This window comes from Gobio gobio (assembly GCF_949357685.1).
Source record: "Gobio gobio genome assembly, chromosome: 2".
NCBI classification, from domain to species: Eukaryota; Metazoa; Chordata; class Actinopteri; order Cypriniformes; family Gobionidae; genus Gobio; species Gobio gobio.
The window spans coordinates 46,976,799-47,048,887 of NC_137098.1; the positions used below are offsets into that span (position 1 = coordinate 46,976,799).

The following is a 72,089-nucleotide window of genomic DNA, read 5'->3' on the forward strand; positions in this document are numbered from 1 at the left end:
GATTCTATTATTTGTGATTTTATACAACTTTTCTGATAGTTCACCCAAAAGGAAAATGCTGTCATAATTTACTCTCCCTCCTGAGGTTATACTTGGATTCCCCCTAGTGGTCTGTGTTTACAAATTTCTCCCCAAAAATAAATACAATTAAAATAAAAACTAATATTACCTTAAGATAATATATAAAACTACAGTCTTTAAAACATGTTTGATATCTATAACAGGCCTATACCTTATTGTGTCCAGCCAAGTAATAGAACAAATATACGGTTAGATTAATGCTTACACTCAATATTTAAAACTGTATTGGAAAATTATGATGTAAGCAATTATCTTGAATTATTTTAATTACTAATAAAGATTTTTAAAAGTAATTATTTTCGACATGAGACTTGGAAGAAACTTTTATTTTGGAACGAAGTGCGCTTTAATATTTGCCCGGAAGTATTATTCTGTAATCGCATAATCGCCGTAGAAGAACATCGGATCTGTATATGATAAGACACGTAACGAGAGCCGTGTAAATGATTTAGATATCCTTGAACCAGCATTGAGTTCGTGCATGTCCTGTGTTTCATTGTGTTTTCCGGACACGTTATTGTTGCATCAGATAGAGGAAAATGGCAAGCACGGGAGATATAGGTAATATTTCTCGATTTACTTATTTCACTTTTCTTGCGATGTAACAGTCATGATGTACGCTCCTGAACATCAATGCGTGTTCGATCTGTTAGGCCTGTTTAAAATGATTCATTAATGCTGGCTCTATTCAAACATGCAGCTCTTACAGGATGTTCCTACTATTTATTCTCCTGATGTAACGTTACTGTTCTTAACATAAACATGTAATTTTATGTGGCAACGTCCCAGAGTCTCTCCTATTGTTGTGTCACTGTCCGTCATATTGTTATTTTAGCGCCGTGTCTGAATATTGCTTTGACAGATAAGCTGAAACCAGACAGCCCAAAGTGTGAAACACTTATGATACATAAGGAGTGAAATGATTTAATATTTAACTAACGTTAGGGGTGGGAAGCGAAGGGAATTTACCTATTCTGGTTAGTTGATGTTTACATAATTATTCTGTTACTGGTCGTAGGTATTTTTGTGAAAGAAATGCAGACTGTTGCAAAATAATGAGATCATTATCAGATTTCATCACAACAGATCAGAATCGGTTTGGAACCATATATGTCAAATTATATTATTTATATAATTTGATAAATAAGAGATTCATAATAATCTATTTCCTTTTTTTGTTCTTTCCCATGTTGCACTCATTTCGCAGAATTTTTTATTATTTTGAATTAGCTTTTATTTTATATTTTTTGTGGTTTTAGTTTTAGTGGTTTTATAATTTGTATTATTATTTAAATATATATTTTTATATTTAAAATATCATGTTTTTCTTTTCAGTTTAGTTTTAGTCATATTAGTACTTTAAATTAAAGTTATTTTATTTGCTATTTGCCATGGTAACATTTCTAATGTTCATTTTACGTTTATCATCTTGTTTTATTTCAATTAACGAAAAGGATATTTAATAGTTTTTCTTTTAGTTAACAATACCAATTTTAATTTCGGTTCATTTCAAAACACTGTCATTGAATTCACCCTCAGTTATGAATTGAATTGGCATAGTTGTGAGTGCATTGATGTCCAATAGTGTGTGATCAGATTACTTCAGTTTATGTTTCAGGGGAGTGAGTTTAGAGAGGATAACTGGTGTCATCACAGTCATTCTCTACGGGCGCCTTGCTCATTTCTAATGTCTGCTCCTCTATGTGTTTATGTGTGTCTATGCCCTTTTGTTTTCCCAGCCTTTGATTATGGCTTCTTACTGCGCATAAGTGAGGATGCTCGCAGGGTTGAGGCTCTGAATGAGTACTTGAGCAGTCGCAGTTACCTGGCTGGCTACGGGCCTTCGCAGGCGGATGCAGAAGCCTTTGCGCTTCTATGTGGGCCCCCACCTGAGCGGCATGTCCACGCCCTGCGCTGGTACAAACACATAGCCTCCCTGAAGCCCCAAGTGAATGACCAGACCTCAGAATGCAGCAGTGAGTAGACAGAACTCCCCCTGTCATAGTCAGGGTGCATGAACGTAGGTTGTAGCCGAATTGTGGTTTCTGCATTTTGTACTTTGAGTTAGTGGTTTCTTTCCGTGCTGAGGACATCTGCAGTATGTGTTGCATGAGTCTGAGGGTGTTTGGTGTGTTAGTATACCTAAGCTGAGGTGTTGACAGGAATCTGACAAGGGATGTACAGTCATAACAAGAAGATTGCTTCTCAAGTTTCTTCTGATCAAGACCGGAATGGGTTGAATTATAGGTGACTCCTCCACATTGAGGTGTTTGTGGTTTTAAACAGCTCTCACTATGCGCAGTGTTCAGTGGCTTTATCTGCACATTTTTTGTTTCACTTTTACTTTGTGTGTGTGCCACCTTTATCTCTCATCATATAAACCTTATCATGTACTTTTGCAGCAGGTGTGCAAAAACAGCTATTTCCCGTAGTGCACCCGTTATCTCGACACAAATGCTGGATAGTTTTGTGATTGGTTACTATAAATGAATCTATAGCTCTGATTCAATTTTGTACTGTCATTTTTTTTTTTTTTTTTAAAGTGTCTCTTGTTTTTCAGCAAAGGGAAAGCGTGTGCAGCCCCCATGGTCTCCCCCGGAAGGAACAGACATTTCAAAGTTGCGTCTTTACAACAGCCTCACACGGACCAAGGTATGAAAGATAAAACAACATGGCTTCATGTGTGGTTGAATTCACAACTTTATACTATACTTTTCCCTTACTATAGTATAGTATTGGTTGCTGAAAGCATAATTAAATTACCATTCAATAAATCAACATACACTACCTTTCAAAAGTTTGGGGTCAATAGTATATTTTTATTTAAGAAATGAATTTGCATATTCAGCAAGGCTGCACTAAAGTGATCAAGTAAAGACATTTACAGATGTTACAAAATATTTCTGTTTTAAATAAATGCTCTTCTTTTGAACTTTCTCTTCATCAGAGAATCTTGAAAAAAATGTGTAACAGTTTCCACAAAAATATTTTCAACATTGAAAATAATATTAAAACATGTTTCTTGAGCGCAAATCAGTATATCAGAATGATTTTTGAAGGATCATGTGACACTGAAGACTATAATAAGTAATGATACTAAAAATGTAGCTTCACCATCTCAGGAAAAAATTACATTTAAAATATATTAACATAGAAAATCTTAAAAAAAAAAAAATCACAATGTTATTGTTTGTACTGTATTTTTGATCAGATAAATTCAGCCTTGGAGAGCATAAGACACTTGTTTCAAGACATTACACAGATTTTATCCCAAATTTGTGAATGCTAGTGTACATGAATGGGTGCATTGCCATTTACATTTTATAAATGACCATGAATTCCAATTTTCCAATTTTGTGAAAATCTGTTTGCATTGTCATTAATAATGAGCAATCGGCTGGTTGCTGGTTGGCAAATCGGCATCTTTGCTGGTTGCAATTGAACAGATACAAATTCTTGTCCGGTCTCTTCTTTGTTTTTATTGTCAAAGGTGTATATTGGAAGCTGCATTATGACAATAAACTTCCAGTTTCGTTCATACCTGTTTTGTTTTATGTCTTATAGGAGGTGTTTGTACCACAGAAGGGCAACAGGGTTTTGTGGTACTGCTGCGGCCCCACGGTGTATGACGCTTCTCACATGGGTCATGCCAGGTGACATATTCCCCATCCATTCATAGATGTGTCTTTGTTTTCGGTGTCCCCCAGCTGTTCAAAATGGCCCAGTAGACACAGAACAACGGTCAATGAAAAGGCTGAAACAGACATTCAGGCATTCAATCTAAGCTAAGGATTTGTTAGTTTGTGCATGTGAGGCTGTAAACCAAATCACAAAGCACTTTGAACTATTGTGTTTGAATATGGTTTGATAAAGACAAAGACAGAGAGAAAATAGAAAGTAAGGCCCACGCAGCATTTTTGATGTACAGTATTAGTTCTCTGTATTTCATGAGGATTCGGTGTTGGTGTTCTTTCAGGTCCTACATATCTTTTGACATTCTCCGGAGAATACTGAAGAATTATTTCAAATATGACGTCTTCTACTGTATGAACATCACCGATATCGACGACAAAGTAAGAGCAGTGCTTGCGGAGTCTGAATGTAAACTTTTGTATTCTTTATAAACTCTAAAAAATAAAAGCTAATGGTCACATGCGACACAGTGTTCTCAAGATATGATCATCAGTGTGACTCATTTTAGATCATCAAAAGAGCCCGACAGAACTACCTGCTGGAGCAGTACAGAGAGAAGAAGCCCGGTGCCTCTCAGATACTGCAGGATGTGTTAGCAGCCCGAACGGTGAGGGAAGAACTACATCACTCATACAGTGAAGTGAACATTTTCTTAAAAGGGGTGTTTTGAACAATATGAGTAGTGTTATTATCTACTCAGACTTGTGGGGTTCATTGCCTGTACGAGTTTTCTTTTCTGTGGAACTCAAAAAGGTTTATTTAGTGTTTGTATGTTTCACCATGATGAAATCAAAATGGACCATACTTCTTATGAAATATTTACCGTTTATTATCCACCTTATTCCTATGCCCCATGGCGCTTTGCACGAATTATGGGTGTAACTTCCGTTATACTGTAAACAATCAATGAAAGGCTCGTTCTATGAACGCAATAATACCTTTTTTTATACTGGGTACATGGAGATTATTATTATTCTACTCACCCTTCAACCATCGAACATTAAAAGGACATTTAAAAGTGTAAAAGCATCAACAAGGTACTTCCAACAGACCATGAATAACCCCAAAAGTGTGATTCTTTCCACAGCAATAATTAAATGATTAAACTGTAGTAATATCTGTTGCCTTAATCAAAAATGTTCATTAACTTCAGCATTGCATGGTACTTTTTTAATGTGATTTCTGTCTTTTTGACAGATAATAAATTGTATTTACATGTAAAAACAAACCTGGAAAAAGAAAAACGAGAGATTCTTTGTGCATTCCAGTGAATTATTAATGGGATGTATCGTGAATTAAATTGGGAGAACAGACCACAAATGTGTAGTATATGTTGTATTTAACAGTTGTACTGTTACAGAGGAATACAAAGGGGGAAAAGAGGAAAATAATGCTGCGAGGAAAAGAGCTCTTGCCATAACATATCATATACTCATAACGTACTTTCAACACAATTTAAAATACCAAGCGTTACGTTATTCTCATGATGTCTTAAAATAATACATGAAGGAAAATTGACTGCTCATTCAGTCAAACTGACGGATAAGCTTTATTTGATGTGCAATCTTATAATTTGAAATGACTAATTTTAGTCTTTTTGAATGGAAATTCCCCAAACTGGAAGTGCCACCCATAATTCAAAACAGCAGTAGGCTCGTCAGGAATAAGGTGGATACATTTTTTTTAAAGTGTCCTCGTAATGTTTAATCAAAAATATTAATGTTCCTTCTCCTTCGCAAATACATTTCTTCTCTGATTATTACAGCAATGAAAAGAAAAAAGGAAAAAACTAAAAACCAGAGGGCCTCAGAAAACTTACAAGGGGGGCCACTTAAAATGATTTAATTCAAATGCTAAAAACACAAATAAACTAAAATATATATATATTTTATGTTGTTGAAATGTTACTCTAGGTTACACCCTATTTTAAGTTGACGTAGCCACATACTTACAGAGTTATGGTTCGGTTTAGTTACTTGTAATTATGCATAATGTACTGTTAATACTATAGTAAGTACATGTAGTAGCATGTAACAACGTCACCCCAAAACAAAGTGCCACCCTACTTTTTTTGCATCAAATTTTTATTGTTATTTTGTCATCTTTTTAACATACAAAATGACAGACAAACAATCAGCCATACAACAATAAGTGGACTTCAAATCAACAGCAACAAAATAAAAATAAAAATTAAATTATAAATAAGTTACATAAGACTGTTCAGTTACACAGAAGGGTGAATGAAAAAAATATATATACACAAAACAAATAAATGAGACCTCAAATGCAGCAAAATATACACAGGAAAACTCATATATTAAAAATTGCGTGAATGTATAGAAATGCCAATACAAACATTTATGGACGTGAGCATATACACAATCTAAATGACTGTATGAGTGGTAAAATCCAGATTGATTACTGCAACCCTTGGTATTTAAACCAGTAATATAACGCTGAAAGAAGTCTACGACAGTTAGAAATGTCACACACTGGTTGCAGCAAGGATGAGACAGGATCTATTGCCAGTAATTTACAGGTTTTATTAACTAAAAAGAACTCTGGAACACAGAACAACTAGCTAAATGCAACGATAACTGATGACAGGACTAAACACGGGCGTAAATACCCAGAGAACTAATCAAAGAACCACGACACAGCTGACGAGACACACCTGAACAGAATTAACAATCAATTAGAAACCATAGTGACAAACAGCCGAGGGAAACTGAGGGTGACAGAACCAATAAACACACTGACAGCAAAACAAGACTGGAAATACAGACATGAACAGGAAAACAGATCTTAAAGCTTTAAACAAGACAAACAAACTCCAACCGTGACAAGAAAACAGCAACCAAGATGTTTTTAATGAAGAACAAAACAAACCAGTATCTGCTTTAATCACAAAATGAATTGTGGTTAGTTATTTTTGATTTATCAACATTCATTGTATCTGTTAATATAAAGTTTGAAATTTAGCATTGTTATAATTACAGAAGAAATACCAAAGGAAATATCTTAGCCAATATAGGGTGCCTTTGAAAATTGTTAAACAATGCGGGCCGTCAAGTCAAAAAGGATGAGAACTACTGCTCTAAATGACACTATTATGAATATGCTTTTCTTCTAATAGTTCAGGTCTGTCTCCAGTTTTCACTAAACTCATTATCAGTCATCATTATCAGTGTGCACTGCCTTATGGTGGCACACACTTTCCAAGTGATCATTAACAAGATAATACAGATTTATACATACTGCTGAAGTACTGGCAGAGCTACTAATAATGAAAATAAATGATTTTGCTTAAGAGGTTTAAGCAGCTCTGAAGACAAAATAAAAACATGACCACATTAAACCTGTAAGCAGCCAAGTCTATTACTTTAAGCAGCTGATGGCTGCTGGAAGGTGCTTGTTAAAGGACGCGCTTGTTTGCATTTTTATTCACTGCAATGTCCACACCAAGTTAATATGCTTACATTGTAGATTTATTTTACTGTGACTGGTCCTCATTTCTAGTAAGCAAGAGCCCAACAAACAGTCAATAAATCCACAGTTCCAAATCCTTCACCAGTACAGATTTCCTCAGCATGGCATATAATAACAGTGTAGCATAGCTTAGCGGTCAAAAACTGTGTGCACCTTCCCTCCAGCAACACATGTCACCTAAAGGAAGGTTCCTACCTATATTCAACCACCAATTACCCAAAAGAGAGACCCCTACTGGACACACACTTACATAAGGTTTAAAATAAAGACAAAATGGCTCTTACAAAACCTTTTAGACAGTTAGTGACTGGCCTTCCCACAAATGTTTTCATAGCTTTCATCTCTTTCCCCATCACTGTGCTTTAATGTCATTTGGTTTTATTGTGTTTAGCCTTTTAAAGCCAAGCTTGCTGAGACGACTGACCCAGATAAGAAGCAGATGCTGGAGAGGTTGGAAGCAGCAGTGGACGCTGCCCTGGGTCCCCTGCAGGTGGCAGTGCAGAGCAACGCTGCGGGCGATTCACTCCAGAATCACGCACAGGTAGATGATAAGGCACAGAGTTTTAAAAACACATATGTGACCTAGGCTGAATCTGAAATCGGCCCCTAAACCCACATTCACTATTCCCTACGTTAGTCCACTATTATAGTTCACTTGAAGGAGTGAATGAAAACGAGTGCGTGAAGTCGGACAGCCGTTGTGTGTACATTGGCTGTACACTCGTTATTGCGGTGCAATGTGGGATTGAATGAGTGCACTCAATAATGTCCACTATGGTTTCGGACACCACTACAAATGGCTGTCTCCTCAAATAATGCCCTATTTGAGGGTATAGGGGGTGATTTCGGATTCAGCCCTAGTTTGATCAGGGCATTCTATTCCAAATTATTTGGCTAATGACATTCTGTGCCACATCTATAAAATGTGTCTTTTCATGGGGTACTGTGAATTTGTAGTGTGATTCTTAAATATTTTTTTTAATGGTTCTCATTTTTAGTTCTTATTGGAGGAGGCCAAGGATCTTTTGTCAGACTGGTTAGACGACCAATTTGGGAGCCAAGTGACCGAAAACTCAATCTTCTCTTTGTTGCCAAAGTACTGGGAGGGAGAGTACCATAAAGACATGGAAGACCTAAATGTGAGTGAACTAGTACTGATGGGAAATTCAATAGCTTTAAAATGACCAAACTATGACATGCATGTTTATTATTCAAAAGTTTGGGGTCAGTAAGATTTTTTTGGTAACACTTTATTTTACAGTGATGTAGTTATATGTTACTACAATTAATTTAGTATTAACTAATAACAGTAAATTATGCTTAATTACAAGTAACTAACCCTAAACCAAACCCTAACTGTAACTCTTAATTAATATTATTCTGTATTTATATGAGTAAGAACAATGTAAATACGTCACAGTGTAAATTAATTTTTGTTTTATGATTTTGAAAGCAGTGTCTTATGCTCACCAAGGCTGCATTTATTTGCTCATAAAAAAAGTAAAAATAGTAATATTTTTTTAACTGTTTTCTGTTTTAATATTTGAAGACGTAATTATTCCTGTGATTGTGAAGCTGAATTTTCAGCATAATTACCGCACAGTCTTCAGTCACATGATCTTGATTTGTTGCTCAAGAAATATTCTTTCTAATAAATTGATGATTTATTATCATCAATGCTAACATTTGTGCTGCTTAATATTTTTGTGGAAACCCAGTACAAATATAGATTGTACTTTTTTTTATTTAAGGTGTCATTGTTACAGTGTAATTATATATTTAAGTACTGAGTAATATTCATTAACAACATGTACTTACTCTAAAGTTTGGGTAGGCTTAGGATATGGTGGAGGGTTAGTTGCATGTAATATGCATAATTTACTGTTATTACTATGTAAGTACATATGTAACAAGGACACTGTAAAATAAAGTGTTACCAAAATATATTGTATGTATAGATTATGATCTTCACACTGATGTGTTAAAACATGTTAAGTCTGAGCAGTGACGACAGCCTGTGGTGTTTTTGATTGACAGGTCCTCCCTGCTGATGTTCTCACACGGGTCAGTGAGTACGTGCCAGAGATTGTGACATTCGTCAAAAGGATTGTGGACAATGGTTACGGGTAAGACTAAAAATCATGCCTTTTTTCTAGATTGTTTGATTATTTAGATTTTGCCCCTTAAAAAAACAATAATTTTCCTCGAATGTCCATGAATTAATTTCTGCTGTCTTTTCTCTCAAGATACGAGTCAAATGGATCAGTATATTTTGACACGGCAAAGTTTGATGCCTGCCCTGCTCATTCTTATGCCAAACTGGTACCAGAGGCTGTTGGTGATCAGAAGGCTCTTCAAGAGGGAGAAGGTACAGGAATAAATTGCAATACGTCCTTGAAATTGATACAGTGAGCCAGAATTGCCTATTGTATAACATTAGGACAGAATTCAATTGCTTGTACTCTGAATACTTTTCATGAGTAAATCCTTTTGTTTTTTGGGGGTTTTTTGCAGGAGACTTGAGTATCTCAGCAGACAGACTTAGTGAAAAGAGATCACAGAATGACTTTGCACTGTGGAAGGCCTCCAAGCCTGGAGAACCATCTTGGGATTCCCCTTGGGGAAAGGTGAGCAAGTACATCAGGCAAACGTGCATGTTACTTTTGTTAAGTTCAGAAAATGAATAGATGATTATGACGACTTGGCAGCTTAGTAGGTTTAACATAATACAAATATTTTGAATGCATCACCCATGTTTCCAAGTTGTGCAGCTGAATATTTGCAATTCTCCTGGTGGTGTTACAGGGGAGACCTGGATGGCATATTGAGTGTTCTGCCATGGCTGGATCCATATTGGGAGAGTCTATGGATATCCACGGAGGAGGTTTTGACTTGCGTTTTCCACATCATGACAATGAGTTGGCACAATCTGAGGTGAGGAAATTACAAGGTGCTCATATAAAAAACTGTCTAATAGCCATTGTTGAAAGCTATTATTAGAATCCATTTTTCAGTACAGATTGTTTAATTCACGTCAGGTTGGAATTACCATAATTGCAAGTTTCTGACAAGTTAAAACCATTCACGTCTTTGTCAGACTTGTAATTAAAATATATTTCTGTTTGATGTGCATGTTATTATTGTCACTGTTAACGGGAGCTCTTTTTTTCTTATTTTGCAAGAGCATATAGAGGGGAAATAATAAGGGGGCGATTAAATATTTTGCTGTCATCAACTACAGACATATAGACTGGCTCCGCCCTCCTACGTACTTCTGCTCAATTTTCATTTTCCTTCAGTACTCCGTCTGGGATTGTGGTATATCCTCTGGTTTTCTCCGGTCAAATTTTAACCGGCCCAATCAGCGAACAGATTGAGTGGCTGAGAACGATGACTTTGATGTCATGCGCTAGTTTGAGATGACATACTGTACGTCAAGACCAAACGTTAGCGATTGGTTATGACAGATCCAGAGTGGCTCTTGGCAGATCCAATAGATTTAAACTTCAACAGAGTACCCGCCTTCAAGGAAGTAAACGCTTGTCAATGGAGAGTGGCCAGACTCTCTGCACAAATTAAATGTACAGAGAAGGACCAGGCTAACAAACATATGGATAATTTTTTTTTTTTCCTTTAGTATTGCCATGTTAACTAGTGGTTTCTAGTAAATAGTGTTAGGGGATAACAGTTTAGGACCCAAGACCAGTTGTGAAGAATGAAGACCAAGAGTCAGGAGTGCAATTAATTAAAGAGAAATTTACTGAAGAATAGATTTCAGTTTCATCAGCAGAAGCCAGGTTCAAGTCTCACAAGGAGTTTGTAGGCCGCGCTCCCTCTACCAGTCTATCCTACATACAATTTCTCAACAGTTTTACTCTTTTCAAGGTCTAGCCACGTCATTACTTCATTACGTTCAGTATCCTAGTAAATTTCCACACATTGTCAGTTAATCAGATTCACGTGTCCATAGATCACTTGTTGACGTCTTCACCCCGGAATTAGGCACATAGTGACCTTCCAGATCTACACAGTCTCTTCAAGGTTGGAGTTGGTTGAGCTCCAGTTCTGACCAAAAAGTTTCCCAAAACATACTGATAACATGTGCTTTCTCTCAGTGAGAGGTACAGGCAATATTTATCTTGATTCTTTAGTGTTTCAGTAAAAGAAAATATAAAATGAATAAAATATAAAATGAAAAACATCCATATTTCATCTCTGGAAGCCGGGCTAAGTGAATAAGCACTGTTACTGCACTCCTGGAATGGGCCAGACCCTCAGTCACTCCTCAGAAACCAAATAATATTGATTATGGCTTTGTTTATGAATTTAATTTGGAAATAAATATGTTGGTAAATTGAGGCGGCAGTAGGTTTCAGAATCCACACCCTTCAATAGTAAATCTGAAGACTGTGTAAAGAGCTTGATCCAGGTCCTGTGTCACACCTTTACATTTTTAAACAGTATGTGTGGATTAAAGTTTTAACATTGTATATTTTTGATAGGCTTACTTTGAGAATGATCACTGGGTACGGTATTTCTTGCACACGGGTCACCTGACCATCGCCGGCTGCAAGATGTCCAAATCTCTGAAGAACTTCATTACTATAAAAGATGCCCTGGCCAAACATACAGGTAATTATGTTACAATTAAAGCTTTATTAGAATTGCTGTGTTCTATATATTTTGACATCTGCATATGGGGCAAAAACTTGATGCCCTCTTTTTTTGGTCTGAATTTATTATGTTGTTTTAAAAATGCAATTGAAATATTTTGAATTTGAATAATCATTTTTTTTTTTTTACATTATTATTTGAAAATAAAAAACACTACGCCTTTAGACCCTCATGACTGTGTGTCAAGGTCATTCAAGCCTCTTTGGAAATATCATACATTTCATCCTCTTAAATGAAATGTACTTTTTTTTTTCAGGTCAAATAGAGTAAGCAAAATTATTCACATTCATTACTCTGATGTTTTTTTTTTTTAAATAATGATCAAGTAAACTCACATATATTCATGGTTTAAGGAAAGTATTTCTGCTAGATGGATGCATCACTTGACATTTTAAGGGTTATATTCTTTCTTTCTTTTTTTTTTTTTGCAATTACATTTTTTTTAACGATGAATGAAACAGCATTAATAAAAAGATTAGTAAGACCTTGGCACATAAAATATTTTTTTGAGATATTTACTTATTTCAAACATCCATATTTTTCATTGACCCATCTGAGTTACTGTGTTGTCTAAACTTTTGTGTTTGTTTATCTGCAAACTACGATAGGAAGTCAAAGTTTTGACATTTGTGCATTTGTACTCTATTTCCTTTTAGCAAGGCAGCTTCGCTTGGCCTTTCTGATGCATTCTTGGAAAGACACATTGGATTACTCCAACAACACAATGGAGTCAGCCATCCAATATGAGAAGTTCATAAATGTGAGTGAGAAATCAAAGAGAGAGTAGGGGGGCAACACCCAAAAATTAATAGTCTATCCAAATATAATATCTGCCTCTTATCAACATACAGAATCCTCATGAGTGCACAATAGGCTTATCTAGATTCCTTCAAGAACCCAGAAGGTCGGAGAATAGCAGGTGTCCTTCAGGGCGCATTAATTCTGTCTTGCGCTTCTTTCCACCTATCAATTACTCTGTCACCAAGGAATATAACATGGGCAGAGCTCCAAATTTGCCTGAAACTCACAGGCGTCCATTAGCATGGGAAGTATGCGTAGGTTATCTTATGAATGACCTACACGCTATATTTTCCTAGACCAGCCTCACCCGAACTTGAGGTTTGAATCTTAATGAGACACACCATATTTTTCCTCTACCCCAGTGCGCCTCCATAGGCTGTACTTGAGTAAAAATGAAGATGGCTTATTAGAAGGTGATGCAATAAAAGTGCAATTCCCTCAAAAGAGTTTGGCTGAAATAATACTGGAGATGAATAGATGTTCTGAGGTCCCAAATTAGAAGTAAAAGCTGTAAATATTCAAACAAAGTAGTTTGTGTCTGTGCAGGGAGAAATGTTACATCATTTGTTAACACAATCACTATTTTAAGAATAGCAATAGCAATAAATAAATTTAAGTGCTTCAAAATTGCCTCAGGAAAGATGTTTATGTATTATGCTAAAAGTGCTTTGCTACCCTTGAAATAATAGGAAACTGGTAGGTTTTTATTTTTATTTTAGGGACTGTGGATTGTCTCAATATGTTAACTCTTAGTATGGTAAAATATTTTTAAATCAATTAAACAAATTAAGGAAAATGATGGATAAATATAGCATTTGTGGCTTGTTGTTTATTACCACTATTATTCAAAGGTTTGTAGTCAGTAAGATTTTGTTAACTCTTAGTATGGTTAAAAAAATAAAATAAAAATAATATATATATATATATATATATATATATATATATATATATATATATGTATATATATACTTTTGTTCAGAAAGGACACAATAAATTGAATATAAGTGACTTACAAAAACATTTACATGATTACTGTTTAAATTAGATTTAGCAAGCAATTCTTTTGAATCCTGAAAAAAATGGATCACAATTTCCACAAAAATATTAAGCAGCCAAACCATTTTCAGCTCTAATAATAAGAATAAATTACATTTTGAAATGTATTGAAATATAATCATGGTATGATCTATCAAATATAACAAAAGTATGGTGTAATTTAAACTCATCTCATAGTTTATAAAAAAAAAAGCTATGATTGTCCAATCGACTTGCATTGTAAGTGCGTAGAATGTGTTAATATTCTATCTGCAATATTCTTTTAAAGGTGCAGTGTGTGAATTTTAGCATCTAGTGGTGAGGTTGTGAATTGCAACCGTACACCGCTCACCCCTCGCTTTCGAAGCACATAGAGAAGCTACGGTGGCCGACACAGGACAAAGATGTCGTCATCCGAGACAGCAGAGAGTAGCTAGCGCTCTGTAGAGCAGTTTGTCCGTTTAGGGCTACTGTAGAAACATGGCGGTGCAAAATGGTGAGACCCGTGGTGTAGATAGAAATGTAGATAGAAATGGCTCGTTCTAAGGTAATAAAAACATAACGTTTTATTATGTGAGGTCTTTGTACACCACTGAAAACATAGTTCTGTATATTATATTGCATTTCAGGCAATAGATCCTCCTAAATATTACACACTGGAATTTTAAAAAGAAAAAGTGCAACATGACTGCTTTTGTGTTCAGCGCCTCTTATTTTATGTTTCCACAGGAGTTCTTCTTAAATGTTAAAGATATTCTGAGGAGCCCTACGGACATCACTGGCCAATTTGAAAAATGGGAAGCTGAGGAGATTGAGCTGAACAAAAGGTGATGCATGCGTTTCTTAATTTTTAACATTGTCTTTCTCCTGGAGGTAAAGTTTTATCACTCATTACAGTTGTGTGTGTGTTTGCGTAGCTTCTATGAAAAAAAAACATCGGTTCACGAGGCGTTGTGTGACAACATAGACACTCGTTCAGCTCTGGAAGAGATGCGGGCTCTTGTCGGTCAGAGTAACACCTACATGGCTGCCAGAAGGAGTGAAAAACTGCTGCCTAACCGCATGCTGCTGGAAAGCATTGCCCTGTACTTGACTGACATGCTTAAGGTAACATTGAAAAATGAGAAAAATCGTAAAACAGAGCTTGACTTTTGACATACTGGAAACCTGGATGCAACAAAGGAACATTTATTCTCTGAAATCTTTACCCAAATTGCTACATTAAACCTTAATGTCTGGTCTTTTCCTGAAATCTGCATGAGCTGAGATGTTGAGACAGAACTGAAACAATGGGTGCTCGGTGAAGTGCTTGCTAAAGCTGTTTTCTGCTTTGACAGACATTTGGAGCACTTGAGGGAACTGAGCCCATTGGCTTCCCTGTTGGTGGAAACGGTCAGAATGCTGATGTAAGCAACACCACTCAGATCATGTTTGATTCAATCAAAGTTTTTCTTTTGAATTAATGTTACAAAGCCAGACTTGTTAAGACAAGTTATTAATGATTCAATCTAATAATGCTTTCTTGTGGATTGTAAAGATAATGACTAATCTGTCATTAAACTTTTCGTAATCTTTTGGATCCTGTTTCAGTTGGAGAGCACAGTCATGCCTTATTTGTCAGTCCTGTCGGATTTCAGGGAAGATGTCAGAAAAATTGCTAGAGAGAAGAAAGGTAAAACTCTCTTGCTGCTTTATAATGTGAATATCTGCTACAGTACAAAGTCTGAAAAAAGTATTAATTTTTTTTATTTAAAAAAAAGATGTTTCTTTTTTTTATGGTTATTGTTGTAGCTCCTAACTCCTGCAGACATTTGCATACAATACAGATTGTACTTTTTATGCAGAAAAGAATATTCATTAGGAAAATTTGTTTGTGTTCCAGTGACAGAATTGCTGAAGCTCTGTGACGAATTGCGTGATGACACTTTACCTGAGCTGGGTGTCCGATTCGAGGATCGGGATGGTAAAGCAAAGAAATATAGATTTGCTTAAACCCTGAATGTCATGGATAATGAACTACTTCTTCTTCTTCTTCTTCTCAAAGGACTCCCCACATCGGTGAAGTTGGTGGACAAAGAAACTCTTCTGAAGGAAAGAGAGGAGAAAAAAAAGGTAATGGCTGAGTCTGTCTATATCCCTGTGTTATATGATCTCTCTACTTGATATTTTCTGTTACAGTGGTGTAGATGTTGTATCCCATTGCACATACAGTACTGCCAGAGATGCACTGGTTTGTACTATTACACCTTATTAAAGGGTAACTAAACCCTAAACCAACTTTTTTTAGTTAATGATCTGTAATACTGGGGCTTTATTAATGCTGTTCATTGATTCGAGTAAATGTTTTGACATTTGAGTATAAAGTGTTTTAATTCTATAAAATATGGTGTAAAACCGCCAAAGTGCTGCCCTCTTAAGGTTGAACGGTGGCTACTGCAGTTGAATTTTCCTATTGGACGTTGTGGTACATCGTGACGTAGGATGGTACTTCCAACGGCTCACTATCCGCGCCCCTGGCACAAGCTCACCACGCCCTCAGAAATGTTTTCCCCAATCACATGATGAGAACGGCTTCACTCCAGTATGAACTCTCATGTTAAATGAGGTAGAAACATTATGAATGAAACTGACTTGACACTTGCTTTAACATTGTAATGAAGAAAATACGGTTAAATAATGCAGTTGTCAGTACACGTCAGGCTTTTCTTGCGATATTATTGCCGCCTGTCATGTGTACAGATAATTTTCATACATGAGAATACGCTTTCAAACCCTGACACGCAAGTGGTTGCCGCGGACGCGGTAACGAACAACAATACTGTAACGTGCTGGCATATATAGTCTAACTTATTTGAGGAAATCTGTTTATAATAGGCTTTTAGGTCTGAACAGCTCTGCTGTTTCACTAGCATCGTCGGCATCGGGAGTTAACGCAGTTTGAGCCAGCGGCTCGCATTGATAAGGCTTTGGGTCTGTGTCTACAGACAATCCACCCTCCTCCAATTCAGGTGAAGGTAGGAGAAATGACCGCTCTGTTGCAAAGCTGGCGTCACTCCAGTCATTCTCCATCTTTGCGACTCGCGAGTCTGACAGCTGTCAATCAACCCGTTAATGTGGGTCTCAGGTGCACACCCTCTGCTCAGCCCCGCCCTCGGTTCGCCCCCTCTGTCTCCGCTGGGCTCTGCCCACTTTTCCAGCATTTTTCAAAATTTGCCAGTGGGTGGAGTTAAGCTCTGAGCAGGGGTTTAGTTACCCTTTAAGTTAAAGATCAAAGATATCTCACCACCAGGGTAAGGTGATGCGTTTCTTCTGTCAATGGAAAAAAGTTTCTTTGAAACTCAGGCATCACAAAAGAAATGATTCAGATGCAAACCAGGTCATGAAAAATGTATTTAGGTCTTTCAAGCTTGTGAGTGTAAATGTCAGCCTTCAGAATGTATTGTAAGGACTCAAGTTGCACCGGTTAATTGTTGGACCTACTTTAAATTACTACTGTGAACCTGGTATGCACGCTTAGAGCTTTGGACACGCTATGGAGATCAGTCATGATCCACCTGAGATGGTCATTGAGAAACAGTGCTTCTAAAAAAAAAAAGTGTATGTGTATACATATACATATAGGCAAGTGCCTATATGTACATGTATACACACACACACACACACACACACACACACACACACACACACACACACACACACACACACACACACACACACACACTACATGGTAAGTTTTTGTTTCTGAAAGAAGACTTGTATAACTGTTTAATATTATATATTTTTTCTGTTTTATATTTATTCCTGTGGTGGCAACGTTTTTAGTCATTCTAATATGCTGATTTGGTGGTCAAGAAACATTTCTTATTATTATCAATTATGTTGAAAACAGTTGTGCTGCTTTATATTTTTGTGGAAACAGACTTTTTTTCAGGATATGTATGTGTATATAATACATTTTGAAATGTTAGATTAAAAGGTGATATTGCTTATTTTGTTAATTTGGTCCATTTATTTGACATGTTATTGTCATCACTATCCTGCATAATACTTAAATATTCCACTCATTGTTTTATGTTTCAAGGTGGAAGATGAAAAGAAAAAGAAAAAAGAGGAGGCTGCCAGGAAGAAACAAGAACAAGAGGTGGTTAGAGCAATCACAGAAACCCCCTAAAAATATGTTTACATTTAAATACATTAAGAGAAGTGCGTTCCTGTTAGTGCGCCATTTTTTTTAATTATCTGTATTATTAATATTTGTATATTTTTGTGATAGATGGCAAAGTTGGCAAAAATGAAGGTTAAACCCAATGAAATGTTCCGTTCAGAGACTGACAAGTACTCCAGCTTTGATGAAACGGTAATGCAAAACATTCAGTCTTCTTTTGTCATTAGATGCACTCTTTTATGTCACACTACTATGTTGGATCTATTTCGAGGTGACTTTTAGTCTATAGGGGATGGATGAGTCTTTATGAATTTTTAATCATTTGGTTACTTCTATACAGAAATGCTAATAGTACGTCTGTTCTTTGTATATACAGGGCTTCCCAATGCATGATGCTGAGGGGAAGGAGCTCAGTAAGGGACTGACCAAAAAGCTTCGCAAGCTTTACGAGACTCAGGAGAAGCTGTATAATGAATACCTCCAGTCGACTCAGAATGGGAGCTGAGAACATGAGGCATTTAGTCTGATGCAACCTGCGATCCGCCCATAGTGTCTGTTATGAACTTGTCTTGTGTTTGTGAAAAGGCAGCAAAACTTAAAGGCCTCATCTGTGAGTTTTGGCTCTTTGGCAAGGTTTGCCAAGTCCTTCTGGTCATGGTTGGAGGATTTTTGTTTTCCTGATGCTCTGCAAACATGACTTTGAGAGGTATTTTATGACTATGATATTAAGATATATACTTTAAATGGTGTGCTTTTTGCACATTTAGAACAAAGATGCAAGTATATCAGAATTTTCTATTGTGGATTTGGTGGTTTATATGAAGTATGCTAGAACTATTTAGCTTGTTAATCTGGAAATGGATCAAACATTTTATGTTTTCATTATGGATTTTTAAAATCTGTCTGGTCACATAGGTGTTTTCTCTGATGATACAGGAATGAAGGGACTTCATGTTTGTAGGTTTACCACAAATTAAAAAACAGACATGCATAGGAGAACCAGTTATTGTTAGTATTTCCATTCTTTATAGGAACATGAAATACCAAAATAATAAAAAGGATTTGCTTATTTGTCTCCAATAACTTATTTCTACATCTTTTTGTTGCCATAAAGACTTCACTAGACTTGTTTATACAGTTGTTGTCTAATACAGTTGTAACAACTACACTTATTTCGTTTACAGTCATAAAACATATGCACAGAGCTGTACATAATCAAACCTAGTGAACTTACCTAGACAATGTTGTAGGCAGCTCTCAAGCCATTACAAACATTTTACATACAACTATTGATCATTATAAAATTACAACATAGCCTACAAAAATAAAAGTTCAGAATAAGGGTAAATTCAGGTATAAAAGCATCAAATGCTGTCCATGCACAAAAAGCCAGTGATTAGTGAAATCTATATTATTTTTTTCAATTCATTTTAGTAGGATATTTTAATGAATAGTTTGGAGCAGATCACAAATCGAACTGAATGATTATTTCATGAATTGACTGAACCAAGAACGGTTAGGTCCGAATCTTATTGAGCCGAGAATCGAATAAGATCATTTGGAATGAGAACTTGAATACCCGAATAGCAGTTACTGATGAAACGGGCTAGAAATGTATTAAAACGTAAAAAAAAAAAAAAATAAAAAAAAAAACGTTTAAGAGAATTAATTTTGGTATTGCTTAATGTTAAATTACAATAATATGCGACTAGAGACTATGTCCGAATCATTTTAGTGAATCGGTTCTATCGAACAATACATTTCAAAGAACCGGTTCAAGAAGTCTATGGTTCAACTGTCGCTTAGGCGGAGTACTACTGGCCAATGTGCTTCAGGTTTACTGCCGAGTCCATCAGCTGAACAACACCCGCAGATTCAGGTAAGAACCGAAATCTCCCAAAATAAAATGTTTTTTGTTTAAAAAAAAAAAACTCGAGGCATTTTACTTTGAAATACCTGATATATTATGCATGTCCAGATTATGTCATGCAGACTGGATTAAATTTCCGAGGTTGCAAATGTCTCATATTAGTGTGCTGCTTGTGTTCTCACTGCATGCCATCTTTGTTTTGATAAAGTTACGAGCGAGTATTATGAATTGTTACAGCTTCAATACAAGTCAGTTAGCAAACAATTATACTGTAACCTGTTAAACCCGGCAGAGATAGTCAAAGCTCAGACCCGGAGTGTGTTTTTCGAGGGTCTGTTAGCCTGCTAGCCTGTGACATTTACATTTCCCCCGTGACCCATCTACAGTGTTCGTTTGGAGATCTTCCAGTGTCCGCCCTCTGTCACTGTTATGACCCTCTCCAACACCTGTCCTAACCTCTGTGATTGTGAGGATTATGAGATCTGATTTAATCTGTTATGATCTGGATGTGGCTAGTTTAGCGTATTAGCTGCTAGCGTGAGTGTGTATCTTTGAGGGGCGTCAACATACACACATCTGTTTGTACCTTTTACTTTGAGATGTTAATTTTGATATTTGCAGTTTTTCTACGTGGCATGCTAACATAAGGAATTTAATGAAACAAGAAATATTCAAGCGTTTCCAAAATCTTTATTTAATAATGATACTTTTTTATTATTGTTATCAAGAGTATGTTATTATTTGTAATAGTTGTAGTAATAATAATGATAATAAATGGCTTCTAATACCAAGTTACCTGTTTTATTTTAGAAACAATAACTTCTTCTATATAATAATGAAACCACAGAATTGCCATGGGAAATTTTGGGTTGTTAAATGTGTCATGTGCTTAGCTTGTGGTTTCTTTATATATATATATATATATATATATATATATATATATATATATATATATATATATATATATATATATATATATATATATATATATATGTATATGAATAAAATCATGTCACTGATCAAGAAAGCACTAAAATATCTGGGGTGTTTTTTTTTTTTTTTTCCTAGAATATTTGAGCTGTGGTAGCAAGATGGATGCTGACAATGAAGCCAAAGGTAAATGAAATAGGAATTCCTGATATAGTCTTTGATTATTATCAAGCTGAGGACGATGATGAGATATACCTTGTATATTCTGTTTTGCTGATAGAGAAAATGTTTTATGTGTGTTACTTAAGACTGTCTTGTAAATTATTTTTTGATTCAGGGTGCTGCTCAGACAAAAGCCAGTATAATGTTTCAGTGTAAAAGTTTTATGAAGCCTCTGCACATCACTGTTGCCAATGATTTAATGGAAAATATTTGGTAGGATTTTCTTAAGAACTCTCACAAACCTACTGAGAGCAATATTGACATCTAAACAATAAAATATGAAACAATAGTGGTGTGTTTCACATGATTTTATGCTTCCTTTAAGGTGGATGTTTGTTTCCAGAGAGGACTGTGTGTAGAGTAAACATGCATTGACTTTTAGACATTTGACTGATGAAAAATTATTTGGTGTATTCGTTTTTAATGCTGGTGATGGCATGTTATTTTCAGGTAAGGTGAGTGACCAGGCGATGAAGAACCCACAGGCATTGGCAGCTCTTCAGGACAAAATAGACAGTGTCTCACATAGTGCTTCCATCATGGACAGGTAAGGTGAAACACTAAGGCTGTTTCTTACAAACCAAACTAATAACTTGTAACCAAAGAGACTAAGAGGGCAAACAACAATTCTGTACCCCGTTGTTTTTATTCCTGGTCATGGTATCATGTTTTTATTTTTTCTATCTCAAGTAAACTATTTCCCAACTGGATGTGTCTCATATTTCCTGCGTGGAATTTTAAAACTGCACATTGCATTTTCATTGTTTCTAATGTTACATAGAGAGACACCCTGCTAGTGTAATATAACCGTCTGTTTAAGGGGGAAAACTCTAGTCAGGCGGCAGGCCATCTGCCTGCAACCTAAAATCTGTCTCTGCATGTTGATTTATCACACAGAAGTCAGTCCTAATGGTGTGTGTATACATGTATGTGTGTTTGTGTCAGCTTGAGGATGCCCAGAGAGAGGACACTCACCCATAAATTTGGCTGTAGTTTTAATGGTCATAAAAACGATGACACAGACAACAATATTTGCACAAAACAGCAATAATACCTTTGTGCATGAACACTGCAAGACCAAACATAAGGCAAAGGAAAGAGTCAAGCAGTCGACTTAGACTAAAACAGATTCAGCAATTGCAGTACAAACCTTATTATAACGTCGACTCTGAAGTTATGCTCACTTTGCAATGTGATGGGATCTTGTATCTGATGCTCTTACTTCAAACCAATCTTTTGACCCCAGAGATTAGGGAAATGCACCAGTCCAGCTGTGCATTACCGGACACCCATCTGCTTATACAATGTCTGTCTTCTCTTCTCCCAACTTCTCTCCAGCTTACCAAAGTCTGTGAAAAGAAGAGTCAATGCCTTAAAGAATCTTCAGGTTAACAGCACACACATCGAAGCCAAGTTTTACAAGGAGGTGCATGAGCTGGAGAGAAAGTATAGCGCTCTTTATCAGCCGTTATATGACAAAGTGAGTTGACAAAGTGAGTGAAAAAAAACGGTAATGTTGTGAAATATTATTAGAATTTAAAATAATGGTTTTCTACTTTAATATTCTTTAAAATAAATTATATTTCTGTGATGTAAAGCTTACTTTTCACCATTATTACTCCAGTCTTCCCCTTCAGAAATCATTCTAATTTATCGTCAGTGTTGGGAACAGTTGTGCTGCTTAATATTTTTTCTTAATATTGTTTTTTCACGATTCTTTGATGAATAACAAGTTTTTTTTAAAAAAGAACAGCATTTGTAACAATATACACTACCGTTTAAAAGTTTGGGGTCAGTATTTTTTTTTTTAAAGAAAATAATTATTTTATTCAGCAAGGAAGTGCTACATTGATAAAAAGTCACAGTAAAGACTCCTAGAAAAGATTACTATTTTGAATAAATGCTGTTCTTTTAAACTTTTTATTCATCATGAATCCTGAAAAAAGTATTATAGATTCCAAAGAAATAATGAGCAGCACAACTGTTTCCAAAATTGATGATAACTGAGTATCAAATCAGCATTTTAGAATGATTTCTGAAGGAACATGTGACACTGAAGACTGGAGTAATTGCTGATGAAAATTCAGCTTTTCATCACAGAACTAAATTATATTTTAAAGTATATTAAAGGGGCTATATGCGTTTTTCTGAAATTTAAACTCGCGACTGACACCTGTGGCCAAAAAACAGAACTGCTCTTATTTTCTGCTTGCTCTCGCAGCGGTGGTGACGTCACATCCGCAGACAGCGCGGGAAAAAAACGACCCGCCAGAAAATAGGAAAAATACAATACAGGCTGATAGGTGCACCCACTGTGAGCGGACAAGGTGTCAGTATGCTCATCAGGAGATGTTTGAGTCATAAATGGTAAAATAAAAAGGCTATTGTTATGTTTATTTTGGGGAAAAAGTTGCATATAGCCCCTTTAAAATAGAAAACCATTATTTTAAATTGTAATAATATTTCACAATATTACAGTTTTTTTTTTCTTTATTTTTGTATTTTTGATCAATTAAATGCATGCTCAATGAGCATAAGAGACTTCTTTCAAAAACATTAAAAATAGTAATGTTTCCAAACTTTTGCTGAGTGTGTGTGCATATATAGTTCAATATGTTTATATATATATTATGTATTGTTATTTTATTATATTATAATGCACATGTATTACATTTTAATAATTTTTTTGTGCACAACAGAAAAACAAATACAGAATAAAGGCAGGCGTACATTGTGTGGGTTCGGACACTTAGGAGGTTGTGAACCGGCATTGCACACGTTGCCAGTTAGTTAACCTAATAATTGCAAAACTGCCTTTTCAACACAAACAACTAGGGAGTGTATTTGTGTGCATGTCAGTATATGCGCACACTGAAGGGTTGCAGCCACTGCTGTAATAATAAAGATCTAGCCTATGTGACGTGGTTGTGTATGCTTTGGCAATAAGGGACAGCCTATACTCAAAAGGTGCACGTAATTTACTCGGCTCGTAATTCCTCCCACAAAAAAAAAGTCACCTGCTAAGACAGCAAAAATGCACCCGGCTTAAATATCTCTGGTTGTTGGCCTGCTATTGCAGAGCATTTTTCCTCAGTGTCCTGTAGGTTTCACTGAAATCTTTTCAGAATGTCTCTAAAGCACAGAAAATGTATTGGGCTAAATGATAACTTTCCTTTCGTTTGTCTGCATGGGTAATATGATATTTTCTCACAAGTAAGCCTTTTCTGTTTCTAGAGAAGAAACTTTCTCTCTGGAGAAGTGGAGCCCACTGATGAGGAGTGTGAATGGCAGAGTGACCATGAGGACGAAGCAGCATTAGCAGTGAGTATTATCTGTCCACTCACATTGAAATCAGACCTGATGATGACAAAAGAGCAGTACTCCAAGGCAAACCTTTCTTTTTCAGGAAGATCTGAAGAAGAAAGCTGCTATAGAGGAAAAGACAGAAGATGCTAATGAGGAGAAACCCAAGGGAATTCCAGATTTCTGGCTCACCATATTCCGGAGTGTGGACATGCTGAGCGATATGCTGCAGGTGAACCAGTGAACCTTCTTCTCTGATTTCTCTATTCTATTCTGATTAATGATCATTTTTGATTTTGTTTGCTCTTACCCTGTAACATTGGACAGACAATAAACAACTTCATATTATGAATGTCAATACAGTTATATTATATATTTATTCAAAAAATAAAATTTTCACGAAAAAGACATGGTAATATTTAAACAAAAAAAATTCCAGCACATTTTAAATGAATAGAAAGTAGTGTCGTCAAAAGTACAGACCACGATACCAAGTCGGTACTGAAATTTTGAAAATGTGACGCTTTGAGCGCTGTTGGGCGGAATCGTTAACACCTCTGACTGGCCATTGTGCTAACGCGCTCATCGAATATGTTTGTGATTGGCTACAATGATCAGCGCTTCAAAAACATGTTGTAAATATCAGGGTTCCTACGGGGTTTGGAAAAGTATGGAAAAGTATGGAATTTGATTTGAGTAATTTCCAGGTCTGGAAAAGTATGGAAAAAAATTAATCAGAGTATGGAAAAATATTTGTTTCCAGACTATTGTCCCTATTTCGTTTTCTAAAAATAAAATTAAGAATTTCTAAATGTATATAATAAATATATACAATTGTTTTTTTTTTCATGGCTTTTGGATCAGTCTGCCAGCGCTGCCGATCGTTTTTACACTTGATCTGCTGGAGTTTAGGTCTGCAGTGATTGGTTGTTACGTTGTTAGGCGGCAGTTGCCATCACAGCGCCCCTACCTCAAACTGCTTGACTAAAAACACCTGGAACGTTGTGCTTGATTTTTACATTTGAGTGTGGATTTCACGGCAAACAAAATGGGAAAATGCACGTTTTCCGAGGGCTGGCTTGCCGATCCTAAATATAAAGCCTGGTTAGCCAAAGATTTAAAATGTACAAAGAAAGCTATTTGCAAACTTTATGTCAAATCATTTGACATCTCCAACATGGGGGAGGCGGCAATTGTAAGCCAAATGCTAGGCCAAAATAGTAGTGGGAAGTTCGGATTAATTTACTGACTCGGATCTTTGAATCTCGTTCAGCAAAATGAACAAATCTTTTTTTAAGTCATTTCGTTCGTTCATGACATCAACGTCGCGGCCACACTCGTGCTCACAGCTGCATGTAGACGGATCGACTCAAAATCGGAGACACGCGAGACTGATCGGCCGATCACCGATCAGGCCGATCATGCAGAAAATCTGCCAATTCCGATCCCTGGCCGATCAATCGGTGCATCTCTAATTTAAATGTACAAAATTACAAATATGAATAACATTGCACTGATTTAGAGCGTTGAACTTTACAGGGTTTGGTGTTAAATTGACTTGTACAAGCAACAGTAGCTACAATTTTCAAATTTTCAAATTTACAAATTTAACATGATAGCCTACATAGAGGTTTTGACTCAGAGTGTAACATACTTGTCGGCGCCGATAGCATTGTGGGTAAGTGCGTCGCCACGTAGTGCTGTTGTGCTTCGGGAGACCTGAGTTCGAGTCCTGCCTCATGGACTTTTCCCAATCCCGCCCCCCTCTCTCTCCCTCCCTCCTTACTTCCTGTCTAGCTACTTTCCTATCCTAATCAAAGGCAAAAACGCCATACTAAATCTTTAGAATGTAACATACTTGTTAGCAGTTGAATTTTAATATGGTCGGAAAAATCTGTAGGGAAGTCTGGAAAAGTATGGAATTTTGAAATGAAAATTGTGTAGGAACCCTGAAATATACATCAATGACGCTTTTCACAGAGCGCTTACACAGATACACACAGGAGCGTTTGAATTATCAGCCTACGGTCAACTGGTTGACGCCTGCTTGTGCTTTCAGATGCTCCTGCTCCCGCTTTCAAAACACTTTCAAACACTTCTGTGTGCTTTCAAACGCTCCCGTGTGTTCATCACTGTAGCCAGTCACAGACACATCCGATGAGCGCATGAGCACAATGGCCAGTCAAAGGTGTTTATGATTCCAGCTCAACAGCGCTCAAAGCGTCACATTTTTAAAATTTCAGTACCAACTTGGTATCGCGGTCGGTACTTTTGACAACACTAATAGAAAGCTTGTGCTCTTTCTCAACAGGAGCATGATGAACCAATCCTTAAACATCTTCAAGATATTAAAGTGATATTTTCTGGTCCTGATCAGCCTATGGTAAGAATTCGATTTAAATGTTTATGCTTATTTTAGATTGAACCCTGTGAACATGATGTTCTAAATGTGTTTTTTTTAATCAAATTTATAACATATTGTCATATTGCTAACTGCTGGACAAATCAGATAATTTTACATTTACTATTATACTATTTACAGTCAAACCAAAAGTTATTCAGGCACCAGATATATACATTTTACTAGTGGGTGCAGGACACTATATTTAATGTATGTAGGTGAGGACAGCAAAATAAAGTAAACTGTGACATATTATACACAACAATTCTTCACAGTGGACTACCAGTTGAATTGATACAAATTTGGGACCAAAATGATTCAGATACTTTGACCTGACCATGTTTTGCTTGGGTTTTTTCTTTAATTGCAAATGCGACCTTTTACAGCACAGACTGAACAAAATTAAGTGTTGCTTGGTAATTGGGTTACCTAAATTGTTATTATCTAATTGTCTACTTAAATTAAAAAGCTGATTGGTTGATGTAGAAGTAGAAGAAGAAGATGAGGGTAAACGATCTTTGCCGGTGTTGTAAAAAAGTACTTATAAAAAGCACTTATGGAGTACTTACCAACACAATCTTAATTTTTGAGAGAAATAGTAAAAGTGAATGCATATACGAACAAGTTCTCCGTTTAGGATTAGAACGAATTCAACACAAGCGCTCTTTGGTGACGTGGATGATTACATTACTGTTTAGAATCTGTCCATCATCGCATAAAGCCCGCCCTGACAATTTTGATTGGTCCAAACAGCTGTTGTTCAAGGAAAGTTGCTCCACAACGGATCAAGTCCAGACCGAACTTCCCGACCTCAAATGTTGTGGGCGGGGCTAAGTTCGGCTGGCATCCAGGCTACCATTACATACCTTTCTATCAAAGTTATCTGACATTTTCAAGATGAATTTGTTCTGACACAGTTTAACTCTTAAGTTTTATGTATATAATATTATATATATAATATATTTTTTATATATATAATTTTTAAATAAAATGTAATTATTATTATTATTATTATTATTATTATTATTATTATGCCTGTTTTTTTACAGAGCTTCACATTAGAGTTCCATTTTGAACCCAATGAATACTTTACCAACACAGTCCTCACAAAAGTATACAAAATGAAATCAGAGCCAGATGCAGAGGATCCGTTTTCGTTCGAGGGACCAGAAATCATCGATTGTCAGGGGTGAGCAGTCTCAAACAATACCTCAGATCATCAACAGAATCCACGCTTTTTCATTGTTCATCTCTTCTGTTGGCAGGTGTGAAATAGTTTGGCATAAAGGCAAAGATGTGACAGTTAAAACAATCAAGAAGAAGCAAAAGCACAAAGGCAGAGGGACAGCGAGAGTCATCACCAAACAAGTGCCCAATGACTCCTTTTTCAACTTTTTCAACCCTATTAAAGGTACACAATATGACAGCTGTGCATGTGAACTTTTATAAATGCTAATCACAGGGAAATGAGACTGGTAGGCTGAATTGTACATTGGGAAATTATTAAGGTCTACTGTCTACAGTGTACTGCACTGTATAAACACAGCCTCGTTTATACTTTCGCCTGGCTCTGCACCGCGAGCCTCCACTGACTGCGCGCGCCCCTCCACAAACGGACGAGGCGTTTATACTTGACAATTATTTGAAACGACAGGGGGCAGCTTGGAGTAATTGTCCTCTAAACCATCAGAAAGCAGCGATGAGAAGTAGTTTGCCAGAACAACACACAAAGCATGGCATCTCGTGTGGAGTTGCTAAATGAATGAATTTCTTTACGTATAAACTGATTAGGTTGTGGGTCAGTTTGGAAAGGTTTTTTTTTTTTTATTACATTTGACCAAACCCACACTACCAAAGAATCATGCAAAACCCAGTAAACCTTGAGATTATTACTTGTGCCATTAGAACAAAATATATGGATATGACTTGTGTATAAAACTAAATTGAACAACAATCTTAACTATTTTTTCTATTTTCATTAAACATGGACCTTTACTTTCATATTTCCACTATTGTAGGCTCGTTTTGTAAATGTAAGAATTTTATTAATTTTAGACAAGTGCAAACTGGGTGCTTAAAGTGCCCCTATTATGGATTTTTGTTCATGTAGTGTGTAACACAGTTCTAATTGAATGAAAACATCCTGCAAAGTTTTAAATCTTAAAGTGCACCGTATATAAAGTTATTGTTTCTCAAAAGTAAGAGTCAACTTTTTCAAACAAATCGCAAGCCATTTTGTTGTGACGTCAAAACGAAACATTAGCATATTGCCCATCCACTTATTGCGTGTGCAGACATCATGGAAAACTTGAACCCCCTCAAACACTGCAGCGGATACTGGATAGCATCATGTGGAGAAGACGCTGTGCTCTACAATGCGTTTATTGTGTTTATATTGTGTAAGTATCTGGCTAATCGGCTAACTCATGTTATTACTGTCTTACTAAAATACTACTGTAAATCAGCGGTGGGCTGCAGTATTACCTAAAACTGTCTATTAACGCAGATTGTCTGTCATTCTTACTACTTTGAGTAAAGATAAAGGATTGACCAATATTTATTTTGCTATAATGTTACATCAGTCATTCACGTTAGTGCTGGGCTAACGTATGCGCTGTTATTGAGACAGTTCCCACATGTGCACCGCAATAAATTAGAAACACACACTTTAATATTAAGCGTCCCTAACTAAGCAAGCCATAGGTGACAGTGGCAAGGAACCCAAACTCCTTCAGGTGACAAAATGGAGAAAAAGAAACCTTGAGAAACCAGGCTCAGTCGGTGGGCCAGTTCTCCTCTGGCCAATGAACGAACACGGTGTGATTGTGATTCCAGGCCGCATCACAAATCAGAAGTCAGATTGCAGATCATTCAAAATATTTAATCTAGTTCCTTCTGCTTGAAATGGAGACAAAAGCGGTTAATCACGATCCGTCACTGTCAGTTTAGTGTAGTGATTGTGAAGACACTGATGAATGGTACGCCACAAAAAATCTTCAGCTTTTGGTTTTATTTTTCAAACTATGCAAATGGTCTTAAATCGTATTTAAATGAATTTAACTAATACACTTTATATACAACAAAATTAACTTTACATACAATAAAAAGTAAAAAAGGGCTTCAAAGCGTCAAAAAGCACTTGATGGAGTTTGAACTTCACATCACGCTTCTTTGGATTCATAAAGATTCCAGTACAGACGTTTCTGCTCCGCCATCCGAAATGGGGTCTCGCACACTCAACACACATGACCACCCGCATCGCAATGACGTCATTTTGCTGTGCACACTTTCACGCTCGTGCAGACATGGCGAGTATAAACCAGGCTTAAGGCAGAGGAAGTGAATATGATCAGCACTGTGTGATGTCACAATAAGTCTCAATATGGTTCTTCTAAATTAAGTTTAGTTTAGGTGTCACTGTTTCTTTAGGTTCCTTGTTATAGCCCATTTTCATCAAAAAGACTTGATGATGCTGAATTAAAATGTAAAGCTATAGGGCCAGATTTACTAATAGCTTGCACCAGTGCAAACCTTCTTTTGGCGTTAAAAAACTGCTGTCAGGAATAACTTAAGACACAGTGAAAATGTGTGGGCACTGCTATTTTTGCGGATGACCTTATTGCATATGCATTTTTAGGAGTTTCCCTTTCAGACGCAAAATTTATGGGAGGAGAGTATTTAAAATTAACCATGCAAGGTGATTTACTAAGGTTTGCACTCGTCAATTTACTAGTATTTATGCCATTATTTACCGGGCAAAAAAAGCATGTGTTAAACCAGCTGCTAATTTGCGCTGCTCTTGGTAGATTGCGGTGGTCATTATGGAAATGATCCGGCTGCCCCTGTGTCCTCTAATTTGTGCGTCGTCAGTAGATCACGTGCAGAACTTTCCACTCCCATCGGCACTTCTTTGGAATTGCACTCGCACGCTAATTTGCCCTGTTTAGTAAATCTGGCCCATAGTGTTGTATACAACCTACTGTATTTAAGCTCTCTTATATTTTGAGTTAAGTAATTATCAGATGTCATTCAGATGTTTTACATACTGCAGTTTTACTTTTTGCTATCACATAAATTCACCAATATTTTATTCTGTTTTAGTTTCACCAGATAAAGAGTTGGTGAGTATTTTGTTTCTTAATTCTTTCTGCTGTTAGCTCATCCTGTTTAGTTTTAGCTAGGCATTTAGTTGGTATGAGACCAATTATATGTGATTTGAGGGTTTCATTGTCCGATAAATATGATGTTGCCTGCCTTATCCACTATCATGCCTTCTGATAGACACAAGTTGTTAGTTTACTTTGAACGTTTAGAGAATCATTTCTGAGATAGATATAATCAGACTTCATCTTCAAATGATCAGAGAAGTTGATATAATTACTTTGTGTTCAACAGGATGAAGATTCAGAGTACACCTTAGCGACAGATTTTGAAATTGGCCATTTCTTCAGGGAAAGAATCGTTCCGAGAGCAGTTTTGTATTTCACAGGAGAAGCTCTGGAGGATGACGACAGTGTGCGTATTTTCAAACAGCTGTTTCTTGTCTTACGATGTCTATGGTTCTGTAGAATAGGTCCAGTGTGCATTCATTTTTAATATACGTTCATTCATTTGTTTGTGTCTGCCAATGCAGTTTGAGGAGGAGGAACTGGATGAGGGTGAAGAGGAGGTGAGTTCACATATACATAGTATTAAAGATAAATGGAGCTATCAGTGTTTTATAAAACTTCACAATTAAATATAATGATGCAATTGAGTAGGGTAACTGTGTTTTGCGTAAAATAGGACCAAGATGAGGACGATGAGGATGATGAAGAAGAGGGAGATTCCAAGGTCAGTTTGGATTTAGATTATAACTTGATCTCAATGAGTTTGAATTTGAAAAGGAATTACTGAATTGTCTCTTTGTTTAGCATTCCTCACTCTCTGTAACTTAATTTTCTGTTCTGTTTTTTCTTTGGATGAATGTTTGTGGTTTATTTGCATGTTTGATGATTAATGCTGATTGTGGTTGTTTTCTACCTCCTGTTCTGCCCTAGTGACAGGCATAAGTCATTCTCACCTCATACATTTCTAGGTAAGGAAGAAATGTCATGAGTCCATTCTAACCTTTGCCTTCACATCCCCCTTAGCCTCATCCCTCTCCTTACGTCTGCTATCTCATGCCCACAGCAACCCTGTAACATTATATTAGGCCATTCATTTTCATATCCCATTATTAAGGCCTTGCCCAAAATCTCAGTACATGACTGTAAAAGAACAGAGAAGAGGAGAGAATCATGACTGCTGTATTAGAGAATTTGGGACAATGTCCTTCCATCCATTTTGCTCTGTGTATACCTTATAGTCTTCCCCCCCCCCTCGCAATCTTGCTGAATAGTTATTGGTGGTTTTTAGTAGGTCAAGAACTTTTCCAGCTCAGATATGTGGCATCCTTTTTTGAAAACATAATATCTTGCTATAACAAGGTCCTACTAAACCACAAAGCACTAACTTGAGGTCTAAGCTGACATTAGACCTAAGTCCTGGAGTGCTTAAGTATTGGGGTTGCTTGTCTTATGTCTTATATTAAAGGCATAACATCATACGCTACTGTTCAAAAGTTTAGGATAACATTTTTTTTCTTAAAGGGGTACTTCAGCGCTGGGAAGATGAATGTGTATTTAAACTGGGTCATTTATGTAGTAGAAATGTGAAATTATTTTTGAATTTGGTGACTTCTAGACTGAGAAAAGACAGAAAATGTATTTTTGTCTCATGTGGATGAAAAACAACAACTCCCAGAATGCACTTTCTTCGCTGCTCTACGAGGCCACTCCCAAAGCCACGGCTACTGGTTATCACTTGCCCACCATGACACCGCCCCACCGTCGTTTTGATATTCATAGTAATAAAATAATTTTGTTCAGTTAGAGAATAGACACTACAATTAAAACGTGTCTTTTCAATAAAGTGTGAGTGAGCCGAACGAAATTCAGGCTCAAACGCAGCAGGAGTCAGATTTCAGTGCACAGATTCAGAGTGCGCATTTACATTCTGTGAGTGAGATCCCTCCCCTATGGGCAGGTTGAAAACATGCGGAACTAGCTCCTGCTACTGGCTGTAGTCTTTAGCCTCTGGCCAAAAAATCAGATATTTGGATTTTTGCAAAATGACGAAATTTGCATCATCTGAGGATTTTTTTCCAGAAATAAAATGCATAATTCTCTCGTCTCAGAGGGATATGAGGGGGAAAAGTACCATAATTTGAATATACTACCGGGTTTCTACTGATACAAAGCTTAATGCTAATCGCTGAAGTAACCCTTTAAGCACCAAATCAGCATATTAGAATGATTAGAAAAATCATGTAAAAGACTTTAGATATACAAATAAGATGCACTCATATTACTTTGAATAGGAAAAAAGTGCAAAGGCAATATGGCATATAAGTCCCGCCTTCTAAAATAATAAGTAATTTCCGCACTGCAGCTGCCTTTAATTGCTCCGGTTGCTATAGAAACGCGTGCTGTGTTCTGAAATGTGAACGCTTATGACTGCACATGCGCATTGGCTGGTACAGCCTGAAAAATTATTTTTTTTTATCATTATTTAAGTGTTTAGAAACACAATTTAGGAGACCGTTGTTAGATTTCATTGGTGATTTCAAACATTAAATGTAATCATAAGCTTGGTGCACAGCTTTGGAGAATTTGATGTTTCCCCATTTAAAGAGATAGGAGTTGTACTTGCACGACTGAAATAGCTGCCCGAGACGCATTTCAAAGATGGCCGCCGAGTCAAATGACTTGCCTGAAAGGGACTTTTTGATGAGTATTTCACAACATTGCTGTTTTTACAGTTTTTTCGATCAAATAAATGCGGCCTTAGTGAGCATAAGAGACTTTTTAAAAAACATTAGCTTAGCATTAACATTATCTTGAACAGTAGTGTACATTCTTTTTGATTTTTTTCCCTATGGTATAATGTAAAAACATTTTTTTTTACCATTTTAGTCACTTTACTTACTGTGACTGGATGGGTCAAATTAATACTGTGTAAATGTGCGTGGTCATGTTCATATTCTAGGTTTATAGTGATAGAAAGTGAAGGATTTAAGAACAATGAGTTTTAGCAGCTTTTTAGTGGTCTCTTTGTACAGGAGAGGAAGTTACGAGTCTTTTTTTAAATTAATAAGTCAACCTAGTTGAAGGGAGACTTGATTCATTGTGATATGACCCGTTCATGCAAAACAACTGCTTCAGACAACACATTTCCTTTCGGTGGATCAGGCTGTGGTGAAACACACATTCTCCCATTTAGTGATAGTGATGTATCTGCAGTACAAAAGAGTGGTGATTCACTTTAGATTCCCTCACACTTTTATCTTAATTAATGACTGCATTCACGTTGTTGATCCTACAGATGCCTAGAGAGATGTGTCAGTGTAAATGTGCTTTCATTTGCCACTCTTCTGTGATGAAGATATATCTCCCTTTCTCTTTTTCCTGCACTCTTCCTGCCTCAAATTGCAGATACTGTATTTAGTTATTGAATAAAAAAAAAATCTCTCTCCTTCTCCTCCATCCCTATCTTTTATCTCTTTTCCAGCCCGTGGATCCTCAGCCTGCAGAGTGCAAACAACAGTAGTTTGGAGCGCTTACTCCTGCCACTGTCAAACCCCATCAGCTCTGTAGTGCTGCATACAGTCTCTGCTGAGCACACCGTCCAACAAAACAAAACATGATGATGCAGTACATTGGAAAACTAGGTTTTTTTTTTTGTTGGTTTTTCAGCAGAATTTGCTTACTTTAAAATTCACTTGCTATAATACAACAAACAGTATAGATATATTGGGCAATTCCACATTACAGTCAACATTAGAAATATATATATATATATATATATGTTTTCCACTATTTGGCCATATACAGACATAATGACTTCAGACATACTGTTGCATAGCCAAAAAAGTTGACTTACACAGGTTTAAAACAATCATGCATTTTTGTTTAACTTGCTAACATTGTCTTCACATTCACACAGGTGAAATTTTAAGACTGAATTGAATTAAATGGGATTGTATTCTTAACTTCCTGTGCACATTTAACCTTTGTCAAGGTTGTTTGTATTTAACAAATAGTTTCATACTTTTGAAGTGTTCTGTGTCATGGGCATAATCTTTTTTTTTTCTTCATCTTTTTTTACACGGCATATCTATTTATGTTTTTGTTTTTTTAACAAAACGGCATGTTTATGCTCTTATTTATTTATGGAAATGTGTGGACAGTTGCTAGCTTGCTAGCCAAACCAACTAATGTATCGATGATACCTTGCTGACATCAAGAAATTGTTTAATCATATCCAGCTTCTTTACAATATGGATGTCTTAACATTTTTATCTTTCTCTTGAAGATCATAATTTAATAACATGAATCCCTGCACTCCACTGTTTTAAGTACCTATATGCTTAATTGATGTAGTCTAATTTTGTTTATATGTACTTAAATATACATTATATCCATAATGCTGGAATTGCTCAATTTAGATAGGTTGTAGTCAAAAACGATAGGGCGAAAGTCCACTGCCAATGGTCACTGAATTCTGAGTGAACTGCAGATGATTACACGTCCTGAAAGTCACATGTTTTATGTGAGCACATCCTCAAGGCTGTTTTTGAGATGCAACATCACATCCCAAAGTGGACTGAATAATTTTTTTGTGACTTGATCTCATAGGTTACTCAGGGTTTTTTATGCCAAGATGACAGTGTGCGAGTATCCAGCATTGTGAAACTGTTGATATCTAACCTGCTTAATGTTCTCTCTTGTCTTGTAAAAGAAGGACGTCTTTTAGTTATTACAGAGTTATTTATATATCTTCTTTTCCATCTTTTTATTATCGTTTGGAACTCTGTGTTCGTCTTGTACTTCTTGGTGGACCCCTGAGAGAAAATGTTTTGCTGATGTATGTACTGTACCCTGTTGATTATAGCCTGTTTTAGCATTTTAAAAATGCTTTTGCTGTACTGCCCAAGCACTTACTAAAAAGAAAACAATTAAACATGTTTATTGCCAAAGACAGTGATCTGATTTCCCTTTATGCCATTTCTTTGTCAAAGCATTTCAGGTCTGCGTTTACTTTAAAACTTTAAAATAATTCAAAAGATATTAATACTAAAGAATGCAGATTATGTTGAAGGAATGTTTCAAGTTCAATACAAGTTAAGCTCAATCTGCAACATTTGTGGCATAATGTTTATTACATCAAAAAGATAATTCCGATTCATCCCTCATTTTCGCTTTCAACAGCAAAAACAATGAAATGTGAAGCTTATACACGTTTTCACATTATTTCTTCTGTATTAATGTATGGTCCATGCTTTGGGATTGATTGTTTCCAGTCTACTTTTGTTTCTGCTCGGTGAATATAGGATCAAGTCAGGTTCACTTATGAGGAGAAAGGACTGAAGACCTGAGACTGAAAGAAGAGAATGTATGATAGGTCACTTGAACCGTACAAGACATTAAGTTACAAGAATAATATTGAATTTTAATTTTACACTTAAGTGTTACTATGTAACCATGCACTATGTACTATTATGCTTCCATGAATATCACATCTTAATTATGTTTAAATGATTAAAAATACTTAAGTTATAAATTATCCATCTGTTGTGGCAGTTCTGTGGTGTTATTGTGACTGGGGCAATGACATGAGCTTGCAAAAGGCACACATTCCTAGTCTTATTAGAAGGAAACTGCCATTTTCTATTCCCGACGTATCTCAAGTAGTAGTCAGATCTCCATATTTTATATTGTTTGCAACAATTAGCCTATCATAGAATGACCACAAAATGCTAAATACTAATACTAAATAGGCTAATACAGGGGTGTCCAATCCTGCTCCTGGAGGGCCACTGTCCTGCAAAGTTTAGCTTCAACACCTGAACCAGCTAATAGGGCTGAATTTGGAACCGCATAGCATACCACTCTTGGGCCTACTATTTCTGCCATAGAAAGATGTGATACGAGTAGTATACTAGTATGTGGTTCCAAATTCAGCATCGATCCTACTAGGCATACTAGAAACATCGGGTCAGGTGTGTTCAGGCAAGTTGGAGCTAAACTCTGCGGGACAGTGGCCCTCCGCCTGGGGGCTCTGCAAACACTCTCCCTGACTTATTGCATGTCGACCTCTCATCCTGTCGTTTTCATTTCTATTTTTATTTAAGCAAAGAGAAACCCCGTATCGCATTCACATGGCATCTGTCATTCATTTTAAAAAGCACTTTTCAAATGTGTACCATGCTCAGCGATGACATCTCTGTTATCATACTTTTAAAGCACAGAAGACCGTTTTTATATCTACTCCAGACAAAAGGCCAGCTTAACTCCCTGAGACTTATCTTAAAGAGGGGAAGGAGTGACCAATCGGTTCCCAATAAACCAGTTAAGTCAGCTGATTTCCACCTACTGAGTTACAGAGATTCAGAAATACAAATTGTATGCGCTGATTGTCAAGCACTCATGCAAGAGACTTCACTCTCCTTAATATAGGCTACTTGTCAGAGTGTTAGTAGAGTATTAGTAGACTGATATAGGGTTAGGGATAGAATACGTTGACATTGCAAAGTTGCTTAGGCTATAGTCAGTAGAACGTATTTTGGAGGACCATCACAATAAAGAACTTAACTTATAGTCAACAGAATGTTCAAAAGGGACCATAATAAAAGTGTTCCCATATTGTGAAATATTATTACAATTTAAAATAGCCTAACCGTTTTCTATTTGAATCTATTTTAACATTTAATTTATTCCTGTAGATGGCAAAACTGAATTTTCAGCATCCATTACTTCGTCTTCAGTGTCACATGATCCTTCAGAAATCAGTCTAATATACTGGTTTGCTGCTCAAGAACTTGAAAACAGTTGAGCAGGATTATTTGAAAGAACAACATTTATTTGTAATTGAACATTCTTTGTAACAATGCTTCCTTGTTGAATAAATAAAAAAATCTTACTGACCCCAAACTTTTGAACAGTACAGTCTACTTGTGCTCACATGCTTCTATTAAATGAAAGATGAAAAGTGAAAACATATCACTAAATAACAACAACAAAAAAGGTTAATATTAATTTTCTCAGGAAGGACTATCCAGCTAAATTTTTTAGCTGCATGCTTTTCTGAATCTATTTCAGTTTTTTTTTCTCTTATACATGTTTCTTCTGTTAGCATTCTTTAAACCTCCTGTCCTGTCCTTGTTTGTAACTCCTCTGTCATCCCACTAATTATCCCCTATTGCTTTGATTGATTTCACTTATTTATTTTATAAATTATTTGATCTAAGAGACCTTAAAAAGGAAAACCTTTAGAGTTTTTAAAGCTCTGTGTAACTTATTTCCATCTATTGTGTACTGATACGTCTCTTCTTGTGCTCCATTTTGTGTCCATATTTAGGCTTTTATTTGTCTATACAACAGCCTTTCTTTACCTCCATCTCGTCCTTTCCCTCCTCGCCATTTTTCTTACTCTCTGTGTACTTCCATTCTCCCATTCTGCCCCCCCCCCCCCCCCTCCCCTCTCCTCCATATACCAGTTGATGAATATTCATCAGGTCGGACTATACTCTTCACAGTTCTTGTTAAGAGCAGTGTGTTAATGACATTCAGCAGAGAGTCCAAATGTAGGTAAGTGTACTCTGGGAAAGGGTTTCCCTCCCGCTGGCTAACAACGCTCCCATTTATGGGATGTTCATGATGGCATGGTGGTCAGCCGCACTGGACGGATTCCTCCTGTCTCTAGCATGCACTGCTTTACGAGCATTTAAAATCCACTTTTATGCTCATTATGATGAGAGCGCCCTCTCTTTTTGACCACTGTCCTCCTCTGCTTCACTATACAGGAAAATAGGCTCATGTTCATGGTTCCATCAATGGCATCTTTGTGATGCACTTTTATGTAAACCTATTTTAGAATGGATGGGTTTAAGTCTATGTAGATTTATGCGACTCTAATGGGTCTAGTATTGATGGACAGGCCATCGAGGAGGTAGAATCCCTTTGAGGGTGGATCTCCACTGAGCTGTGTACATTGTTAATAGGAAGGGCTGGACACAGCCGGGTTTTGTGTGTCTAATGAGTGGTTTGCCTGAGGAGGAGACAAACTGCTGCTGTCCCACTGCTGTCAGGCACTCCCACTTTGCTTTTGTCCAAATGTATCTCTACCCTCTCTCATTCTCACTTTTCCTCTTAAACAGAAGGTTAAGAGTTGGTCTTTTGTGTCTTTATGCCAATCAGAGTGATCAGAGTTCTGTTGTTCCAAATACAGACCTCATTCCGTAGGTAATTTTCAGACCTCTCACGTTTTTAAGTTAATACAGTATGACTTGAGATGTGGTTAGCAAAAATTATTGGACAAAAAAAGTCTATGGTCAGTAGTATAGCTTTGCATAAAACACAACTTACAAAGAACTTTCACTTTCTAAACAAGCAAAACAGAAGGTTTCTGTGGGTCCTGTTGCAAAATCTGCATGGGGAAATATTTCGCACCCAAGTGAAATTCCCAATCGCGTGGATTCCTATTGAAGAGACTGCAAGTCGACGCACAAATTCGCTGAAAACGCTAAATGTGACAGCACCTTTACCTTTAGACACAATATTGTCCGTTACTTTGTTTATTTGTGCTCTGAAAATAGTTCCAAAGAAGCCACGGCAGAATTACCTGTTCTGTCACCATGAAATCAAAATTGACCATTCTTATTTTTATGTAATATTGTAGTGTTTATTAAAAATGATTTATCTGTGCACTTTATTATTTATTTATTTGTTTTAAATTCATGTGCTCTCATAATCTTTAATCAAACACATTAACCCCCCCCCCCCCCCCCCCCCCCGAAATGACTTCTCTTCCTGTCATGTGCTATGGCGTGAGGGCGGGGCTATTACGGTCTGTCTCCGTTTCTGCCTCCATTTTGTTAACAATGCCCAACTTCCATCGATCCAATCAATTCCCAAAGGATAAAATCTAGCCCTGCCCGACATTTTTTTCACAGGAAAAAGATGGATATGCATCACAATAGGGGAAAAAAGAACAATCGCAACTATCGTTTAGGTCAGTGGTTCTCAACCTTTTTGACCCCAAGAGCCTCCTTAGCTATTGGCCTATATTTTCATTATTTCTACTGCAATTATGAAAATCCTGCTTGTTTTCAAGCTTTGTACTAACAGAAACTGGGAGTGTCCTGTAATAATTTCACTTTTGGGCCCAAACAAGGGACGCCAATTATGTAGTGATTTTACCTTCGTCCATCCAAGGACGTTAAGTAAGGTAGTGATTGGTACTCACGTCACCGCTGACGTTGTGATTTTGGATCACACGTCACTTATGGTGTGGTTATGAGTACATCAGATGACCACCTTCCCCCTCTCTTAGTTTGGACACTAGTCAAGGTCTTTTACCTTGGCTCTATGAGAAAACTCCAAACGGGAGGCTGTTCAATCATTTTAAATTGAATGTAAAGTGGGGAGAGTTGGTCAGCTGATTTATCTGAAAGATTGGTGAGATTTCTAACTTGTAGAGCCTTTTCTGTATTATCAGCACAAGTAAGACACAATTGTAATAAAATAGATTTTATTAACAAAAGATAAACAAGAATAGCTAACACAACTACTAAATGAATACAATGAATGATAAAGGAATAAAGTGCATAAGATACATAAAATACATGTGATTAAGTTGAGTGTGGCTCTGGAAGAGTTGCGTTATCTTATGGAAAGATAAACTGTTGTTTCGCTGAAACTAAGGTGAAGAACCTTATTATGCATCAAACAAATAAACGAAAGATTATTTGTTATTAACTAGCATCAGTTAAATTAACTCTAATGTAAATTAGAAAATCATATACTGATAATATACAACAATGCCAAGGTTTCTGGAAAGAGGTTTGGTTAAGTGATATTTACGTTCCACTTGGTTGAGTAAGCAGTCCGATGGAGGTGACTTCTTCCACTGGTTGTGCTGGGTGACAATGCAGTGGGAAAGGAGCTGGAATCCGTTTCAACAGTCTTGAACACGAAGATCTGTGGGATGCTGATCTCCTGGAGCACCAAAGGGTCCTAAATCTGGAACACGCAGATGAGGCCCTGAAGTAGGTGCAGAAGGTCCTTAATCTGGAACACGCAGACGAAAGAACCTCGAAGTGAAGGTTTGCTCTCCTGAGCTTAACCTTGTTGCAAATGTCTCTGTGTGTCTTCTGACTCTGTGGGTCAGACACTCAGGACTTGGTCAATCCTCTATTGTCTCTCTGGCATGGAGACTCTGGACGTGCTGTAGTCGTCTCGCTGGACTAAAACTCTGAACGTAGTGGTTGTTAATGTCTCTTTCCTCACAGGCTGGAGGCTCAGAACGTGGTCGTATCTGTTGCTGCCTCAGCAGCTGTAGACTCAGATCCTCAGATCTTTTGTTGTCTCTCCGGATGAACCAGAGGCTCAGAACTTGGTTGCTCTGTCACAGTCTCATCCTTGCTGGTGAGACTCAGAACTTGTTGAACTGTTACAGTCTCATCCTTGCTGGTGAGTCTCAGAACTTGTTGCTCTGTCACAATCTCTCTCAAGGAGAAATTCAGAACTTGGTGAACTGTTTCAGTCTCATCCTTGCTGGACAGACTCAGAACAAGGTGTGTCTGTTGAAAGGGTACCTTTATCCTTTTCCGAATAGGAGGAGATTGCAATTTGGCGCTTCTCCCTTCCAGTGTTGCGATTGGCTGCTGGCATCAGAGGGGGCACACAGTGAGACTCACCCTCCTTTCTCCTGTGGAACTCATTTGCATACTGTACACAGTTAGAAGTCTTTAAAGTGTCTTTAAAGTTTACCAATGCATTTCTCACTTTCCAAACCACCATCAGAATACCCTTGGCAATATTCTAAAAAAATAGAAACCAAACATGATGGGAAAAGATTTAACTGTTAATTCGTTTGTTCATCAACAGCTGATTCTGTGTAAGATGTTGGATTACAAATAGCTGTCACTGAGAATACTTATTTCTCTGAATAAGTTTGAAATGGATGTGTAGTTAACATCAGTCTTAAGGTTTCCAAACATAGTTATGACTGGATTTGGATAGATCATTTTGGTCTTTCTTTCACCCACTACTGCTGAGGTCCTGTGGATTTTTAATGGCAGTCATAGACCAGGACATTAGGGATGTGGGTGAAGGGCAGGTACTGCATTTGGGCCAATGAGATGTCTTGTCCTTCCTGGGCTTGGTACAAGAGCTGATCTTTTTGGCCTCTAAGAGGTGTCTGGATGTTGTCATAGCATCTTATCTGATGGCGTTGGGCAGTTTGTTTGTCTCAGTCTACCAAGATCCAATCAAAATGTAGCAAACCTTTGTCCACTGTTATGGACAGAGAGTGGCCCGGCCATAAACTGGGCCCTGGAATGTGCTGTCCACTACAGTCCATACATTAACGAACCACTATCCATTAAAACATCATGATTCCACACTGTAAAAAATCCAACTCACAAAAATGTAGACTAATGATTTTAGTTAACTGGACAATTAAATGCAAAAAAGTTGGCTTAACCAGTGAAAATCATTTATTTCAACAATCGTTGGACCAACCTAGTATTAATTGTAAATTCGATTTGTAAATGCAAGTTAACAAGCATTCAAGTTGCAACAAGTTAACAATGCATTCTGGGTGCACCATGCAAAACTCATCCATGGCTCCCAGAATGCATTGCTGCATGAAGCATGTCACCATTGTTGAGATTCATAGGCTGATTCTTGTTGTCTGTGGGAATCTCGCAAGAGATGAAAAAGTGCTTAGTGTATAATCAGTTTTAAACCGTATTCTTTTCTGATTAAAACTGTTTTGCCTCTTTTCTAGAATCACAATAAAACAAAGTTAATAGTATATTGCTCATATTAAACTCAGTCATAAAATCGGTGAAATTAGTCACAATGATTGTATTCTTATTATCGAATCAGCATCTGATTGTGTTTTCTCTTGCTTTTCTTGCCATAGCAAACTGTTACAGCAGCCAGATAAACACTAACATTAAAAAGTCATCAAACTGCCCAACTAAAGAAACACTGATCACCATGACGGTGACATGAAAAAAAAACTATTCTCAACACAAAATCAAAAAACGATAAAAACTCAATCAGCTGAACAAAAGAACTTAAATTGGGAGACATGTGACCTTACTCAGTTAATTGAGTTAAGTGAACTACTTTGTTTAAAAGTCGAGTAAACAAAAAAACAAAAAAAAGCTGTGCAGCAAGTTGCCTTATTTTTTTAGGTTATGTCAACTTTTAATATCTTACAGTGCAGAAAAAAATGGGGCACAAATATGATTTCAGTGTATATCATGATTTTATGATTTTTGTTGCATTTTAGTTTAGAGTAGAGTTTGATTATTTGAAGATAATTATTATTTTAAAAAAATCATTAAAATGTACTTTTTAAATTAATTACATTCAAAGTCATCCTGAGGCCCCCTTGAAAGTTTGCCCGGCCTCCTGGTTGAGAACCACCGGGTTATGTTGACATGTTGCTACCTACTACTACTAGTGTAATGATTGATAATCCCTACCACAAAAACATACACTGACAATACAAACACTAAAGTGGAGTGACACAAAAGTCCCATTGCTTTTGGACTAAATATCAGCCAATCAGATTCAAGGACTGACACTAACTGTTATGCAATATTCATTGTTTCTTGTAAAGTGTTTCCCATTAACTTCAAATATGCCTCAACTTCTGAATGAGGAAATGTTATAATAACAAGCAATTGCTTGTTCCCAGGGGGAAAAGTAGAGAGAGAGAGAGAGAGATATCATTCAAGCCAAGAATCATATTTTTAGCCACAACAATAGTTCATACTAAAACTTTTTTTTTTGGAGTCCAGGAAAATAAGCCAAGCAAAAACAGACCTTCAATGTATTGTGGTGAGATTTCTGTAGATTTCAGGCTACTGTCTGGGTGCCACCCCATTCATACAGTAGTAGCCTACATACCTCTCTACTCCCTCTCTGGGCCGCATGCCAGTGTATCCAAGTGGCACTGGACCACCAATTGTACCACTGAGCTTTTTGTCATATGCCTATGTGCCACTCCTGAGTCTCGGTAACCATGGTGACATGCTGACTGTGCCAAGCATACATTTGGTGCCCTTTACAATGACAGAAGAGCAGGGCAGTAACTGGGCAGAGCAGTTATTTACAACACCATCATATTTGGGGATTGGCTCTGCTGGTTCACTCTAAATATACACGATGGATCATCTTGTCCAGGTGGGAAAAACTGGAAGTGAGGCATTTATTATTGAATAATATTAAAAGCTGTTATTCATTCATTTATTTTCATTTAAAAGCGCAATCCATGTGCTCATTTTTTGCAGTGCACCCAGAACCCTCGGCAGCATTGACCAAATCAGTTGAAAAGTCTCCCCTAGTACATTTTGTATAAAACCTGTGATGCTATATGCACTGCAAAAAGGGTCATCATTTATTACATTTTTTTTTTCAAATGGAACACTTTTCTACAGCTTTTTTTAAATTTCATGTTTCATCCCTTATTTTGAGCCTTTCACACTGAAAAAATACTGTATTGATTTTCTCATTCAGATGTGTAGCTGAACAGTTCAATGATGAATACATACAGGAATAAAACACTTTTAAAATGCCAAGGCTTAAAATGCATTACATGTATCATTTCAAGGATGAAAAGTTAACCATATTCATTCACTGAATCACGCAATGAACAGCATGACTCGGATTCACATCAACCTTAGGGCACTTCCTCTGATTTGCTTTCTTTTGCATCTTTTAGTGAGACAAGACCTAAAATGCTCTGTATTGGTTTAACAAATACATACTTTTATGCGATCAGCAAAACTGATAAACTGATGTCCCCCAGGCCTCTGAGGGAGCTTTCATTCATACCAGGCAGTTTATAACCCTAAACTAGGTTTATGACCCCAAATTAACTCATTTGAGCGGATGTTCGAGATGTGTAAGCAGTATATTTGTGTTTTTGGGTGTTTCTTTATGTCTGTAACAAGTGCATTTAATCGTTCTTTTTTTTCGTTTTCTTTTTTGAAGCAAAAGCAGCCCACCCTAAAAACAACAAGCACACAATCACTCCATTATGCCATGACAAAAGTGCCTTTGATGTGGTGGAACAGCACAAGAGCACAGAGAGGCAGGAGATATTTACTGAGTGAACACACTCTGCTTACAGGAGCAGTGCTGTTTGGAGAGACAGCAGCTGCAGGAGGGACGTCCCCGTTGTTTGATCTGTTTCGGTCCCTCTGGGGTTTGGATACGGTTACCCCCAGGAAGCCCATCGGTTTGCAGTTGGGACTTGGAAGAGATAAAATATCTCAGCCCATTCTAAACATGATTTGCCCAAGGCAGAATTCACATACGCATACACTATGAAATATTAAAGTCTGTACCATAAAACATACTTCCATGGGTAATGAATAAATGCTTACATAATCTCCCATGCTTTTCTCTAATCTGTTCTGTAAATACACAAGGCTGGACGCTTTCCTTGAAATTTTGCCATCTGGTGTATGATAACCTTTTTACCTTGAATCTTTCTGTTTTTGTTTTTAGTTTTGTGATTTGTGAAGAGTATAAACCTTCTCTTCTTTCAGTTGGATGGATGGATGGATGGATGGATGGATGGATGGATGGATGGATGGATGGATAGATAGATAGATAGATAGATAGATAGATAGATAGATAGATAGATAGATAGATAGATAGATAGATAGATAGATAGATAGATAGATAGATAGATAGATAGATAGATAGATAGATAGATAGATAGATAGATAGATAGATAGATATAGATAGATAGATAGATAGAATTGACTCAATTTGCATACAGTAGAGTCGACTATACATTAAAATAAATGTACATATAAACGTCCGAAGAAGAATAAACATTCAGAAACATTCACTTTCACAAAACAGTGAAAAAGAGAGTGGATACACACTGTCTGTTGTTTACCTTGGTTCTGTGCCCTATGATTCTATGGCTGAGCTGACCCTAGTTAGCTGTTTGTTTTCAGAGACAGTAGGGGTCCCGTGCACATGGCTGTCTCAGTGGCCAGGCGGAGTGGGATCCTCAGCCTGTAGGAGCACATGACACAGATGCACATGTGATCTCTCGCCCCTCAGACACCAGGAGAGAAGAATTCTCTCTCAGCCCATTTGAAGGTCATGGCAGAGGGTCCTGCAACCCCAACTGTGTGTGTTGCAAACTATAGTGAATCTATTACTTGCATATCAATGAACAAGTGAATGTTATTGGCCTATTCTATTCTGTTGTGAATTATAGTGACACATGAATTTTTCTTTGCAATGATGAGTTTACAAATGATGAATGCTATTCCAAATATAACACGTCTGACTTTACACATTTGGGAGTACCAGCGTATCAACACATCATTTTAAGGGTGTCTTTTCTCATTGATACAAGCGAAATACGAAGCTAAATAAATCAATGCATTTTGCATTGTTGTGTCGTGTATTTGGCGCAGCGCGTTCGGAGAAACTAGCGTACAGCCGTGTACACGGAAAGGGGGTGTGTGAGGATACTGGCAGCGTTTCATGCAGCTCCAGTGGACACCTAAAGCGGGACTCACTGGTGTGTGTGTGTGTGTAAAGAGAGCTCACACACTTTACATTTGGACACAACATGGCGATGAGGCGCCGAGAGACACGACGACTCTTCCCCGACTAACACAACCACGTTATGTTATAGGTAGGGGAAAGCGCGACAGGCACATACGTGAAATTACGCGAAACTAATTAAACCCGAAGAGATTATTCCCCGAATTCCATTATATACATGTAGCTTGTCGCGGTCATATAAAGCACAGTGCTTTACCCCGCTGCTGGAAATCAAACGCTGTACATGGCGGTGGAGAATATCTGGTTCTTCTGTCTACTTTCTCTGGGTTACTGTGGATTATCCTTGCAAGGTAATACAAGATACATCTAATACCCGATGTTTTCCCAGGCAATGTCTTTTAAAACGCGTGTGTGTCTGGTAGCCTATAACAATGTATTTCTTTGTATCTGTCAGAATATGCGAGTATGGGAGAAATCGTGCACCTTGCTTGTTGCAGCGTTGTGGAGCTTTTACTTTTTCCACGTTTTCCTTTACGCAAACAGGCAGCCAACGCTGAAGTATATTTATTTTTGGATTAAACTTTTTTGTTACATTCAAACTTCACTTTTGTAAACAATATTGTGCGCTCAATATAAAGTAATGGGTTGGTTAATTTGACGTAATGGTGAAGCATGTTTAAACGAAATTGTCAATAAAACAAATAGCCTAGATGAAGAAGAAAGGCAATGTTTGCTCCGAGGTGCGGGTCGGGGGGCTCTTGTTTTGGAATTTACAGGTTTATAGTCTTCATTATCATAGCAAAGTACATCTGGTTAAAGAAATGTTGACATTTAAAGGGGGTTTGTTTGAATCCCTTATTTGGAATTATTTAGAAGTCCCCTGATGGACTAGGCTAGTCCACGTACTTAAACGTTGCAACCTAAAAACTCATGTTAATATCAACTCATATTTTAACTAATATTTACCCTGGGTGTCCTTGAGTTGAATATATGGAACTGATTAGTTCAAATGGCCCTTTGTTGAAGCAGCATGTTTGTCTTGAAATGAATGAAGCTGTAGAAAAAAGCTTGAAACTACAGTAATTAAATTGTCTTAATTCCTCAAATGAACTAAATTGTTATAGACTTGTAATCTTGAGTAAATAAATGTACATATGTAACCGTTCAAACGACTAAGCTTAAACAAAAGAAAACAAGTAGGTTGTTCTGTTTGTTGTTTGTAAACGACTAAAGTGCCTTTCACACACTGGATGACAGGGAGTTGGACAGGTCAGGTAGATGAGACGGAAGTCTGCTTTTTTAATGCTTCATATTGTCTTTTAAGAGTCTTTACACTTTTTTTCTGTGCACTACAGCTTAAAGCATAATATATATATTCTGCAACATGTTTTCCCACATTCACTAAGTTGCCAAAACGGCAACACATGAAAATAAACAGGTACTTTGTAGCTTATGGCGCCTTTGTCGCCCACTAGGGGGACTGGGCCAAAATACCCCCACCCCCCAAAATTGACCCCCCCTGAAAGGCATTGTGCAATTCGCACCCTTTTTAAAGTGAGAGAGATGGTGACTTGGGTGAGCGGAAAATTACTGGCACGAGCCTGTTATGATTTTCATCTTTCTAGCTTGTTCTTACATTGAAATCAAATAATCCTTTGATTTATTAATATAAATAAGGCGTTGATGCTTTGTGTGTAGAGCACCCATACTTTTCTGTAATTTTATGCCATATCGCATTGGATGGCATGGAATGAAATTGGAGAGATGAAAGGCAGAGTGTTGTTATGGCTCGTGAGGGGTAAGCGCTATTCAGTGCTGGAGCTTCGGGCAGGAATCAGCGACTTGAATTCAGTCACAGGCGCTGGAAGAAAAAGGGGTGGGGAGTGGTCAGGGCGACTTATCCAAAGACTATACACCTTATTTACATAACAAAGAGCAGCACTGAAACACATGGGCACCTCTTGGCATCCAGTGATACCCTTGTCCGCTGGGAAGTATAAACGGCAACCACAGCGGTCAAAACACTGTGTCATCTTTGAGCTCTGTTAACGATTTTAGTGCCAGCGCTGTAGTGGATAGATTATTTACAGCGGGGCGGGACCTACTAGTGATCAATTGCATTAAAAATGCTTGCGCTAGACCGCTGTGCAGACCTGCTGTAGGGTGGCTCTGTTTTCATTAAAGTAGCCCTACTACTTTTATTTATTTCTTTAGTTTTTTTTTTAATTGTAGGCCTATATTATTTATTTGTTTGTTATTAGAAAATTCTAAATACTACTTTGATATTCTTCCAGAATTGTTGTGACAGATTTTTTTAAAACATTAATCTTAAAGGTAGGGTAGGCAATTTCGGAGAGGCAATAGCAAGCTTTGAAAGAAAAATCCCACCCTGCCTTCTGAAAACACATGAATGCACACAGCCAGAGCAGAGTCTGCAAAGTGACCGGACATTGTTAAAAGACCTCATGTCTCAAGCACACAACATTACAATAATAAAGAACGTAAACAACTTACAGAGCACCAGGGGCGTAGCCACCCACTATGATGAATAGGCCCCACAATATTTGTTAAATAACAGTTGTTTAAATAATTTTAACATAATTACAAAATAATTATAACATCTTAAATACTAAAATAAATAAAATGTGTTTTTTATTTATTTTACAGTATGTGTTTTTTGCATATGCTTGATGAGTTTGATTGACAGTTGTGTTAGGCAATTAGGTGTCAGGCTGTCTCATGCATGTCGCGCCTGTGAGTTCATGAAGTGTGTTTGCTTAGCCTATAATTTGCAGTTGTGTGATAGTTAACAGCAGCGATGCAAAATTCTATAACAAGAACTTTTAAAAACTCGCATTGACGTGGTAGAGAACCCATCCATCAGCCCGCAAGTAACAGTAAGGCTTTTCAATTCCAAGCGCAGGTTCATTCTGTAAAGGCAGGAACACAACGTCAGGAACTGTCAGTAGTGATAGTGTAGGGGTTAGGTACCTGAGGTTCGAATCTGCCTTTTGCCGAACTCGCTCTACTTCCTTTTCCCCTTTCCCATCACATATCAGATCAGATCAGATCAGAAAGGCGTTTATTTTCAATAAAAATTAAGAAAATATTTGAAAAGTGGAAATAAAGTGTCTAACGTGTATTGTAACCGCTGCTCATGTTTTGTATGTGGACATGTTGTAGCTACAGTTTTGGGTTTTGTTGACAGTGACTCTTACTGGTGTTCGTGACTGAGACGTGGTAGTTTTACAAGGTGTGTTCTATGATTTATTTTTTCAATAGGATCAAAGAAAATAAGATTGAAATGACCTGAATATTTAGTCTGTCCGTTATTTTACCTGTAAGCATAGGCGTAATTTGCGGGTGGGACATGTATGTGACAAGAACTGACAAAATGTAAAAAATGTGTACCTTGAATGCAATGTAAGTCGCTTTGGATAAAAGCGTCTGCCAAATACATAAATGTAGAAATGTATGGCCCCACCACTGCACAATCTCCACCCCCCCCTTCTCTCACTTGCTTGATTGATTTCCGGGCTATTGTATATCATTTGCTAGACCTGTAGATTACACTTTGCTAGTTCATGAAGTAACAACTTGTTCCCTCTGTTGGCTACTGAGGGTTATTTTTGCTCCTATGTGCCAGTATTTAAGATAATAATATTATTTCCTCATAACAATAGAGTAGAGACCCTTAGGGATGCCTTTTCCTTGGAAAAATTCTGGTTAGTATTATAACACTGTTCTTCAAGAGATTGCCGTTACATTATTAAATTTTTGCGATAAGTATTACTGTCCCTATTGGTTTGTGCTAGATAAGGATATAAAATAGACAGAAACAATTAAATATCCAATATAGGCCATATACCTTTCTTTGCCCCAGTATATAAATAAACTTTTAATGTTCATCATATTAAGGACTTTTCTTCCCTCCAGTCTGTAGAGGGTTCAGACAAGGGCGTATGCACAGCTGTTAAAGACGTGCATCCCATCTCGCATCCGAATGCTTTATCTTCCATGGCATTCACAAAATGAAATGCAACCCAATCTGCCCAATATCCCTTTAGAGCAAGATATGCTGAAGCTCATGTTGGGAGTGTCGGTCACATGTCGGCCACCCCCCAAAACTAAAATCCTATAATCCTTCCTGATGAGAAAAAAAAATCATTGAGAATTTCAGAGAGGTGTAAATCCAGTTCGTGAAATCCAACTAGTGATCTCTAACTAAGTTATTTGAGGAAATTTGGGTGAAGACTTTTCAGATTTTCTGAAAGACTCTCAATCAACTATTATTAAACACACCTGAGTTATGGTTCTTCGGGGGTTCACTTGAAAGTTACAGGTTTGTTATTGTGTTGTTGGAATGAAAATCGGCTGAAATGCTAACTTGAGCATCTGTGGTTTATCATAACAATAGAAATCAGAGATGTTTTGAGACTTCTATTATGGACAGGCTGTGCAGAGGAGTGCGGTATTTTGACAGGTGTCACCGCAAGAGATGCTGTACTTTGAGACGGTAGAAGGAGTGGTTGACTAGATCTCCTTGTCTGAGGGTTCAGGTTGATCTTTCCGGTGACTTCGAAAGTCATGAACATAACATCCCTATTTCTTCACTGCAACTATTCCCTCCTGTCCACTAAGATTTGTGCCCACAATTTCAGGCTGGGTTTCCCTGAGGCTGTGTGCCTGGTTTACAAAGAGGAAGAGGAATGTTGTTATATGTATGTGTGTTGTTGAGGTGAAGCGATGCTGGAAAATCGTGAAGGTAATTTGGGGTGATCTATTCCTCTCTTTTTTTGCATAAACAGAGCACTCTGCTTTTCACATAAAAATATCTGTGAACTCTTGGTGACTAGATGAGGAGTGGTGATGCACTGATGCACTTAGGAGGCTGCACTCCTCCACTTTAAAAATCCAGCTTATGTTTGCTTTCTCATCTCATATTGTGTTGTTGTCTAACATTCCAGTGTTCTCCTAGAAATTCATGTACAGCTGTCTGCTTTTTTTAAAGACCCCCCCTCCTTCAAAAAAAGATAGAAGCAGCGTAGAGGCCAGAGGGCATGTTTTACAGGGTCTGTCACATGGTCTCACAGGCATGCGGATCCAAAACCCGTGACTCAGAGTTGCAGTGTGTGCTCTGTCCTGGGGGGCTCACCATGTTTTGATCACCACATCAGTGCAACAGCCTGTCCTGCAGAAAGAAAAGAGTTACGGCAGGCTCACACATACTCTGTCTGCAGCTCGTATTTTTTTCGGTGCCCTTGTAAACAGATTAGAGCGTTCACACTGCACGTGGATGCGACCCGGCAATGCGTTCCAGGTGCGTTGCGTCTGCAGCAATGCAGCGATCGTTCACGCACGAGTCTATTTTGGCTGTGCTGCACGCGCTGACTTAAAGTGACAAAACTAAAAGAGAATCGCATTGCTGATAAAACATTTTCTGTATTTATTTTTAGATTTGAAATAAAAATAATGGTAACACTTTACAATAAAGTTGTATTAGTTAACATTAGTTAATGCATTAGTTAACATTAACTAACCATGAACAACACCTCTGTTCAGCATTAGTTCATCTTTGTTAACGTTAGTTCATAAAAATCCAGCTGTTCATGGTTTGTTCATGTTAGTTCACACTGCATTAACTAATGTTAGCAAGATTTTAATAATGCATTATTAAATGTTGAAATTAACACTAACAAAGATAAATAAATGCTTTATAAGAGCAGTTCATTATTAGTTCATGTTAACTAATGTTGTTAACTAATGAACCTTATTGTAAAGTGTTACCAAAATGATGAATAAATGTTGTGTTTGTGGTACACATCTGTGTATCTGTTGCGCACTGCAAATGCTTCATATGTGAAAGCACAATGCCTAGTGCGTCTGCATCGCATAAGTACTGCAGACGGAGTATGTGTGAGCCTGGCGTTACTCTTTTGTGCTCTATCACATTTATTTTCAGCTTCATCACTAGATCTGCTGTGTAATCTTTCTCTAGTACTGCTGCAGCACTTCTGCCATTACCTCCATTAAAGCATCCCTTCATGACCTCATTTTCCCTCTTCTTTAACAGCTCTTAATATTGTTTAATGCCCCTGAGAGGGATGAAGGGATTTTCAATAATTGCACAAACTGTGGACTGAAGCAGATGCTTCTGAAGTCACGGTAGTTACAGTAGCATACAGTATATAGAGGCATTTATTTATATTTTCTCAGTTTTGTCTGTGATCCTTAAGTTGAAGATATTGTTCAAAGAGAATGATTAAAATGGATGATGGGTAGTGGATAAATGTCTTACTGGTTAAAACCTCTAGGGATGCAGTGATATTGAAATTCTGGCTGGCTGATTGTTTGGATGTTATGGCCGATAATTGATAAATGGTGAATATCATGAACACAGCAACTCACTTGAATATGTCCTATGAGTGTGTGTCATGAGCTCTTAAATCTTTCATCATTTATCATTATCCTTTTAAATGATCTAAATCTTAAAATATGCAGAAATAATTAAATATGAATGATCAGCTGATGAATATTCATTATTAACTGATAAATAAATAAAATACATATTTCATATGAGTATGTGAACTGCTATTGAAATAAATTACTTTAATAAATTACTGTTTTGTAGATGCAGCTTGGTGTTAGTGCGAATGCCCTTTAAAGTCAGCATGAAATTGCTATCGTCTTTCATTCCCTGTTGTGATGTATATCAAAGTGAAACGGCTTCTTGAACGAGAAGGAAATGATACTGCTCCATTGGGCTGTGATTATGGGGCGTTTCAACTGAACCAGGAAAGAAAATGCCTCAGCACTCAACTGGATAGACCAACAACCAATCAGAGCAACAGAGTAAGTGACGTATGTTGAGCGACGCATAGTTGTCAACAGAACTCAACTGCACGCACGCTGAAAGAAGTAGAAGAGGAAGAAGAGTGTAAACTATCTTTGCCGGTGTTGTAAGAAGAATTTAAAGGGATAGTTCACCCAAAAACGAAAATTTGATGTTTTTCTGCTTACCCCTAAGGCATCCAAGATGTAGGTGTCTTCGTTTCTTCAGTAGAACACAAATGAAAATTTTTACTCCAACCGTTGCTGTGTGTCACTCATATAATGCTTTGTCAATGGGGTCGAATTCTATTAGAGTAAAACAAAACAAAAGACACATTGATGTCTTAAGACGCGAAACGATCGGTTTCTGAGAGAAACCGAACGGTATTTATGCAATTAATTTCACCTCATATCAGACGAATACTTCAGCTCTCCAGACTTACATCACTTCCTGTCAGTGAGGTCAAATAGCAGCCGGGTCATAGATATATACATAGATTCCTCATGGGTGTCTGCGTGGATCGCTCGAATGAGGAATCTACGTATACATATCTATGACCCGGCTGCTATGACCTCACTGACAGAAAGTGATGTAAGTCTGGAGAGCTGAAGTATTCGTCTGATATGAGGTGAAATAAATTGCATAAATACCATTCGGTTTCTCTCAGAAACCGATCGTTTCGTGTCTTAAGACATCAATGTGTGGTCACGAGCCGCGGGGTTTAATTTGAAGTTGTCGGTCCATGTTTTTTTTACTCTAATAGAATTAGACCCCATTGACAAGCATTATATGAGTGACACACAGCAACGGTTGGAGTTAAAAATCTTCATTTGTGTTCTACTGAAGAAACGAAGACACCTACATCTTGGATGCCTTAGGGGTAAGCAGAAAAACATCAAATTTTCGTTTTTGGGTGAACTATCAATTTAAGGATACACTGAGTACTTACAAACACGACAGGGCCATCGGGAGCACCGGGAGTTTTCAATGTGGAAATGTGGGCCGGAATTTTCCCACGCGGCCCACTTGAGGGAAAAACTCGAATCAATAGGCCTATTTCACAATATGGCGGCCGAGACCGTAAGTAGGGAAACGGGACTGCCGGTCGAGCCACCGCCCACTACTATCGCAATTCATAATTTAATTTACTGAGAATGGATTGTTTTCTCGCAGTCATTACATTAATTTATTTGCCTATAAAGTAAAAATAGTCGATGTTGTCTGTTTTGTTGACCTTTTTTCGGGAAATGCTTATCATTTACATTAATGAATGACTGGCACACTTATTTAGGTTATAATTGGTCTTTTGCAATGCACATGGCAATAATTTAGATTAATAATTTTGAATTTTTTTTTCATTTTTTTTTTTCACATTTTGAAATCTTTTCCATAGTGATGTTTAATATCACTAAAGTCCAATATCTACCATAAAATCAGTCCATATAAAGCAATACTATGGTCTAGAAGACTTAGTGTGTAGTGCAGAATGTGGACTATTTTATGGTGCCTTTCTAGTGGTTATAGTATTTGTCCTTTCAGGAGCTTGACATCTGTCATTTTATGGAATAAAGCTCCAATTGTTTAACAATTATATTGGTCCTGGAGTTTTATTTATTTATTTATTTATGAGAAATACATCACATTAGAATGATTTCTGAAGGATCATGTGACACTGAAGACTGGAGTAGTGATGCTGAAAATTTAGCTTTGATCACATGAATAAAATACATTTTAAAATATATTCACAACAGCTATTAGAAATTGTATCCATATTTCTCAATATTGTGTTTTTACTGTATTTTTAATCAAATAAATTTAGCCTTCTCCTTTCAAAAACATTCCAAAAAAGTCTTAATTATTTCAAACTGTTGATTGCTAGTGTGTAAAATAATGCATGTGAACTAACTAGCATATTATAGCCTGCGCTGACAAGCGTTTTAAACCACTGAGACTAATCAGGCAAAATAGATTACATTCTGCACTACATACTAAGTCTGCTAGACCATAGCATTGCTTTATATGGACTGATTTTATTTTAGGTATTGGACTTTAGTAATATTAAACATCATGGAAAAGATTTCAAAATGTGTAAAAAAATAAATATATATTTTTTTATTAATCTAAATTATTTATTACTTGCCATGTGCAGAAGACCAATTATAACCTAAAGAAGTGTGCCAGTCATTCATTAATGTTAATGATAAGCATTTCAATAAAAAATAGCATTTATATTTCTGTATAAATAGCATCTATATTTTTATGTTAGTAAGTGGTGTTTAAAATTGCTCTGTGCATAATGAGCTGGTGTGTTTATGGTGAGATGTGTTGTGGACCGCTTTGTGCCAGAAAGTCCAGGTCTCACTTTTTTGCCCCAGTCCGCCCCTGAACATGATCATCATTTTCGAGAGAAATAGTAAAGGTGAATGCATACACGAACAAGTTCTCAGTTTAGCATTAGAATGAATTCAACACAAGTGCTCTTTGGTGACGTGGATGGTTACGTTACTTTTGATCATCTTTCCATCATCGTATAAAGCCCACCCTGGCAATTTGATTGGTCCGAACAGCTAGCTGGTTTGAGCGTAGTTGCTCCACAACGGTAGCCTGATAAGCCAGACCCACATCAAGATGTTGGGTCTAGGAACTCACCATTGGCAGGGCTCAATCCGAGGGGCGGGATAAACGGTTGTCTTTCAAATTCCCTCTGCACGCAATAGGATAGCGCTACAACCAACCAGAGCAACGAAGAAGGTGAAGCAGAGCTAGTGAAAAGCTGTCTCGAGTCGTTACGGAGTGTGGGGGTGAAGTTAGGATAGAATATGCCACCGCTACGTTTACATTACACCTCCACTGTCATTTTGCTTTTTATAGAAATAAAAACAATTTAATTGAGGTGGATAACGGTCGCTTCAATTCCATCAGCTCATCCAACACGAGCTGAGCATGTACATAGTGCGCTGCACTGATCACTAATCGACGAGAAGTCTGACAGGGCCGTGGCGGAGGATTCAACAGTAGCGTCAGACAAATGTCTTATCTTTTAAAATGTGCGTTCAGCACCACCGCTCTCTATTCACAGAGTACACACGAAAGTAAAAGTAAACCCGAGCACGCATTCAAACATGATTTCAATACGTTACTGCTCTTTGAAAGTGACTCCCTGAGGCATACAAATATCACCCAATATGAAAACTATCTTAGGCTGGGCTGTGTAGTTGTAAACATCTCTTAGCTCTGTATCATGCTTGAAGAAAAATGTGAAAAAAAAAATGGAAAGGAGTTCAGTTAGGAGGACAAAAGTTGTAGAAGCTCATAAATCATGTGCAGTTCTAAGGTCTGAAGAGACAATCATACAGGAAAGAAGCCAGTCAGTTGAGTTTGTGGCAAAACCTTTTACAGTGCTTGAGTATTGTTGTCTTTTACTGCATATGATAATTAATACTCGGAAAGTAGAACTGAAATGATATTCATTACACGATGATGAGTTAAAACATTTAAAATGTACCTGCAAACAATTTTCCTAGTCATGTATTTCGTCATTGAGGATTTCTTAAAAATACTGTGTAAAAATCTTGTCTCGTTCTGGTGAGCTAAGGATCTCGTCACACCCCTAGCACATGTTCATAATTTATTATAAATACTGCAACATTCCATAGATATTTTGATTTCATGGTGACCTGAGGTCATGAAGCCCTCCCTTCAAGTTTCTGCTTTTGTTTCTTGTATGTTGTCTTGTTTTCTGTTAGTTATGGTTTACTGTGTATGTATTTGCTCTATTGTACCTTAACTTTGACAGTAAGGCAGTTGATTCAGGTTGATTAATATTATTTAAACTTTTTTTTTTCTTTGATTGTGTGTAGGAGGTTGTTTCAAGCCTCCTTGTATTTTGCATTTGACTGGTTTGTTGGTCAGTGGTGAGGTGAATCATTTTCAGGAGAAGGAAATGTGGGTCATACAAGGAAGTTATTCATTATCCTACTTCCTGTCAGTCTTTACAAAGGTCTGTCACAGGTTGTTGACCCTAGGAAAGGTTGACAAATCTCTTCAATGATCTCTTTTAAGTAGTGAGACCTGAAATTGATTCAGTTGTTGTTAGAGAAAAAAAAAGTTACATCAATGTATTTGACTACCTGCAATAAGTCCATTGAGAACCCCCAAACTGATCTATGGGTCATGTATATGAAGCTGCTAGTGCTTAGTTCTCTGTGTTCTGTGTTGCAATGGCTATTTGAGTTTAACATTTGTACACATGGACTCCAGGGATACTGTGACCTGAATAACAGCTGTCAAAATCTATCAGCATGTGGCTTGACCAGGGATAGAACCTCAGATGGGTCAAAGAGAGATGAAAAGAAGGACAAAGGGAGGTACTGGATGGGTCGGGAGAATGGACATGTTTAGTGAGTAACTGGAATAATTAGTATTACTCATTTGAATGATCATTAAAGTGATTGCTTGTCTGTCTTAAAGAGAAATTTAATTCTGTCATCAATTACTTGCCACCATGTTGTGCCAAACCTGTATGACACTTTTTCTGCTGAACCCAAAAGAAAATATTTTCTTTGAACCAGACATATCTTTTTTTGTTGTTGCACAGAAGAAAGAGCATTATACCAATTTGAAACAACATGAGGATAAATAAATTATGACAGAATTTTCATATTTCATATTTGAACTATCCCTTTAAAGTGTTCTCATACTAGCAAGTGAGAGAGCCAGTATAGTTATGTGAGAGCAGGGTTTTTATTTATTTATTTCATGTCCACACTATATAGTCAAACTTCAATGCATCACTGAATTCCCCCCTTATGGTTGATAATTGACTTATTTGCTTACATACAAACTGCCAAGAACATTCAAGCCCTGCCAAGGGCCTCTTAGCCAAGAGCCTGAAGAATATTTTTTAACATAAAGTTGAACTTTTATTAATGGTTTCTACTGTTCATAATCACATTTGATCCAGTTCCCTTGGTTTTATTGGACAGCATGGTGTTAAGCATAGCCAGAAAAGTTTCCCTCACAGTGATCAACATCCACAGTGCTTTTTTTTAGCAACTCACCAGCTCCTACTTGAGTGTCTGCAGCTTATGCATAGAGCTCTTTAAACTTAGACTACTTAGCCTAGAAATCTAGACGCACCATAGCGGCAGCAAATCTAATGCCACAAGTGTAGTCTAGCAACTCTCGGTAGACCTGCGAGCTGGAAAAAACAAACTCTGGTCAGGCCAATCACATCGTATAAAGAGTCGGTGGGCGGGCTTAACATAATGACGGCACGTCACGGCAGAGTTGCGGTGGTTCCACGTGCGACCGCGTGCTACTTGTAAACAAAGAAGCTGGCTAACGGCGGTCTTTCGAATCGGCTTTGGCCACGACTCTAGAAGACTTGGAGTTAAGCTTTTCTTTGAGAAAATAACAAAACGGCACTGAAGTCATTCAAAAGAAAGGAAGACGTGTTCGGAGTTTTGCCGACCGCATACGGCTAAAGTTTAATCCATCAACTGGCTCCACTTCACGTTGCTCTCTGGTTGGTTGTAGCGCTATCCAATTGCGTGCAGAGGGAATTTGAAAGACAACCGTTTGTCCCGCCCCTCGGATTGAGCCCTGTCAATGGTGAGTTCCCAGACCCAACATCTTGATGTGGGTCTGGCTTGTCAGGCTATAGACTACTATCACACCAACCAGAATGACCACCATCTTTAATCAACAAGTATCCCATTCTCAACCCTTTTGTATCCTAATATATAACTGTCCATACTGTGCCAGTATCTTTTTTGTTGCATAAGTTTACACACTCACGCATGCACGCACGCACGCACACACACACACACAAAACAGCTTCAAGGCCATGTGTACTGGGATTTACAGCTATTCTCAATGTTTATCCAGTCTGTAAACGTTGGTGTTTGTAGCCATTGAAAAGAAGTCATGATCCATTGGGGTTTTTCTATACTCAATTACATTTGCTGAAGCAGAGAAGAGGATCATCACTGCTGTTTAGTAATTCAATGGGTGGACATTAGTTCTCTGAATGAATCTTGAGAAAGATATGATGACATTATAAAACACAGGTGTGTCATCAGTCATCATTCTCAGACTGTGAGATAAATGACAAAATGTGGCAGTACGTTTATATTATGAATATTATGTTAAATACTATTCTGAATTCATTCTGTTGTGTGTTTATTGAATAATCGCTTGAGAAAATGTATAGTGGCATGTTCATGTATGCATCGTGCATGTGTGAGAGATTGTGTGAAGCAGGGTCTATTCCTCATGACGCTGGTTGGGTAAACAGTCATACGATCGCATTCCTTCCATTCCGTGCTGCTGTCCACTTGGTCACGTGACCACACAGGAGGGCTCATAGTGGGGTGGGGAGGCATGCCTTAGGAAGGGGAGCCATTTATCACTAAGGACGATTCAGATTGTGGATGCAGGCTCCCACATTTACAAGGGTGTATTTTTTTTCTTCAAAGCAGACGTATTAAACATGTCAGATACTGACTGTTATAGAATTCTCTACACACAAAGAGGCTGTGAAGATAATTAACAAGAGCAGATTCATAAAAGGTTTATAACCTTGCCGGTTCACCAGGTATTTGGCTCTCGGTACATGATTTTATGTTTTTCAGCTTGGCAAATAGCTGTCTGTCCTAGTGTCTTTGTTTTTCCTGAATTTCCTTTTTAAAATGTTGTCAAAAGACTGCAGTAATTCCCTTGTCAAAATAAAAATAAATTCACAGGGGAGAAAGAGTAACTGTAAATGTGTCAAAGACTCCAACTGAGCTTTTTAAATTCCTGGTTTTAATTTTGACTGTTATGTGTGAATAAATGTGGTCTTTAACCAGACCTTTGCCTAATTGACCCCATTATTATAGTGTTGTAGACTGGGAGACCCTCTTGAAAGTCTATAAAAAGACACTACTGTTATTTTGAGGATAAGCAGTAGTGAGCACACAACAGGAAAGCAGACATTTCAAGCCAACTCAAAAATGCTTTATTGATATGAAAAGGTATAGTGTATTGCCAAAGCATTTGCAAGATCTGCAAAGAATAAAAATCATACACATAAATTCTGTACACTATAGGCCTACAGTGGTCACAAAAAGTATTTGGACACTTAAGTCACCATGGAGATGGTGGCCCAGTGGGTTAAACCACTGAACTGATCTGCAGAAGGTTGCTGGTTCGATCCCAGTGGTCACCACCAGTGTGTCCTTGAGCAAGGCACTTTACTCCACGTTGCTCCAGGGGGATTGTCCCTGTAATAAGTAAGTCGCTTTGGATAAAAGCGTCTGCCAAATGCATAAATGTAATGTAAATGTAAGTCACACCTAAAATTTGTGAATGAATGCCATATCCATTATATAACTTTATACTACTTCTAATTATCAAACCAATAGTCATTTTCTTTTAAAGAAAGACAGTACAAGCACAATTCAAGAAAACCACAAGAAAACAAAAAGGTTGATTCGTCTTAAATGATAAAATATTCAAAACAGAGACAAGTATTTTGACATTTTCTGGTTGTCAAATGAGTTTAACATGCTTATATGTTGGACTACTGTACATATGTGAGTTAATTGTGTGGACTGTGGGAGGAAACTACTTCATATCCATTAAAAATGACCTTGCTAGCTCTAGGTCTGTCATTTGTTTGCAGATGCGACTTGGTTTAATTCATCTTAAATTTTTCTTGTTTGTCTATTTAAATGACAGCCTTCAGTGTTCACATAGTGTTTCACATATTTTTGTATAGCATTCCTGTGGCTCATGCAGTGGAGGATGTCGCCAATGCAATGTAGTAAAGCCAATGTCCAGTGTTCAATTCCCAAGAAATGCATGTCATGAACTGGTCAATTATCTTGAATACATTGCAATGATGTGTAAATGTCCATGTTCTTAGTGCATCTGCTGCAACATCTTACTTTTCAATGAGACTCAGTGGTCAGTTGTCCCTTTTTTTTAGTTATAATATATCTCATACTATTGCCTAGTTGTACCTGTCTCATGCTCTGCTCCTTTGCTTTTGATCTAGCTGTACTGAGTTCCCCTAAGCAGAATTCCCAAAATTTTATATGCAGAGATAGATAACATCAATACATATCATGCTAGAACTTTTGTGTGTGTGTCTGTGGTTTACAGATAAAGAGGTAGAGCTGAAGCTTCCGTAACTGCCCTGACTGTTACTTCTTATCATACAGATAGCACCTGTGACAATGGAAATGCTTCTGCTATTGAGTATAGATGTGGATGTCAGTTTTCACTTTGCCATTTAGGTTTTTTTTTCTTTCTTCAGACAGACTAAGAGTGTTTACTTGCACTTTCAAGGTTCTATTTCAGACAGACTAAGGCAATCATTTGTTTTTGTTTGTTTTGTTAATGTGTTTGTGTGTACACTACTGTTTTTTTTTTGTGGTCAGTAAGATTTTTGAATGTTTTTGAAAGAAGCCTCTGATGCTCATCAATTGCATTTATTTGATCACAAATGCAATAAAACAGTGATATTGTGAAATATTCTATTTTAATCTATTTTAACATGTAATTTATTCTTATGATGGCAAAGTTGCATTTAGAATCCTTCGGTCTTCAGTGTTATGTAATGCCTCAGAAATCATCTAATATGCTAATTTTGGTGGGCAAGAAACCACATTTTCTTTGATTTGATAAAAAGCTCAAAAGAAAAACATTTGAAATAAATAATATAAATGTCTTTACTGTCACCTTTGATCAAGTTAATGCTTACTTGCCGAATAAAAGTCTTAATTTCTCAAATAAAAAAACATCTTTCTGACCCTAAACCATTGAATGGTAAATGTGTATGAGTGGTAACTATGGACATCATGGTGTACTGCTTTTTGAGGCCAGTTGCAACGGTTCACATGGCAGTGGCACAGCTGCAGGATGTGCAAAGTCTAGCGAGTGAGTCATTCTCCGTTCATGGTCTGAGGATTTAACATGTCCATTCCAAAGGAACTTGTTTTGGCCATGGATGCTAGAACTGCCACAAGAGAAACGATGGTTTCACTTTTTTGTACATAAAAATTTAGCAAGAGATTTGATGCTTGAGACATGAATTATTTATCTTTAAGTCGAGCTGTTTCAGCGCAGACCACTGAATGGGACTGCACTCTTGCACAACTGCTCTTGAAGCACTGTTTAACACCCTGTTAGGCTGTGAGAATTGGCTGTCAACTTGGGAAGCCGTGACCTCTTGAATAACATCAGCTCATTCCGCTCATCAGGACTTGCTCAACAAGCAATTTAAAAGTCCTTATCATCATCCTCATCTTGAATGCAGTGAGATTTGCTTGGCGTCCTGTAATTGTTTGCACATCTCCCTAGAGCTCTGTGGCTATTTGTTGGTGTATTGTAATCTCTTCTGTAATATTCCTTAGAGGCTTTCCTTCATTTGGCCTAGAACCGGGACGCCACATTAGTTCGGTAAAGAGATCAGAATACTAAATCCTAAAGCTCTGCTGATAGGATGTGCACCTAGATAGATTCAGTTGCAATGTATGCTGGGTTTTGTTGATGAACCCCTCCTGCTATAGAGATGTCAACGAATACACAAGTTAGATTTAAGTGCTCACAGGGCCGGGTATTGACTAATTACATTTTTCTGACTAACAAGTTTATGGTCATTTAATGGCTTTTCTGAGGTAAATGTAACATTGTGACATTGTTTACAAGCTGTTTTATTGACGTCTTTCCACAGTTGACACACCGATTGAACAATTATTGATTTATTATATGGATTTCAGTAAGTTGTATATTTCAGCATACTTTCTGATGTTCATTAATGTTTATTTTGTGTTGTAAAGTGGAGGAGATGATCAGTTCTCGTGCACTCCGTCCTGCTGCTTTGCTTGAACTCAGATGCAACAGCAATATGTCATGCCACATTGAAGAGCACCAAAGCAGTATTTATGGTTTGAATTTCATAATAAAATGGATAGAATTTGAAATCTGAGACTTTGTTTCATATCCAAAGTCGCTTTTTTGTGATTTATTGGAGGGGAGGCATGCTACAAAGTTCTGTTCATTCATCAGCTGAAAACAGACAAGACTGATTCTTGGGATTTGAGAATCAATATTGGTTCATAAAAATGAGAATCGATTAAAATCCAGAACCTTTTACCCAGCTCTACTTGAGGGTGTTGTTTGAACTGTCAATGGATGCTCTTCAGATTTCTGGGGTTCTGGGTAAGTCGTCATAGTTGGGTAAACTTCTATAGTGGTGAACAGAAACAACAAATATAATTTTTGCATTGCCATTTGATCAGTGTTTCTATGACTTTCCAAAAGAGAAAACGAACATAAGGAGAAATCCCTCAGCTGTTGTAATAGAAACACTCACAATGCAGCATTAACACGTTTTTTCTATAATTTAATGGCAAGGTAATAAAGCACAAATAGTGTTCTAAATGTACATTACATTTTTAAAAATCTTTATATATAACATCCATTCCTGGGTCCTGAGGGTACTACCATCTTCAGTATCTCTTCCGGTCTGTCAGTATTCCTCACATGCTTCAAGAGCACTGAACTCAGTAATCAAGTGCTATGAGCGGCGTGTCAAACCCACTCCTTCCTGCCAGACACCTTGTTCCCGTTTGGTTGCTTACTAGCCAAACATATCAACAAAACCGTTACAATCCACTGCAGTCACATTCCTGTCACTACTAACAGCCTGCTATTATTTTGTTATTGTGTTGTTGCTTGCACACCTATCAATTTGCTGATTTATTTATTGTCACTTTAGAAACAAATTACACAACTTTCACTGAATTGTCACTGTCTGCTTTGAATTACTCCTACTTTAATCTCTTAGGCATACATTTTTAATTAAATACATTGTCTGAGGAACAAAAACACACACAGCATCTTATTTGTGACAGATGACTTTATATCTTTAAAAAAATTGAAATTAGAGATGCATGGTAGTCGATAATTATTTTCATTATATGATCAATATTCAAATTCTAGATGATTTTATATAAATACATTTAAAAGAAATCACTAAACTAAAAATATTTTTTTTTAATTCATCAAGTGAATTTAGGCATCACAATATTGTAATGTACAGTATGAAAAAAAAAATATATTTTTAGATTTACTAAGCAATTGTCAGTTCAAAACTAATAGTTCAAAATTTGAATGATAGTCTATAATGATAGTCTATAATGTCAAAATTCTATATGATTTTATCTAAAAAATTAAAATAAAACACTAAACTAAAACCATTTCTTAATTTATCAAGTGAATGTAGGCATCACAATTTTATAATTTACAATATGAAAAAATAGATATTCATTTTTAGATTATCTACAGTATTTCCTTCTAATAAACTAATTTGTTTTTCCAAATGTTTTTCTTTCTCATCAACATTTTCTTCTTTTTTTCTGCTGGCATAAGCAATACATTTTCCCCTGGTATTCTATTTAGCACCCCAGACTTTTGCTGATTTCTGAGTTGGCCTAATGTTAAAGGGTTAGTTCACCCAAAAATGAAAATTCTGTCATTAATTACTTACCCTCATGTCGTTCGACACCCGTCAGACCTCCGTTCATCTTCGGAACAGAAATTAAGATATTTTAGTTGAAATCTGATTGCTCTGAAAGTCCTCCATTGGCACAATGGCACTCTACACTCTCAAGACCCTTAAAAGGTACTAAAGACGTCGTTACAAAGTCCATGTCACTACAGTGGTTCTAAAATAACTTTATGAATCTGCGACAATAGTTTTTGTGCGCAAAAAAACCCTAAATAACGACTTACATAGTGATGACGATTTCAAAACAAAGCATCATGAAGCTTCGAAGCGTTATGAATCACTGAGTCGATTCAGCGGTTTGAATCGCCAAATTTCAGCAGTTTGGCGGTTTGACACGCGATCCGAATCATCAGCTCAGCGATTCACAAAGTTATTTTAGAACCACTGTAGTGAGATGGACTTTGTAACGACGTCTTTAGTACCTTTTAAGGGTCTTGAGAGTGTAGAGTACCATTGTGCCAATGGAGGACTTTCAGAGCAATCAGATTTCAACTAAAATATCTTAATTTCTGTTCCGAAGATGAACGGAATTCTGACGGGTGTCGAACGACATGAGGGTAAGTAATTAATGACAGAATTTTCATTTTTGGGTGAACTAACCCTTTAAGTTAAAAAATATCTATCTTTATGCAGTGGTTTGAAAAGATCTCGTGACTGTTTGAAAAGAATGTAAACTCTTTTTCTCCTAACCCCGACAGTCTGTTGTCTTCCTTAAGCATGAACAGTCTGTCTTGGATTTCACCCATTGTCCCCTCTAAGAATGGCATGTCATTCAAGTGTCACCAATGTTGTGTTTACATCATGAAATAAGTCTGGTTCCTCCTTATCTGGCACATACATTAGTTGCTAGCAATGGGTTAACAACACTGTGCTTTGCCTCTCTGAAAATAAGATTTCTCTCTTTTAGTCGGGGAGCCAAAGTCTCAAAAATGGGTTGAACCTGACATGGTCTGCCATACTTTTTATTTGTGTTTTTTCTGTTAACGTTGACCCTAAGAACCAATAATTGGAGGGTCTGCTCTGCCGGAAATATCGCGAAAAAAAATTGTGGCCATTTTAGAGTATGCACCCTTTATTTTATCAGAAAAATTTGAAAAATGATTTTTTTTCCCTCAAATCCTCAGTGGGTTGGGTAGGGTGTTAATAAATGCATTCCAGATATACAGAACACATGTGCTGACAACATCCACTGAAAAAATAACTCTTAAAAAACATTTCTAGATGATTTTGCATCAATTTAATGCAAAAAAATAGGCGTTTTCTCACTTTTTTTCCAGTATTTTCATCTTTACTTCATTGGCAATCAACTATTCCCCCAAGTTATGACATCTGTCAATATGCCATTCTTTTCACCAAATAGTATACTCATTCCACAGAAAAAATTATAAAAATCCAACCAAAATCAATGGATCTGTGATGATTTCACTACTATTTGGCGATCAACAATCTCAGAACCTCAATAGAATTTTAGGCTACTCTGGATATACTGGATATTTAACATGGTTGTAAATGTCCACATTGTTAAACATCATGGCCTAGGCATCTTTTTAATTTCAACATAACCCTTTTCTCCCAATGGAAGAGTGTTGGGATCTTGGCAACTGCTTGGCGTCATCCTGGGCAAGGTTCAGACAGCATGAAGTGGAATGTTCTTGCTCTTGCTGCTTAGGACTGACTTTCACCCGGTCGTCCTCGCCTAACTGTGGTGTTGCATCTGTTATCATCCATGCCAGATGGTTATACAGGTTAGAGCTCACTCTTCGGGATGTGTCCAGGTATGATATCTCTAGCTGCAGTGACGGGTCTTCAGTCATACTTCCAGGCATCCGCTGACTTCCACTGGCTTGAGCTGTTCTGGATTCTCTTGCTTCCTTCCGGATCTGCTTACGTTGGTTCTGGAGGTCCTTCCATATTCTCTTTGCAGTGTTGTAGGAAGAGACTATGGTATCATCTGGTGCTGTCAACTCAGATATTTGCATCATCTGAGGATTTTTTCCAGAAATAAAATGCATAATTATCTCGTCTCAGGGGGATATGAGGGGGGAAAGTACCATAATTTGAATATACTACTGGGTTTCTACTGATACAAAGCTTAATGCTTAATCACTGAAGTAACCCTTAAAGTTCCTTCAAATTTGAGAGCATGCAGCCAACATTAATTTCTGCTGGAACATTCAGGCTGGAACATCTTTTCTGTGGAACAACCATTATTTTTCAATTGCCACCTACTTCATTGTGCCTTCTAAGGCGGGCAATCAAGGACTGACATCTGTATGAGGTAACATTCTGAACTCCAAGGCTTTCCAAGTATTTACAGAATTCATCCCTCAAAGCTGTAACTAAGAATATGGCTCTTTGAAAAAGGGCTCATCTATCCGAGATCCATCCATCCATCCATCTTCTTCCGCTTATCCGGGGCCGGGTCGCGGGGGCAGCAGTCTAAGCAGAGATGCCCAGACTTCCCTCTCCCTAGACACTTCCTCTAGCTCTTCCGGGGGGACACCGAGGCGTTCCAAGGCCAGCCGGGAGACATAGTCCCTCCAGCGTGTCCTCGGTCTTCCCCGGGGCCTCCTCCCGGTTGGACATGCCCGAAACACCTTCCCGGGAAGGCGTTCAGGAGGCATCCGGAACAGATGCCCGAGCCACCTCAGCTGTCCCCTCTCGATGTGAAGGAGCTGCGGCTCTACTCCGAGTTCCTCCCGAGTGACTGAGCTTCTCACCCTATCTCTAAGGGAGCGCCCAGCCACCCTGCGGAGAAAGCTCATTTCGGCCGCCTGTATCCGGGATCTTGTCCTTTCGGTCATTACCCAAAGCTCATGACCATAGGTGAGAGTAGGAACGTAGATTGACCGGTAAATCGAGAGCTTCGCCTTACGGCTTAGCTCTTTCTTTACCACAACAGACCGGTACATCGACCGCATTACTGCAGAAGCTGCACCGGTCCGTCTGTCAATCTCCCGTTCCATCCTCCCCTCACTCGTGAACAAGACCCCTAGATACTTGAACTCCTCCACTTGGGGCAGGAACTCTCCACCAACCTGAAGTGGGCAAGCCACCCTTTTCCGACTGAGGACCATGGCCTCGGATTTGGAGGTGCTGATCCCCATCCCAGCCGCTTCACACTCGGCTGCAAACCGTCCCAGTGCATGCTGAAGGTCCTGGTTAGAAGGGGCCAACACGACAACGTCATCCGCAAAGAGCAGAGACGAAACCGTGTGGTCCCCAAACCTGACACCCTCCGGCCCTTGGCTGCGCCTAGAAATTCTGTCCATAAAAATTATGAACAGAACCGGCGACAAAGGGCAGCCCTGCCGGAGTCCAACATGCACCGGGAACAAGTCTGACTTACTGCCGGCAATGCGGACCAAACTCCTGCTTCGGTCATACAGGGACCGGACAGCCCTCAGCAAAGGACCCCGGACCCCATATTCCCTCAGCACCCTCCACAGGACGCCGCGAGGGACACAGTCGAATGCCTTCTCCAAATCCACAAAACAAATGTGGACTGGTTGGGCAAACTCCCATGAACCCTCCAGCACCCTGTAGAGGGTATAGAGCTGGTCCAGTGTTCCACGACCAGGACGAAAACCACACTGTTCCTCCTGAATCCGAGGTTCCACTATCGGCCGAATTCTCCTCTCCAGTACCCTGGCATAGACTTTCCCGGGGAGGCTGAGAAGTGTGATCCCCCTATAGTTGGAACACACCCTCCGGTCCCCCTTCTTAAAAAGAGGGACCACCACCCCGGTCTGCCATGCCAGAGGCACTGTCCCCGACCGCCACGCGATGCTGCAGAGGCGTGTCAGCCAAGACAGCCCCACAACATCCAGAGACTTGAGGTACTCAGGGCGGATCTCATCCACCCCCGGTGCCTTGCCACCGAGGAGTTTCTTGACCACCTCGGTGACTTCAGCTTGGGTGATGGACGAGTCCTCCTCTGAGCCCCCAGCCTCTGCTTCCCCAATGGAAGACGTGACGGCGGGATTGAGGAGATCCTTGAAGTATTCCTTCCACCGTCCGACAACATCCCCAGTTGAGGTCAACAGCCGCCCATCGCCACTGTAAACAGCGTTGGTAGGGCACTGCTTCCCCCTCCTGAGGCGCCGGACGGTTTGCCAGAATCTCTTCGAGGCCAGCCGATAGTCTTTTTCCATGGCCTCACCGAACTCCTCCCAGGCCCGAGTTTTTGCCTCCACAACCACCCGGGCTACAGTCCGTTTAGCCTGCCGGTACCTGTCAGCTGCCTCAGGAGTCCCACAAGCCAGCCAGGCCCGATAGGACTCCTTCTTCAGCTTGACGGCATCCCTTACTTCCGGTGTCCACCACCGGGTTCGGGGATTGCCGCCTTGACAGGCACCGGAGACCTTGCCTGTCGAGGCGGCAATATCCGAGATATGAGTTGGTTTAGTGCAGCATCATATGGAGTGGTGGCAGTACTAGTCCTTCCCTGTGAACGAAGACGCTTTGGCAGGTAGTTGGTCATGAATTCCTTGTGGTACCGGAACACCTCAGCAATCATATCAGAACACTTGTTTCCAACAGGACCACAAATCTTGTGTAGTATCTCTTCATCTTCAAGTTTGTTTGCTTTTTCCCAAACTGCATTCTGTCTGTCATAAGTGGCGATCAAAATGAGGGATGCTCTACTGATCTGCCCGCATTGTCACCATGGAATAATTGAAATGAGCTGGATGAAAGAGCTTGACTTCTGGCTTTTCAACTTTTTTCCTCGTCTGGTCAACAGTTTTACGATCTGTGTACCTCGCACAACATTGTGTGTGCCACAAAGTATTCCTCTTCAGAAAGTCACATTGAGGTTTCAGCCCATTGTCAAGTCTGTATGAGACATCATCCTTTCTGTTGGTTACAGCATATAGGAGGGAAGGGTAGCCTTGATTTGTCAGTTTCTGAAGAGGACTAGCGTCACTGTCGGTTTTCTGACATATTATGCAAGCAGTATAGTTAGGACTGAGCAGCTTTCTCTTCAGCTGTTTGGTTAAGAACTCAGGCTTCATCCTTCATTCTTCTCCAATTCACATCACTCCTCTCCTGTTCTCTCCTGTTCACTCCTCTCCTCCTCTCCTCCACGCTTCTCCTCTTTTGTTTAATCCTCTCCTCTTCTCTTCTCCCCTCTCCACTCCTATTCCATCCACTCCTCTCCACTCTTCTCTCTTGTTCAATCCATTCCTGTACTCTTCACTCTCTAGTCTACTCTCCAATCCACTCCACTTCTCACCACTCTTCTCTTCTCTCCTCTCCTATCCTCTCCCATCTTCTCCTCTTCTACTCCTCTCCACTATTCTCCTCTTCCCTCTTCTCCTCTCCATACCTCTCCACTCTTCTTTCTTGGTCAATTCACTCCTCTTTTTCCTCCACTATTCTTATCTCTTGTTCATTCCACCCCTATCCTCTTCACTCTTCTCTCCTCATTCCACGCTTCTCTTCCGTTCAATCCTCCACTCTCCTCTCCACTCCACTCCTCTTTACTGTCCCAATCCTCTGCTGCCTTCTCTTCTCACTATCTTTTCCTCCACAGCAAACCCAATAAGATCAGAACCAAATCTGCAAATGGGAAATATTGTGCATTCAGGTGAAAGAAATCATCTCAGGTTACGACCGTAACCCTTGTTCCCTGAAAAGGGAACGAGACACTGCATCTAACGACACTTTGGGGACGCTCCCTAAGCATAGCGATCAAGCAGACGCTCCAGGGTTACAGTTGTAACCCGAGACGTTCCCTTTCGAGGGAACTCGCACTGCATCTAACGACACTTTGGGGAACGAATACCCACTAGGCCACACGAGAATCACGCCCAACCTAGTGTGAAGCTGAAACCCAGGCACACTTAGGACGCGAGCACCCTAGTGCCAGCGAGGAAGCGAGATTCCAGAAAGGAGGGCCACAGAGGATGCCATGTCTCTGGAATGAGCCCTCATGGCTATCATTGAAGGCAAATTACGCACCTGATAAGTCGTGGCTATAGCCTGGACAATCCACTTACTGATTGTCTGTTTTGACGCTGGAAGCCCTTTCTTGGGTGAGCCAAAGCACACCAACAACTGGTCTGACTTCCTCCACTGTGAAGACTTCTCCAGATAAACTCTTTTTTCCAGAACTCTGCTCTGACCGGGCAGAGCAGGTGAAGTCTCCTTTCTTCCACCGTCACGTGAGGTGGAGGATGGAAGGCCTAAAGAACCACTGACCGTGCCACACTCGATGGCACCTTGGGCACATAGCCCGGCCTCGGAAGTAAGATGGCCTTAACTCCACCAGGGGCAAACTCCAGGCAAGTTGGCGCAACCGACCCCGGTCCTCCACCCTCCTCAGTAAGTGATAGCAAGAAGAAAGGCCACCTTAAAAGGTCAGGTTCTTTGCCTCAGCCGACACGGTTCGAAGGGAGCCGCAGACAACCCTTCCAGAACCACTGCCGGATCCCAAGTTGGGACTCTGGACCGAGTTGCAGTCCTCATCCTCCGAGCTCCATGGAGGAAACGTACAACCAAATGGTGCTTACCCAGAGGCCCATCACCTACAGACGAGTGGAAAGCTGCAATGGAAGCCACGTACATCTTAAGTGTGGATGGGGTAAGACCGGCGGAGAAACCATCTTGGACGAACTCCAGCACTGAAGCCACTGGGCAGTTGACTGGGTCCACCTAATGCTCTCTACACCAAGTGGAAAACACATTCCACTTCATGCTGTACAATCTCCTCATGGAAGGAGCCCTGGAGCTGAGTAAGGTCTCAACTACACCTGCCGATAGGCCCGCCTCTAGGTACCAGACCCCTCAGGGGCCAGATCCAAAGGTTCCACAGCTCTGGCCAGGGGTGAAATATTGTGCCCCCTGCCTGAGACGGGAGGCCTGCTAGCAGTGCTACGATGTTCTAGAACCATACCTGGGTCGGCCAGCAGGGTGCTATTAAAAGTAGGCTGATCCCTTCTTGGCGGACCCGCTCCAAGACTCCCGGGAGCAGAGTGAACGGGGGAAATGCATAGACACAGCAGCCACGTCTGCACTTGAGAGAAAACCACAGAGGGCAGTGGGATGTCTCTCGAGACGCGAACAGATCCACTTCCACTGGGCCGAACCTCTCGCACATGGCTTTCACAACCTCTGGGTAAGGTTGCTACTCCCCAGGCCCCTGCCTTGACAGGACGTCTGGTCCCTGATTTTGGTCCCTGGGGACATATATCGCTCAACAGTCTCCCTTGTGACCACAGGAGGATCTGGTGTGCCAGTCTGCATAGAGGGCTGACCACTGCGACCTCAGACCCCCTTGAGGAATTAGATATGAGACTACTGATATATCAGGACATGGTGGCCGCGTAGGTCCGGGAAAAAGCTCCTCGGAGCTTTGTAGACCGCCAGCATTTTAAGGCAATTTATGTGC

At 38.4% G+C, this 72,089-nt stretch overlaps 3 protein-coding genes across 7 annotated transcripts in view; all 3 read left to right on the forward strand.

Annotated features, from left to right (window-relative positions):
• Positions 1-460: 460 nt before the first annotated feature.
• cars1 (cysteinyl-tRNA synthetase 1) lies at positions 461-19,024 on the forward strand. 2 transcript variants are annotated; one of them, XM_079840027.1, is made up of 23 exons: positions 519-642; positions 1,821-2,057; positions 2,642-2,733; positions 3,646-3,734; positions 4,058-4,154; positions 4,283-4,381; positions 7,655-7,804; positions 8,262-8,402; positions 9,301-9,389; positions 9,510-9,631; positions 9,778-9,890; positions 10,069-10,197; positions 11,766-11,895; positions 12,594-12,697; positions 14,503-14,600; positions 14,691-14,880; positions 15,111-15,179; positions 15,364-15,445; positions 15,656-15,736; positions 15,818-15,885; positions 17,855-17,914; positions 18,047-18,130; positions 18,315-19,024. In XM_079840027.1, the coding sequence occupies exons 1-23, from the start codon at positions 621-623 to the stop codon at positions 18,441-18,443; spliced, it is 2,475 nt and encodes an 824-aa protein (XP_079696153.1). In that variant the 5' UTR covers positions 519-620; the 3' UTR covers positions 18,444-19,024. The 2 variants fall into 2 exon arrangements, with proteins under 2 accessions (XP_079696154.1, XP_079696153.1); XM_079840028.1 differs by lacking the exon at positions 1,821-2,057 and having other exon boundaries at positions 461-642; positions 18,315-19,016.
• Positions 19,025-19,751: 727 nt separating this feature from the next.
• nap1l4b (nucleosome assembly protein 1-like 4b) lies at positions 19,752-35,722 on the forward strand. Of its 3 annotated transcripts, XM_079810938.1 has the most exons (15): positions 19,752-19,817; positions 20,877-20,924; positions 21,411-21,507; positions 22,299-22,440; positions 24,195-24,281; positions 24,367-24,495; positions 26,575-26,646; positions 27,714-27,853; positions 27,930-28,075; positions 30,766-30,785; positions 31,060-31,179; positions 31,298-31,333; positions 31,450-31,497; positions 31,704-31,741; positions 34,255-35,722. In XM_079810938.1, the coding sequence occupies exons 2-14, from the start codon at positions 20,900-20,902 to the stop codon at positions 31,704-31,706; spliced, it is 1,065 nt and encodes a 354-aa protein (XP_079667064.1). In that variant the 5' UTR covers positions 19,752-19,817; positions 20,877-20,899; the 3' UTR covers positions 31,707-31,741; positions 34,255-35,722. The 3 variants fall into 3 exon arrangements, 2 of the variants coding, with proteins under 2 accessions (XP_079667064.1, XP_079667063.1); XR_013816092.1 differs by having other exon boundaries at positions 31,450-31,741; XM_079810937.1 differs by lacking the exon at positions 31,704-31,741.
• A 10,519-nt stretch (positions 35,723-46,241) lies between these two features.
• The window catches only part of igdcc4 (immunoglobulin superfamily, DCC subclass, member 4), a 93,036-nt gene continuing 67,188 nt past the window's right edge, over positions 46,242-72,089 (forward strand). The window contains exon 1 of one of the 2 annotated variants that reach the window (XM_079811005.1): positions 46,242-46,654. In XM_079811005.1, coding sequence (XP_079667131.1) covers positions 46,588-46,654 — 67 coding nt within the window. In that variant the 5' untranslated portion in view covers positions 46,242-46,587. The remainder of the gene's footprint in view (positions 46,655-72,089) is intronic. The other variant, XM_079811004.1, reaches the window with a different exon arrangement.

What these genes read in the sequence shown, in the direction of transcription:
- cars1 (XM_079840027.1), top strand. Translation starts at nt 621, where the DNA reads ATGGCAAGCACGGGAGATATAG. An exon ending in GAAACGGTCAGAATGCTGAT is followed by an intron (nt 15,180 to 15,363) that starts GTAAGCAACACC and finishes ATCCTGTTTCAG; the next exon opens with TTGGAGAGCACAGTCATGCC. An exon ending in GGAAGAAACAAGAACAAGAG is followed by an intron (nt 17,915 to 18,046) that starts GTGGTTAGAGCA and finishes TTTTTGTGATAG; the next exon opens with ATGGCAAAGTTGGCAAAAAT.
- nap1l4b (XM_079810937.1), top strand. Translation starts at nt 20,900, where the DNA reads ATGGATGCTGACAATGAAGCCAAAG. An exon ending in CTGGTCCTGATCAGCCTATG is followed by an intron (nt 26,647 to 27,713) that starts GTAAGAATTCGA and finishes GTTTTTTTACAG; the next exon opens with AGCTTCACATTAGAGTTCCA. An exon ending in CTCTGGAGGATGACGACAGT is followed by an intron (nt 31,180 to 31,297) that starts GTGCGTATTTTC and finishes CTGCCAATGCAG; the next exon opens with TTTGAGGAGGAGGAACTGGA.